We start from the raw sequence: 72089 nt of genomic DNA, 5'->3' as shown, positions 1-72089 counted from the left end.
TGTTGTATGAACTATACAATAAACTTACACTGCATCGGACTCAATATTAGACTCCTATTGTTTTGTCTCAGAACAGGTACCGTGTGGTGTTGGGACCTGGTTAGATCTGGCCCAGGCTGAAAATTTTCACCCACAGAAACACAGCGATTTATATTCAAGAAGGTACGGGAAGGTACTAAAATATATTCTGCCCAGTCAAAATCAGATCTTATATAAATGTACACAACTAGTTGAACTGGATTTTTTTTAAAGGAGACATTCTTCACTTCATGCTGCTGTTATGCAAATTTACTGTCAGGCATGTTTTCATGTTGTGTAGATCGGGTGGTATGGATTTTTTTCCCACTTTTCTCTTGGGACTGATTCTCAGTCAGCACAGTGGAGCTTTTTTTTTCTTTTCTTTTCTTTTCTTTTCTTTTCTTTTCTTTTTTAACGAAGGTGGCACCATAGTGGAGATCCGCAATCAATTTTTTAGGACTGCTGGCAAGATTTGTGAATTATTTTATGTTGAACTTCTTTTGGGGGTGTTGCTATATTAGATCCAGTTCATGAAGACAAGTGTAATATAAATACAGGTATTTTGTGCCCCCCTTTTTAATATAAACAATTATTAGAACAAATTGTTTGACTGGTGGCTATTACTACTTCAGTTAGCCTCAGACTTGACATCAGTCATAAAATAGCCTCAGTGTAACCAGTTGCTTTTGCCTTGTAGCTTGAACTGTAGCTCGCCATATTTCACTGTAGCGTTCATTTCTCTGATCTGAGTTTTGTAGAATAACTGGTGGCTTTATTTCTTATATTTTCTTAAGTAGCTTGCCCTAGACTGCTAATTCCTAAAATGCTATGATGTTAAATCTTGTATTTTATTACATATTGAACAAGTCATAACACTAGAATAAGAACACGCTGAAGCAAAGCATACATATCATACACTGAATCATTTTGTGAGGTAAAAAGTTTGTCTTTAATTTTGTATGTTCAGTGGTTTTCCTACATAGAGATAATGAAATGGAGAGTTATGATATGAGAGAGAAATAACTCATACATTTATTGATCTAACATGCCTCATAATTTAAACGGTTTCCTGATCAGCCAGGGACAGAAATAAGTGGTTGACATAACTTTAGAATAAATGGCTACATTGATGCAGTTGCATTTTCTATCTATCTATCTATCTATCTATCTATCTATCTATCTATCTATCTATCTATCTATCTCTCTGTCTGTCTGTCTGTCTGTCTGTCTGTCTGTCTGTCTCCTTCAGTGTCTTTTCTCTGATCCTTACTGCAAGGAATTATACATTGATGACAAGATGTATTCTGCAACTTATAAAGCATCACAGTGTCAAGGATTGTAGTGTTTTATAAATCAATGTGTCTCAAAATTTCTGGCCACTATGCCAAAGTTTGAAGCGCAAAAGCTTTTTTTTTTTTTTTTTTTTTGTGAGATGAAAAGCAAAGCATGTTATGATGGAGAACTGAGATGGAATTTAACAAGTCAGTGAGAAACAGCAGTAAGACCGAATCAAAGCATCAGCATAAACGTAAACAATTATTACAAGATGAGGCCTCCAGAATACTACCCAGAAGATCCCTGTCATCCAATATAATCTCACATCTTTAAATTATAAAACAGTGGTTACAGACTACGTGATTAGTCTGACAAATTATGGGCAACTTAATATCTCACGACCTAAAAAATGGCTTGGAAGAAAGCAGGGAGTGAAAGAAGGAGAAGAAAGGTGACCGAAAGGGAGAGAGATGTTCCAGCTCCTGGGATGGTTTCCACGGTTGCGGTTGTCGGGGACACAGTGCTGCTGGGGACAGAGGATGAGTTGTCAAAGGCTGGTGAAGGGAGTCTGTCGACAGCTTTGCGCAGAAAGCTGTTATAGCGCACCAGTCGGTTGAAGACCATGAAGCCACTGGTATTGTTCCTGCGACTACTGCTGCTTGAGGTACTGTTAACTACAGTCAAAACTGCAGGCTGGAACCATGCCAGGCCCTGCTTACACATCAGAGGGCCCCCAACATCACCCTGAAAGAGAGAGAGAAAGAGAGAAAGAGAGAGAATGGCATGGAAACAGATAATGAAACACATAATGCTGCCTATTATGGAGCGCATGAAAGAATTACAATGGAAACCACTTATACAATGATAACGGTTATAGTGATCAACCACTTATATGGAACAAAAAGCTTAGGACAGAATCATTTCTATATAAGTGTAGCACTGTGTAATTCGCTTATAGCAATCAAGTCGTCCGCTTACAGTGTTCATTCTGGGCCTTTTGTATACATGACAACATATGGATAAAATTTAAAACTAAGGTAATCCTTTTTTTTTACCGTCTGCATCTGGCTAACCACTTGAGGTGCACAGAAATCATAACGGGAAAAAGAAAGTCATTTTCTCTCAGTGACAAATGCAGACTCATCGAAGCTTATAACAGACTGCCAAAAACCAACCAACGAGATGCAGCAGCGAAACTTTTACGGATAAGTTTGATTTCAAATTCTGCTACCAGTTTTGGCATTGATAACCTACAGTCTAATTTCAACTCTGTTAAGTTGAGAAATGCACTGAAAGCCCTGCCAAGCCGTGGCTTATCCTGTATTTGCACTACTGACATTATTGTATTTTGTAAACCACACAGCACTTTTACATTTTAGGCTATACCCTAATTATAATTTGAACAACAATAAGCTATATTTTATATACAGTACTGTACTGTATTACAGTGTATTTAAATTATACACAGTTCAGTAATTTCATTTGTGCAGTACATAATTTGAAAAGCATTTGAAGCAGTTGTAGGCCTAGCCTATTACATTTTGAAAGAGTCCATAAAATTCTGTAAATAGCGATGCTGTCCATTTCATTACTTTGTATTAATGTAATAAATATACAGATGTCAATTTGATGGTAATCTGTGTGAGAAATAAAGAGAAGGAAAAAAACTGATTATAATGATCGACCGCTTATAGTGATCAATTTCACCCAGAGAGACGTGATCACTATAAGCAGTTTCCATTGTAGTTCAGTTTACATGAAAAATATTCTCCCGAACCCTAGCCTAGACTGAATTTTGGCTATGGCAGATCAAGCATATGCCACTAACATGATAACACAAGTTAACGTAGATTGAAATAATAATATTTAATTTAGTCAATGAGTTTGCACAATATTTTCATTTAAAACTCTCAGGTTTTAAACATTGTTCTTAAGGTTGGTCTGAACGAATAATTAGATATTTAGGAGACAGAGCCAGAAAGACAAAAATCTCTGGATGCTCATGATCATACATGTTCAAATTTCAAAATATTATGTTGATAAGTTCGGTTACTTTTGTTACAATCAGATAACAGTTTTGCTCTGAGTAGCTCTGCTCAGCACATGAAAAAGACCAATATATCGATGAAATACCTGCTGTAAAGTCACTAAACCAGTGCAGATATTCTCAGGGGAGGCTGAACTCCCACAATCCACCACGGTAGTCTGGACCTCCTGAAGGGTTTGTTGAACTAAGGAAGAGAGGGGAAAAAATGAACAAAAAGGAGTAAGGTTATGTTATAAAGATTTGTCCCATCTTAAGGTAATATTTTTGTTAGGAATAACTGCAACTGTTGCAGGCGTGAATGTGTATGAACAAACACACACACACTCATACACACACACACACACACACACACACACACACACACCATGTCTCTCTCTCTCTCTCTCTCTCTCTCTCTCTCCACACACACACACACACACACACACACACACACACACACACACACACATTCTTACCCCCTCCTTGTCCTGAGCTCCAACCCACAATCCAGCACTGTGTTCCTGTGGAGAAGGTCTCTGTTCCCAGGTCCACACAGATGGGCTGTATGAAGTCTGAGAGTGTGGGTTTGCTGGCCAGCTCCAGAACAGCCACATTGTTGCCTGTCAGGTTACTCAGTGTGATGTTGCTCACCCTCAGAGAGACCTCGTTAGGGTTGGGACCATTTTGATTGAGACGGCCGAGGAACACGGTCCATTCTGAAGCATTGGTGGAGCTGGCAAAAGGGAGGAAATGGTCACATTTAGAAAATTCACAGCCATTACCAGCTGCCACTGGCTTAGATTTTTCAGTTACATATTGGACCTTGTCATTCAGCTGGTACCTGGAGAAACAGTCAGCAGAGCTCAGGACGAACTGCTCAGTGATCAGTGTACCCCCACATACGTGTTTGCCTCCATGGTGCAGACTGGCCATCCATGGCCATAAGCCTCCAGTCGCCAGAGAACTACTGCCCCCAACACGAAGAGTGTTCAGAGGGGCACTGCCACAGACCACAGCTGAAAAGATAGAGAGAGAGTTTTTGGAGTTGTCGTGGTTGAAGAGTAAGGGATAGTTATTGCTACAAAGAAAACCAGGAAGCACAAGGGAGAGAGAGAGAGAAAGGGAGGAGGAGAAAGTGAGCGAGACAGAAGGAGGACGAGAATAAAGAGTAAGATGCTTAAGAACAATAGTGAATGGGTACATTCAAAGTATCGTTTAGGAGACAATAATGAAGATAACCTTCATCAATACAATAAAATCCAGAAGATGAGTTTACAATACTGTATGATATGTGTGTAGTTACAAGGTTGTGTCTAAAGCTGTCAACTTATTTAATAAGTTAAGCAACTGGGCACTTACTAAGAGCAGAGGTTGTACTGGATGGGGCTGGGACTGAAGAAGTAATGGATGTTTTCAAAATTGAGGTACTTGTAGTTGAGGTTTGAGGTACAGTTGCTAAACAGGAAACCAGAAATGAGAGAAAGAGAGAGAGAGAGAGTGAGAGAGAGAGAGAGAGAGAGAGAGAGGGAGGGAAGGAGGGGGAGAGAGAGAGGGAGGGAGGGAGAGAGGGAGGGAGGGAGAGAGGGAGGGGGGAGATAGAGGGAGGTTTAAAGCCCAAAGTCTTGTTACAACATAAAAATTTGGACAGGTATATAAAAAAAACAGGTCAGAATGAATAATAAGTACCATTTATAAGTACAATGTAGCATCACAAGTTCAGATAAATATAGAAAGCTTACAAAAAACCCCAGAAAAAACAAAGACAAACAAACAAACAAACAATGGGACAGAATCCAGATAACAGGAAAAATCTTGTGAGAGGGAAATAAATACCAAGGGAGGAGCGACACATGGAGCAAAGGAAAGACGGAGAGAGAAATGTCATTTAAAAGTGAGTGGAGCAAGGAAGTGAGGGAGAGGGTGGAGCTAGCAGGCTCTGGAGCTAGATGTTTTAATTAGTTCAGTCATGTGGGTACGATTTGTGGGAATGATACTTATGGGAGGGCAGTTCCTAAAGAGAAGGTGGGACTTGATGGATGAGATAAACCAGAAGTGAAGAAGAAGAAGAAGAAAATCAGCGAAGAGAAAATATGGATAGAATAAAAAAATGGGTGACTGGGTGCGTGTCATTCATAGAACTTCATTCATAAATTATATTCTGATCAAAAAGAAAGACACAGAGACAGAGAGACAGGGAGAGACAGACAGACACAGAGAGAGAGAGAGAGAGAGAGAGAGAGAGAGAGAGAATTACTTATACTTTGGAGACATTTGATGGACACTTACAGGGTGCAGTGACTGCAGTGCTCCTAGAGGTGATAGTGGTGACTGCATTAATGGCAGTTGGGGTAGTATTGACAGTGGTAGCAGTAGGGGCAGTACTGACAGTGGTGGCAGTAGGGGCACTACTGACAGTGGTAGCAGAAGGGGCAGTACTGACAGAGGTGGCAGTACTGACAGTGGTGGCAGTTGGGGTAGTATTGACAGTGGTAGCAGTAGGGGCAGTACTGACAGTGGTGGCAGTACTGACAGTGGTGGCAGTGGGGGCAGTACTGACAGTGGTGGCAGTACTGACAGTGGTGGCAGTGGGGGCAGTACTGACAGAGGTGGCAGTACTGACAGTGGTGGCAGTTGGGGTAGTATTGACAGTGGTAGCAGTAGGGGCAGTACTGACAGTGGTGGCAGTACTGACAGTGGTGGCAGTGGGGGCAGTACTGACAGTGGTGGCAGTACTGACAGTGGTGGCAGTGGGGGCAGTACTGACAGAGGTGGCAGTACTGACAGTGGTGGCAGTTGGGGTAGTATTGACAGTGGTAGCAGCAGGGGCAGTACTGACAGTGGTGGCAGTACTGACAGTGGTGGCAGTGGGGGCAGTACTGACAGTGGTGGCAGTACTGACAGTGGTGGCAGTGGTGGCAGTACTGACAGTGGTAGCAGAAGGGGCAGTACTGACAGAGGTGGCAGTACTGACAGTGGTGGCAGTTGGGGTAGTATTGACAGTGGTAGCAGTAGGGGCAGTACTGACAGTGGTGGCCTTACTGACAGTGGTGGCAGTGGGGGCAGTACTGACAGTGGTGGTCACATTGGTGGTGATTGGAGGCACAATACTGCAGCTCACACTCAAATCGCCATCAGTGCCGCTGGAGGTAAATCTGACAAAGCCGGGCTGGTCAGTGGTGATGTGAGAGTTGATCCAGTCTTGGTACTGGGACACTCTGGTAAATACAGATGGTTGTGAAAAGCAAGTGAATGTAGTGATGAAAACGCCTGACTGTATCCAGCGAGAGCCCTGTTTGCTCATCATTGGAGCTCCTCCGTCATACTGTGGAGTGACAATGTCATAGATCAACGAGTTCAGTTTGCTCAGTGAAGCACTGCTCTACTATATCATTTCTTGTTCTTATATATTGTTGCTTAATCTATTAATATTAGAAAAGCATGTAAAATACAGTGCCTTGCTACACAATAGTATCATTTTTAGAGACTACTAATGACCTAAAAAAAAAAGAATGTAATAGTAATTTAGTGTTAGTTTTTTTTACAAACTGCTTACAGTGACAGTCGAATGTAATACAACAAAAAGTAAAGAGTCTTAACAGAAATAAAAACATTTGGAAGATACTGATATTAGTAACTGTATGAGACAGAACGATATCAAAACAAAGAGACTCACCACACAGGGGCCATTGCTTCTACCACAGATGAATTGGTCTGAGATTACGTCATCGCTTATATTATTGTAAATACATTTACACTGCCTGTTTCCCATTACTGACACTTGCTCTTCCTGCAAAATCTGAGATATTCTACCGGAGGCTGAGCAGAAACAGAGCAGACACATCTAAGTCAGTCACTTACTGTTACTTCACAGAACAAAATAATCTAAAACACATAAACATATATCGTATAAAACCACCAAACTGGCTCATCCAACATGCATTAAGACAATGTGTCTGTGTATTTTGAACATGTGTACAAACTACTGTCTCTGCTAATTAGATTCAATGGGATGTTAAATCAGAGCTAAAGGTACGTGGACAGCATTGCTATCTGGGTAGAACTCGATTTCACAATGAAAATTCGCTCACAAAGCTAATGGTAGTTTATTTGTTTTTGACAAACAGGGCTAAATATGACCATTGTTGGTAGTGTTTACAAGAACCTGTTTTTTTGTAGTTGGTTTTTTTTTTTTAAAGAACACTTGGATTTTTGGCATGTTTTCAATTAGTGAATAGAACAGGATGTAAAATTATTTTTACTTGGTCATTGTCACACCTGCCTGCAGCCAACTTGCGGTTCAGTCACTTCCAATCTGGTGAAGCTCCTCCCCACCTGATTTCTAACCATATCTTTAACTCATTGACTAATTAGCATGTCCTGTATATGTCAAACTTTCTGCCTGGCATTAGTTTGTGAGGAACTGAGTATCCCGCCAAGCATTACCAAACCTGTGCTTCTTTTTATGTCTATCCTGTGTATGGCTTTGACCCGGTTTATCGGTTTTCTGATTCTCTTTTGTGTTTTGGACTTCAGTAACTGGTTTCAGTAACGGATTTGTTTGATAATACACTGTGGATCTGTGCAAATGGATCCACAAGCCCTATCATTACAGTACAGACATCCTACTAAATGACTATCAGAAACTACTGAAATAGCATATCAGAACGCTGCTTTGATGATTTAATTACTAAGAGTCAACTGAAAAAAATTTGGCCCACAAGACAAAAGAGGTGAACTTCGTCTTTACATCTTTGGTAACGGTTGTGCACTTTAATAATGCTGCACAGAATGATTGCTCTCTGTGTTCCCAACAACGTTAATCAAAGCCCAATTAATATGATCAAATTAACATCAAATGTTATGTGTCACTTCACAGGATCTTGCAATTCAACACGTTGTTTCACATGATCTTACCAAGTTCTTCAATTAATATCCAACCCGTGACCCAGCTGTCAGTGCCATTGTAGAAGGTGCTGTTTTCTGCAGCCAGACAAACTGGTTTGATGTAGTCAGTGAAATTTACAGAGGAGGAGAGACGCAGCAGAGCAATGTCATTCTCACTGGTGGCAGAGTTAAAGTCAGGGTGAATGATGATCTGAGACACACCTCTTGACACCTCATTTGGGTCGGATTCCTGCTGATTTCGACGACCCAGGTAGACGATGATATCTGAAGCTGTATAGCTGAGGTAGAGGAAAATAACAAATGAAAAGTCGTTCATGATCAAGACCGTGCCAATGTTTTGTTACATTCATAAATCTGGATGATTACGTACAATCGAAAGCAGCGACTCGCTGACAGCACCCAGTCTTTGTTGATTAAGGTGCCACCACAGAAATGGCCGCCAAATAGTGAAGTCGTCTGCACGGTGACTTGCCAAGGCCAGGCCCCGGCAGGGGCGTCCTGGACCCCCACTGCCCTGGTGTTTAGTGGGGCCAGGCCACACACTGATGTGGAGAGAAGAAGAAGAGCATATTAGGCAGTGAAAAACACACTGAAGTTTTAAAGTGGATACAATATCCTTGAAAAGCTAGCTGAGCTTAAGTGTGTAACTTACCATCAAGCTGTGATTGGGTATCTGAAAAAAAAAGACCATCATAAGTCAGATGCAGTTTTAAGCATGAAATGTCTTTTTTTTTTTTAGCCAGTTTGTTCTAACCAATACATTTTATACAAGCAATACATAGCTGAAAACCACTTTGAATTTTTTTTTCTCACCTTTGATTCTTTCCTCTCATAAAAATGTAATTTAGGTTAATTTAGCCATTTTGAACGTATTTGTTTGAATTGTGAATCCGAACATTAACTTTAAAATCTCTGAATATCTTAAAGTAATAGTTAGTATTAGCAACCCCTTTGCAAATCACTGTACTCTCAATGCATACATCACAGAAAATAAGTTTGTACCGTACTATACAATGTTTTGTAACAATAACAATAACACAGTGGTGTGTGTATGTGATGCCTGTTATACTGCTCTTCTGTATGTGGGTGTGGACATAGGCTAAAAGCAAGTACAAATGTCCACAGATAATCAATAATCTTAGAGTAAGTCTTTAATATTAATACTCTGCTCCAGATTCAGTTAGTTCTACATGTACACTCCATGTTTGTTTTAGTAGGGTTAAAACAGACAGACAAATGATATATAAAAAGAAAGAACTATACCGACGATGATGATGAGGATGATTATTATTAATGATATTATTACTGTTACCACTTATGATTATTTACAGCTGTAACAATTGTTACAACTGATGATAATTATATTACTATAATTATTATTATTATTATTATTGTTGTTATTATTATTATTATTATTATTATTACTGCTAACTGAAGATCCTTCTTCTTCTTCTTCTTCTTCTATTTGAACTGTAATATAATGATCCTGAGATAGGATCGATGTGATGTTTTATTATGTTTTGTGTTGTATGTTTGTATGTATGTCTGTATGTATCCATAAATTTAAAAAAAGAAAGTGACCCCCCCCCCCAAGAAAACAAAGCAAAACAAAGAACAAAAAACAGAATGATGTTGCGTCAGGCGCCTCTTTATATTTGTTGTGTTCTTCCCTCATAATATTGCAGTCTTTACTGTACGCAGTCTTTTCTGTTTCTTGTATGCAAAGTAAGCCCATAGATCATCTCCTCATTCTTCAGACTTCGGTGTATCAGGTGTGGCTATGATCATGTAAGGTAGCTGGTTCATCTGGTTTTCAGTTGCAATTACTTTGCATGACATTCAGAAACGTCTTATTGTTGATCAACAGAAACTAACTGAGTCAATGTTTTGGTTTTTTTGAGTTGTATTTTCATTCCTTGCCTTCTCTTCATCATGGATAAAAATTCATTAACAAACACTTTTCAGCTAAATTTGGACTGAAATGAACAGTTTTTGCCCTTTAACTGAAATCGTACTTATTTTTGTACATTTTTACAAAATAGGTTTCATAGGTTTCAAGGGGTCATACCATCTAACATTAAAGTCTGAATAAAACGTAATGAATAAAAAATAAATAAATAAATAAAATAAACCATCCAGTATGAATTCACAAACAGACAGTAGATACATACTTTAATATCTGAATAAAGGAGCTGTATTAGTCTCCTAACAAACAGGCAAATAGCATGACGTGAAGAAGCAGTTAGACCTAAATAGCTGAAACCATTTACCTGAGAGCAGTGTAGCTGTCAAAAATTGAAGCTATATTATCATATTAATGATATAACTGATATCATATAACATGTTAAAATGTGAAAAGACTTTTTTCCCCCAATACATTTTTACAGACTGTCCAGGTAGGGTGTACAATGTAAATAAACAGGTGATTTAAAAGAGATTATGAACTTACCTTTCACTAAAAAGGTGACAAGAAACAACACGCAAAATGGCTTGATCACTTCCATCATCACCAATGAGGACAGTGTTTCACAACTCTGCCTTTAAATATCGTTTTGCTTTATTAAGCCCAACCCCCTCTATATGGTTGGGCAATATACCTTAAACTAACAATCCTTTCTCATGTATCAGTCTCTTCTTTTTCTCTCTCCTCATGAGCAACATCAAACATTTCTCACATGAGTCACTCTAAATGCAGGAATGCTGTCTGACATAAGCCAAGTGTGACAACCCAATAAGACGGTATTTATCTCCAAAAATGTAAAAAACGTATTAGAATCTGTTTTATAATAGATTGTATTCATGCCATACTGATTGCCATATTAATTTTCTTAAAACATTTCATTGGAAAGGAATTTGAATTAGAGGTTGTTTATCAAAACGAAATGAAATGAGATGAAAATGAAATTAAATCAAGTACATACTTTCATATATGATATATGCAAAATGCCTGGTTTCCTCACAAAAAATATTTAATATTTTTTGTCAAACTGGCTTCTCACAAATGTGCCAGCTGCCTTTTACAAGCATCCAGATAATGTTTACACCCTGGTTCTCCCCCTTTTGATTACTCAGTTTTATGTAAGGTTTTTAGTCACTTCCTGGTTCCCCTTAGTTCACCTTGGCGGTGTTCCAGAAAGCAGGTTTAGTAAAAATTCAGAGTATCTGGGAGACCCACATGGTTATCAGAGGCGGAGCCAGACGTTGTAAATATTCGGGTCACTGCAGGTCAGAGTAATTGGCTTGTCCTCTGATCATTTATACTGAAATATTCACATTTTGATAATTTACTTTTAAGTCATACATTATGTACAAAAAAATTATCCAGTGTATCAGCAGGGTTGTGCAGAGTTGCAGTGTGACAGGTATACACTGTTATCAGTTTTTTTTTTTTCTTCCAGTCGGTTAGTTCTGAGCAGAATTGGTCTTTTAATGTTTCACGTCTTGTGTTCCACCTTAAAATTATTGTTCCCGAACAAGTTAGAACCAAAAAATACCAGTTAATGACATTGCATGTAAGGCTGTGTGACTTGACAATATGTATCTTTTGGGTGGTATAAAAATGTCTATTGATAGATATTTTACTCTATAGTCTCTATCGTTAATGTCACAAAACATTAAAAAAAAAAGCACTGTATCACTAACTAGGAGCGCTGCAGTCCAAACTGTCCTCGGCCACTGTGGCTTTCTGGTCATGAGAAATTGTCATTTTAATGCTGCAGTTAACAAGCTTGCTAATAGGCTATGCTGGGCACATTATTCATTCATTCATTCCGCGTGTCCTGATTAGGGTCGCGGGGGTGCTGGAGCCTATCCCAGCTGACATAGGGCGAAAGGCGGGGAAACACCCTGGACAGGTCGCCAGTCCATCGCAGGGCAGACACACAGACAAACACACACATTCATACCTAAGGGCAATTTTAGTGTCTCCAATTCACCTAATCTGCATGTCTTTGGACTGTGGGAGGAAACCGGAGCTCCCGGAGGAAACCCACGCAGACACGGGGAGAACATGCAAACTCCACACAGAAAGGACCCGGCCGGGAACCGAACCCGAAACCTTCTTGCTGTGAGGCAACAGCGCTACCCACTGCGTCACCGGCACATTATGTTTAGCCTAACTGGAGCTAGCTAGCAACATTAGTTCTCTTTACTTGTTAGCCTATCTATCAAACATTAATGAGGTTGATGTCTAAGACCAACATTTTATAAGGGGCGTGGCATAATATTTATCTCCTCTGGATGCAAATGGGGAGCCCTCGACACAATTCACTTTCACATTAAATTACTGCCTGCTGCCGGTAAATTTATGTCCGCTATCCTAAGACTTCAGTAATGTTCAGAGGTAGACAGGAGGTAAACTCCGCACTAAAGTCATTGCAAGCAGAACATATTTTAATTTGCTGTGATAAATAAAAGGATGAAGAGATAACGTTATTAACCGGTTACCATTATTTCAAATAAATTCTTCTGTTCCAGAACATTACAAAATATAAAGTTTCTGGTTTCATTTTTGTTCCTAGTGAAATATTGATGGTTTCTGGTTTTTGTTTTCGTTCCTTGAACCAGTTCAAAATCTTGATTGTGATAAACCAGTCTTAAAGTTTTGTACAACTGAAAACAAAAGCTCCAGGGAAAGGTCTTGGGCTGTATGTTTATACAAGACACAATACAAAGGCACAACACAAATACAGCTCTAATCTCACATAAGTGTATACAAAAAGTTGAAGATTGATAAATATCATTCTCACCATTTTACTAACTCGTATCCTTAATAAAATGCTAATATTTTTTACCTGACATAATCTAAGTTAGCTTAACTTAGTATCAAGACAGAAACTTCATGTTACAAATATTAAGTTCATCCCGTTCATAACAGTAAAATACTCTAAAATAACTTCACACCTCTGAAATGTTATTCCCTGTTGCTTGGTTTTGGCATTTCTTCCATTAGTACATCCAAAAGCAGAACAAAAGTTTGGCATTTTCTACTACTCGAACGAGTCAGAACACCTCTGCAAGACGGTGGTAGCAGAGACGCAACTCACAAGCCCCAGTACAGCATCTGCTGTATATACCAATGCTCGAACACCGTCAAATCAGATAACGCTAGCTAGTGAGCTAACCGCGGCTTACGTTAGCTAGCTAGCCAGCAGCAACCGGACTGAATGAAACACAACACATGCATGACAACATCCCCTCATGACAATGTTACGGTGGACCTAGAAATGGTGATATTTACCCAGTAATAGAACTTTTGCTCCATTGATTTGCCGGTGTCATATGAAATATGGAACAGCATGAAATCAAGAACGGGTGCGTCCGGTTAGCCATTTCGCGCATCCGGCTAGCCATTTTCACAGGAAATGTGTTCAGTTCTGTCAACAATATAACTGCGCATTGCAAAATCTAAGTGGGAAGAGCATCCGGTAAAATGGCAAACTAGGCACACCTTGTTTTAAGTGCTCTGTTTGTTTGTCCCCCAAAAGTTTACTATCTACTCTTTCTTTTTAATGCAATTTACAATTTAGCATTTGGTAGACGCTTTTAGCCAAAGCGACTTACAATCAGTGCATCAGTCGGATTCCTAATACCTCATGAGCAGACATCGCAATAAGACTGAACGTAAATTTACCCCTTCGCATTGCGCCCCTGGAATTCTTTGACAAACATAGATACAAGACAAGGTGTTTTTTTGTTTTTCTGTAAGGAAGGGAGGTTAGGCATTGGGGGACAGGTGGGTTCTGAAGAGGTGGGTTTTCAGTTTCTTGCGGAAGATGGTAAGAGATTCCGCAGTCATAACTGTATGAGGGAGGTCGTTCCACCACCACGGGGCAATGGCGGAGAAGAGGCGTGGTCGGGAGGAGGGGCTGCCGGGTTCCCGAAGTGAGGGAACTGTCAGCTGACCAGAGGTCGTAGAGTGGAGGGTTCTAGTAGGGGCATACGGAGTTATTAGGGACTGAAGGTATGATGGGGCGGAACCTCTTGTGGCCTGGTAGGCCAGCACCAGTGTCTTGAACTGGATGCGGGCAGCTACTGGAAGCCAGTGGAGCGCAATAAGCAATGGAGTGACATGAGAGTGCTTAGGGAGGTTGAATACCAGGCGTGCAGCGGCGTTCTGCACGAGCTGTAGCGGCCTGATGCCACAGGTCGGTAAGCCAGCTCGTAGAACGTTGCAGTAGTCCAGGCGGGAGATGACAAGTGCCTGGACCAGGAGCTGGGTCGCCTGTTGTGAGGAAGGGGCAGATTCTCCTGATGTTGTATACGGAGAATCTGCAGGATCGAGTGAGTGCCGCGATGTGACCGGCGTAGGTCAGCTGGTTGTCGAGGGTTACGCCAAGGTTTTTGGCTGCTGTGGTGGGAAACACCACAGATCCCTCGATGGTGATTGCAGTGTCAATCGTTGGGGAGATCTTAGCGGGAAAAAACAGAAGCTCCGTTTTCTCCAGGTTGAGTTTGAGGTGGTTAGCGGATATCCAGGAGGCAATGTCAGCTAAGCAGGTTGCGATATGAGGCTGAATCTGAGGGTCAGAAGGGGGGAAGGAGAAGAACAACTGTGTGTCATCAGCATAGCAGTGGTAAGAGAGACCATGGGCGGAGATAACTTGACCGAGAGATCTGGTGTAGAGAGAGAAGAGGAGTGGACCAAGTACAGAGCCCTGTGGGACTCCAGTGTGGAAAGGGCGGTGGGAGGAGACTGATTCCCTCCAGGAGACCTGGTAGGAACGGTCAGACAGATAGGACTTGAACCATGCGAGTGTAGATCCCGCAAGGCCTAGCCCAGCAAGGGATGAGAGGAGAATCTGGTGGTTGACCGTGTCAAATGCTGCAGAGAGGTCTAGGAGTATGAGGACAGAGGGGTGCGAAGTTTGGCTCTGTCAGCACGAATACTATCAGTCAGCCAGGGACTGGGAGAGGAGAGGCGAGCCGGCTTGGTGACGGGGGGGCAGAGGGTGTCCAGGGTGGGGGCCAGTGCGAAGAGGACTGTAGAGGATTTCTCATCCACGGGAAGAAGTGAGAAGGCTTCCACAGATGGAAGAGAGGAGCAGACCATAGAAGAGAAGGTGCTAGAGGAGAGGGTGTGAAGGTTACGCCTAGCTGAGACTGGCAGCATGGGAGCAGAGGATTTCAGGGAGGGTGAGATTGAGAGAGAGAAAGAGAAAGACATGAAGAAGTGATCTGAGGCGTGGAGCGGTGTGACTGTGAGATCAGGAACATGGCAGCCTCTTGTGAAGACAAGATCCAGTTGATTGCCACCCTTGTGCATTGCAGGGGACTCCGCGAGGGTAAAGTCAAAGGGAGGAGGGAGAGTAGGTCATCAGACTGAGTAGAATTCAGCGGAAAGTTGAAGTCTCCTAGCAGCAGGATGGGAGTGCCGTCCTCAGGGAAGGAGCTGAGGAGGGTGTCCAGTTCATCCAGGAATGCCTGCAGAGGGCCTGGAGAGGGTGGAGAACAGTCATGTGTAGTTTATAAGGGGAAGAAACAGAAACAGTGTGAAATTCAAAAGATGTGGGAGAGATAGAGGGGAGAGAGGTTTCTCGGACGCTCCATGAGGGGGAGATCAGGAAGCCAGTTCCTCCGCCCCTGCCCGAGGATCTGGGGGTGTGGGAGAAGGAAAAAGCAGTGGAGAGAGCAGCGGGAGTGGCCGTGTTCTCCGGCCTGATCCACGTCTCAGTGAGGGCCAGAAAGTGCAGGGACAGCATTGAGGCTTGGGCAGAGATGAAGTCGGCCTTCTGTACCGCCGACTGGCAGTTCCATAGGCCATCTGAAATGACAACAGTCGTGTCAGCAGAGCGTGGCGGGTGGATGAGGATAGACAGGTTGCGTCCGCGAGGATGCGGAGGCCACCACCTGCAAAGATTGCGAGAGGAAACTTGAACAGGAATAGGGAGATGTCACATGATTAGTGTGTGAGGGACAGAGATGACTTGGAAAGAGTGGCAGTATCAGGACAAGGAATCTGCAGTAATAAGTGTAGTTGTCCAATTACATGGATAAACAGAAAGGGGGACAAAGGTATTTAGAGAGGTAGGGTAGAAACACAATTACACAGATAAATAAATGGAAATTAAATCACTAAGGGTTGTCTCAGCTTTCTTGTTGTTCTTCCTCGTTGGACTCCCACAGGTAGACTCTCTTGTCTTAGTCCGACCGAGTCTTCGTCCGACGAGACAAGAGAGACGAGACTGTGACAGTTGCCGCTACAGCTGCCGCTTGGCGGAAGCACTATTACTAATGAGTCCTGTGACTACAGCGTTCGCGGCTTAAGGGCTGGCTCGTGGCTACCGAAGCAATTTAAAGCAAAGCCTTACTAGGATCCTGCTCTGAAGGAGGAGCAATCTGACTGGAAAACGATGCACAAACTAACAGCAAGTATTAGGGGTATCAGTATTATGTGGGCTGGCTACAGCCCCGCCCCCTCAGAGAAAAGCGTAAATTGGCTGTGGCCAAGAGTAACAAACAAATGCAAAGCAGCAACTCAATAGCTGATGCGACAGGAATTCAATACAAACTCCCTAATAAAATAAGCTAGCGACGCTACCAGACAGAGCACACAGTTATAAACTGACAGAACCTAAGTTAAGTGAACTCTGAAAGAATCTAGCACAAAGTAAATTATATACGGTGAACGACAACAGAGTAAACAGAACAAACAGAAATCGTGGCTACTCAGGCAAATAGCACGCAACAGAGATGAGAGAAACCAGAAATTGCGGCTACTGAAGCAATTTAAAGCAAAGCCTTACTAGGATCCTGCTCTGAAGGAGAAGCAATCTGACTGGAAAACAATGCACACACTAATGCAGAAGTTGTTCTGTGGATATTGTTGTGCAAAGTCTAAATTTCGACTTTCACTTGACATTGTTCTCACCACCCTTAGTAATGCCAAAACCTAACCAGACAAAGGGTAACGTCACTGCTGCTACTTCACTGCTCCTGCACAATTACTGTGATAATGCTAGCGACCATGACATGGAAACCCTGTCTTCGAATGCACGGCATCCCCTTCCCAAAACCCCGACCAAAATTCCAGTCCCACTCAAGAAATCAAAAAATGAAGCGGAGGTATCTAATGCCACCATTCTCGTTGCTGTGAACAACCCCTCTGCTATGCTACAAGAACTCAATGAGTAAATGAAGAATGATTTTCTCATGATCACAGAAGTGGCCAAAAGTGTGGAATTCAATGCCAAAGAGATAACAGAATGTAACCCCAAAACTTTTACTTTAGAAAAGGCGGTTACAAAAATCGAAATGGAGAATGCCAAACTGAAAGAATCCTAGAGTTTGAGCGTTATAAACGCTGCTGGAATCTGAAACTGCACGGACTCAACGAGCAAGAAAATAAAAGCACAAGCGAGAAGGTGTCACTGATTCTGATCAAAATCACTCCAAACTAGTCTGACAAGATTGACGGTATTGTTAATTTGGTACATCGCTTGGGCAAAAAAGGAGGAAGGCAGACATCACTATGTCATAATGCAGTTCACCACCTCAGAGCACTTCAGAGATGAGCTCTGGCGTATGGCCAAGGGCTCTGCAGTATGCAAGGAATTGAATATAAGCTTTGCAGAGCACATCCTATCAGCTGACACAGAGGCGAGAGCAGCAGTATGCCCACACATCAAGCAAGCAAGAGAAGCGGGTCAGCGAGCATATTTCAGTGGGCTGGCTGGCTACATAAATGGAAAAAGAATTGTGGTCCCCTAATTAGCTATTCATCTAAATTCACAACTCAGACCACTTTATTGACCAAATACTTGGAGCCTTTTTTGCATTTCTAAAAGCGACATTTCAGTTGAATGGATACAAAGGGGCATCACTAGGGATGTCCCGATCGGGTTTTTTTGCCCCCGATCCCGATCTGAGTCATTTAATATATGATTCTCTTAATAAAGCATTCACATCTATTTTAGACACTTTTGGCTTTAACCAATACGTCCACTAACCCGTTCATTCCAATGCCAACACCTTAGATCTTATTCTAGCTTGCGGCCTAACTATCTCTCATGTAACTATCTCCCTACTCCATTGCCCTTTCTGACAATTTTCTCATTACCTTCCAGGTCACACTCCCCTAAACTTTACACAGATCTTTTCTCAGTCCTCGGCCCTATAATCCTCAGCCTCTTAAATATGCTGATTAAGTCGGGCACTCTACCCTCTGCTTTTAAAACAGCCATGATTAGCTCTTTACTTAAAAGACCTAACTTTGACCCAGAAACCTTAAATAATTATAGGCCAATCTCTAATCTCCGGTTTCTTTCTAAAATACTTGAAAAAATTGTACCTGCTCAACTCATCACTCATATATCCTCCAACAGCCTGTCAGGGTTCAGGTGTTTTTATTCCACTGAAACTGCACTAACTAGAGTGACTAACAGTCTCTTTCTAGCCATGGATGCTGGTGATACCTCAGTGCTTATCTTTCTTGATCTGACTGCAGCATTCGACACGGTCGATCACACCATACTGTTAAAGTGCCTGGAAAATCAAATTGGCATTCGTGGCTTGGTGCTCTCTTGGTTTAAGTCTTGTCTCACAGAGAGAAAGCAGTGTGTCCACTATAATAGTGTGACATCTGAGTACCGAGAGCTTAACTTTGGTGTCCCTCAGGGGTCGGTCCTTGGCCTTGGCTAACCTTGAGGCGTGTCTCTGTGCTATTAAAAGCTAGAAGTCCACAAACTTCCTGATGCTTAACGCAGGCAAGACGGAAATGCTGATCACTGGTCCCCCTGCGCATAAGCATCTTTTTGCATTAACTTTTGACAATTGCATTCTCTTGCAAAATTTCACAGCTAAAAACCTTGGTGTGATTTTTGACTCTAGTCTCTCACTTGTCACTCATATCAAGAACACAACCAAAACGGCCTTTTATCATCTCCACAATACTGCAAAAATTAGGACCATGCTATGTATTGCTGATGCAGAAAGCATTGTTCATGCATTTGTCACGTCTCGCCTTGAATACCGTAATGTTCTGTGCTCTGGTCTGCCTGCCTCTACTATCAGAAGTCTTCAGCTCGTCCAGAATGCTGCTGCCGGAATCTTGACCAGAGCTAGGAGGTTCAACCATATCACTCCGTCCTGGCCTCCCTTCACTGGCTCCCGATTCACATGAGGGCTGATTTTAAAGTCCTCCTATTAACATTTAAAATTCTCCATGGGCTTGCACTGGCCTATCTGTCCGAATTAATTACACCCTATGACCCCCCCACCCCACACACACACCCTGCGCTCTCAGGATGCTAGTTTATTAGTTGTTTCAAGAGTTAAAAAGAAGTCCACTGGCCACTGCGCCTTTGCCTACCATGCACCCTTTCTCTCTTGATCCCTTTAAAACCAAACTTAAGACTCATTTGTTCTCTTTATCAAATGGATTGCATAATTTCGAAGGGAGGCTCATCCAGGGAGGCTCAGTCTCTGCCATAGTCTCTCCTGGCATAGTTTAGCTTAGTTTCTGCCAGCTTAGATACCTCTCATCTTTTCTCTCTCCTCCCTCTCCTCTGCTTTTGTCTTGACCATGTCAGTTTCTGTTACTAACCTGCTCTCTTCTGTTTGTGTGAGTCGTCAATGTCTGTGCCTGCTGCCTGGATGTGGCTCCTGCCCTAGGTTGGTGGACAGACTTTGTCTCCATGCCCTGCCGTCCCTGGCCCTGCTCCCTCTGTGCCCTCCACAGCCTCTAGTCTTGCAACATTCATGCATCTATATAATCATTTTCTTTCTTTATTTTGGTAAGCGCTGATACTCCTCTAATGCTCTCCTTTCCCTCCCTCATCTTCTGCATGGTTGTGTGTCATTTGCTCGAGCATGAGTGTCTTGTTTGAATGTGGCTACTTTCGTCCCAGGTGAACTTGAAAGTTAATACTGAGTATCTGCCGACACCAAGTCTCGATCCGATACTTGTATTTTCCTAGGTAATACAGTTGCACAGTGCATATTTCAAGTACATTAAAGTTATTAAAACCAATTCAATGTATAGGATTTGTTGTGCCCTTTGAAAAAACCTGCATTGCAGATTTAGAAGGAAAAGTTTTAAAAATGTTTTGTTTCTTTTCTTAATGTTTTACATGTTTGAACTGAATGTTTTAGTAATGCTGTTAAATAAGGTGTGGTCACTTTAAAATCTTTAAGCTTGTGTGACGACATCAGTAGAGGCCAGGATCTTTTGAAAAGAAAAAAAACGTAACAAGAATGGAAAAGCAATGAGGAAGTATGTTACAAAAAAAACTTGTTGATGTGGAACTGGGCCTTTATTAAAAAGTTGCCTGCAAAGAAGGAGCGGCCGCACGAGTGTCTTTCTAAGGGTCCAACATAAATTTTGGTGTTTCCACCCGGTTAACAACAATACAGCAACCGGTAACTGGAGAACGTAGGAAAAACCTCGACAGCAACGAGCGGAAAGTGGATGAAAACTAGCATGCTAGGAGGTACCGTGCTCGCGGGAAGAAACACAGAAACGGGGTAAACAGTTTTCATTCCTTGACAGTGAATAGACCGAGAGAGAGATGGAAATGTCATCAGAATGGGAATCTGTTGTAAACGAAATTGAGAAAAAATTGCCTGGCTTATCTCTGAGCGAACTGAATGAGCTAAGTGACGAACTGAACTTGGAAATGACTGACGACATACGTAAGTCATCTTGCTTACTGAGGAGAGCAATTCTAGCGCATTTAGAAGGGGAGGATGTAACTAGCTTGGAAGATGAGGGACTTTCAGTGCTTTTGGCTACAAATGACCGAATTGAGGGAATCTTAAAAATTTCAAAGAGCAAAGTTCGTGCATCTGTATCTGATCTTAGAGAGGACGGGCAGCTTGATGCAGCTGGTGTTCGGCCTCTGGTGGCAACTGATGGCACTTCACTCCCCAGCTTTTCTCCTAATCATGCAGAGAGAGCGCTTGAGTCAGAAGCAGTACACGTCAATGCATTAAGGCGTGGAAATATGCCTCCCATGTACCGAAGAGATTTGAAGATTCAGGGTCAGATTGGAGATATTAACCAGAAAGATAAGCTAAATTTCAACAGTTTAGAGAGACAGATCCAGAGAGCACTAAAAAAGGGCTATGAAGAAAGTGAAATTGTTGATGTAGTTATTCAAGCTATATCTCCGGGTATCAAATTGAAAAGTTACCTTGAAGGCAGACATGACTTGACATTAAGATCATTAAGACAAATACTGAGAACTCACTACCGTGAGAAAGATGCAACTGAGTTGTACCACTCATTGACTCGAGCGGCACAAGAAACTAAAGAATCCCCAATTGAATTTTAAGTGCGTGCAATGGATCTCCGACAGAAAGTTCTTTTGGCCTCTGAAAGTGCTAAAGACGGACTGAAGTACAACACTGAGCTAATTCAGAAACAGTTTTTGCAGACAGTGATGACAGGTCTCCAAGATGATACAATTCGTGCAGATCTAAAACCCTACTTACAGGATCCAAGTGTCGGTGATGAGACCTTACTGGAGAAGATGAGTGTCGTCTACAAACTGGAAACAGAACGAAAAAACAAGCTGTTAGCCACCAGAAGAAAAGAGGTGAAAGTAGCCACTGTCCATGAAGAGGAGAAAGTTGACAAAGAGCAAGTCAGTGATCTCAAAAAGGGAAAAGCTAATACATCTAAGCCAAACACCCTTGTTGAGAAACTTGATGCTGGAAACCTGGAAATCTGTTAAGCTCTACAAAGTCTCACAACCCAGGTAGCGAATCTCACGCAAATGAGCAGAGCTGACAAGGTATGTGAAGACACAAGAAAGACACTGTAAAAGTAAAAGACACTGATGGTGTAAAACGTAGACCACGTCATTGTTGGCAGTGCAAAGAGTCCAATTCTGGTGCTAGATGTCTGCACTGTTACACGTGTGGTAGTCCTGAACATTGGGCTGCAGGCTGTCGCAAACGAAGAGAGGATTCTGAAATAAACAAAATTGAAGTAACTCATACTGAAATAAATTCAGCTTTACTTACAGAGAGTAGGTTGCCACTTTCAAGAAAACAAGAGAAGGCAGCAAAACTGGTGGGACCCAGGTGCCTAGTCCAGTGTTGTCTCGGCGGGGTCAAAACATCCATACTATGGGACACAGGTTCACAGGTGTCAATTGTTAGTCTTAGCTGGAAAGAGAAATACTTACCTAATGTGGAGATTAGACCTGTCAGAGAATTTCTTGATGAGGGAGGGCTGAATCTTACAGCAGCCGATGGGACAAGTGTACCCTATGAGGGTTGGATAGAGGTTGAATTTGATCTGCTAGACAACACTAACAGACAGCTATTAGTGCCGATGCTGGTGAGCACCAGTTCTTTTGAGAGGCCAGTCATAGGATTTAATGTGATCAAAGAGTTAGCACAAGGAACAAGGAAAGTAGGATCCTCCAGTCAGTTTGTCCATTGTTTAAGCTCAGCATTAGATGTGGGATCTAAGAAGGCTAGAGCTGTCTTTACAGTGCTGAAGAGACGCGACACTGATAGTCACATTGCCAGGGTGGGACGTCACGATGTTATCATTCCAAAGCACACTAGGGCGGAAGTGAGCTGTGGTGGGTTGAACAGGAAGCTACTTAGAGGAGTTCATTGTCTTGCTGGAACCAAATCAGAATACACCATGGCCTGTTGGTCTGGAGGTTCCAGAGCAAATAGTACAACTTCCACATGACGATACTGCTGTTATCACAGTGACAATAGAAAACACAACAGAAAATGACATCACATTCCAGAACAGAACAGCACGGTTACATGTCATCGATGTCGTCCATCTGGTTGAGATAAAATCTCTACCTGAAAGACAAAAACAGGAGGGGTCAGAGACAAATTCAAATGCAATGGATGAACAAAAAGAAATTAAACCAATTACTTGGGATCCACCAGTTGATCTTAGTCACCTATCCGTTGATCAGCAAGAGAAAGTACGTAAAATGTTGCAAGAAGAATGTGATGGGTTTGCAAGGGATAAGTGGGACACTGGGTGCATTCCAGATTTGCAAATGGAAATCCGTTTGAAGGACAACGTACCAGTAAAGAAGTCATACAATGCCATCCCCCAACCATTATATCAGGAAGTGAAGAACCACATCCAGGATTTGTTGAGTTAAGGCTGGATACAGAAATCGTGCTCTTCTTACTCGTCGCCTATTGTGTGCATTAGGAAGAAGGATGGTGGGCTGCGTCTATGCGTGGATTACCGACAGTTAAATCAGAAGACACTACCTGACCATCACCCCATTCCAAGAATACAGGAAATATTGGAGAATCTTGGTGGTAACCCCTGGTTCACAGTACTTGACCAGGGGAGGGCATATCACCAGGGCTTTGTCAGTGAGGACAGCAGAGCATGTACTGCGTTCATCATACCCTGGGGATTGTATGAATGCATACTTCAATTTGGATACCCATCTAGAATTCATCATGATCAGGGCAGGGAATTTGAAAATGAGCTGTTCAGGAAGTTGCAGAGTTACAGTGGAATTCAGCACTCCAGAACCACTCCCTACCACCCTCAGTCCAATCCAGCAGAAAGCTTTAATAGAACTTTGTTAAGTATGCTCAGAACACTAGAGGAGACACAGAAACCAAACTTGAAGGACTACCTCAACAAAGTTGTCCACGCGTATAACTCGACTGTGCATGAGTCTACTGGTTATTCTCCATTCTTTCTGCTTTTTGGACGAGAACCGACTCTACCAATTGATCTTATGTTCCCAAAAGAAGAGGGTGAAACTGTAAAATCGCATCAAGATTATGCTGAGAAGTGGAGAACTTCAATGCGAGAAGCCTACAACATTGTAGTAAAGAACATGAAGAAAGCAGCATCAAGAGAACAAAGGTACTATAATCAGAAAACATGGAGTACAGTTCTCGAGCCTGGAGACCATGTCTTAGTCAGGAATCTCTCAGAGAGAGGAGGACCTGGTAAGATCTGTGCACATTGGGAGGACAAGATCCATGTTGTCAGAGAAAGGAGAGGAATGAATAGTCCTGTCTATGTAGTTGAACCTTTGGACAGAAATGGACGTGAAAGAGTGTTACATAGGAATCTCCTCTTGCCTTGTCCTTACCTGATGGAGGCAGATAACACAACACACATGAAAGAGGAAAAGAAGGAATCAAGAGAAAACCTAAGAACAACAGTGAGAAAGAGACGACCTAAAACTCATGTGTACCTGGGAACCTCTGACAGTTCAAGTGAAGAAGAGTATGCCCTGTGGACACAGAGACTAAGGAACAAGAACATTCCCCACCCTAAGGAACCTACATTCATACCTGCAGTGAGAGAAGATCCTGAAGAAGCGGAAGTAGTATCTGAAGAGGATGCAGCTGAAGAGTACGCTCAGGATGAATGTCAAGCTGAAGAGTCAGGAACAGAAGAGGAGGCCAAGCAGGGGAATGAATCAAAAGGAGGTCAGTCAGTGGAAACAGAATCAGAAGATGAACATGATGAACGGGAGAAAAACCGAAGGTCGACAAGGGTTCGCCAACCCAGAATCATTTATACATATGATGAGCTGGGGCAACCGACATACAGACCTGTGAAATAATATGCAGTTTTGAATGTAGAAAAAGCATCACCTGGGAGAAAGGAGAAAGAATTAGTTATTTTAGTTAAATTAAATTAAGTATTCAAGAAAAAAAACTGTTGTTACCTGTTAGAAGTAAAATTGGTCAAGTGAAAGGACTGTGGAACATGTAAAAGATTACAGTAAGAGTACATTTAGGACAACACTAAGTTTATTGGCAGAAGTGGACAGTCGACACAGTCTTCTGCAATGGATGTTGTTACAACTTGAAGCATTTATCATGTTGATGTACATTAAGAGAGGTGGAATGGTAGTTAGCCATAGGTATCTTAATGGACTTTGGGGGCCCACCAATGTACTGCAAGTTAAGATTATACACCTCTGCAGGAAAAGTATAGTGGTATTCCTATATGTCCTGTTAATGCTATTGTAATGTGGAAAAATGTGTAAGTACTCTAAAACTGTAGAAAAATGCTTGTGTCACAGCGTATGAAAGTTTTGTAGTTTAATTTATTAATTTATTTATTTTGTCATGGAACCAATCACTCTGCAATTCTACTGAACAGCTACCCTGGAAAAATAATTACTTCCAAAAAAAGTACAGACGGACACTGGATCATATGTGCTTTGTCAGTTGAGCAGTCCTTTATTATTTTAGGGAATATTTATGGATGCAGTAATATAAACCAGAATAAGAACTTACTGTCTGAAATCAATGATCTTATTAAGGATCTGAAACTTAGACACCCAACTAAAAATGTTGTGTTAGGAGGTGACTTCAGTAGGTGTATAATGAGTCGTTGGACCACTCACCCAACAAATTTCATAACTATCAATATAACCCCCATCTCGTCAAGTTTTGCTGATTGACCCATGGAACATTATAAATCCTAATTTAAAAGAATTTCCTTGGCTTAAGCCAGATGGTTCAAGTTGGTCTAGAATTGATTTTTGGTTCATTTCTGACTGTATAAAAGAATTTGTTGCTGACTGCTCTATATCTACTGCCCCCTTATCCAACCGTTGCTTTATTAGTTTAACTTTTAAAACCACTAATGTTTGCAAGCAAAATAAGGGTTATTGGAAATTTAATGCCAGCCTGTTACATTCTTAGGTCTATTGTCAGGGGGATAAAGACATTATTTCTGACGTTTATGAAGATGCCAGCCTCCCTTCTTATACTTCCAAATGGGAATTTGTGAAATTTAGAACAAGAAACTTTTCTATATCCTTTAGTAAACAACTGAAATTATCCACCCAGCTAGAAGAGGCCTAACTGAGAAGAGAGATAAGTCTGTGCTGCAATAAACCCACAGTTACTGATGCTGACAAAAGGAAATTGGATGAGATTTACACAATGAAAGCAAAGGGGGCTTACATTAGATCTTATGCAAAATGGACTGAGGAAAGACAGAGAAATTCTTCTTATTTTTGTAGAAGGAAAAATAAAATATGGGTATCATTGATCATTAATGTCAATGAATGCTCTGACCCAAAGAGAATTGCCAGTGTGACTTATTCCTTTTATAGTAATTTATATTCTTCTAATTTCTCACCCAAGGCAGCAGAAATCTTCTTTGATAAAATCAAAGATTTCATTCTTCAAATAAATGAGGATTTCAGAGATTACTGTGAGGCAGAGATCTCATATGAGGATCTAGAGAAAGCAGTGCTTGACTCCCGATCGCTCTCCTGGCCGAGATGGCCTTACAGCTAATTTTTATAAATATTTTTTGGGAACACATCAAAGTACTTTTATTTGAAACAATGAAAGAAGCTATAGAAGATGTATCACTTCCACAGACTATGAGGCAAGGTGTAATCGTTCTTATCCCAAAACCGGGTAAAGACCCTAAAATATTGGATAATAGGCGACCAATAACTCTCCTCAACAATGATTACAAACTGCTAACACGCATATTTTCAAATCGTCTCAAAGAGGGGCTTTCTCAAATAATAAGTGACACCCAATCAGGATTTATGAAAGGTAGACCAATACATAACAATGTGCGCCTAGTCCAAGACTTGCTTGAATATAGTGAGTATATAAATGATGGTGGCTTCATTCTTTTTCTTGATTTTTATAAAGCTTTCGACATGGTAGAGCATCTTTTCATTTTCAAGGCATTGGAACTCTGTGGTTTTGGAGAGAATTTCAGGAAGGTAATCAAATGCTACTATCGTGACACTAATAGCTCAGTATCCTTATCAGGTGACACTTCCCCTTGCTTTATAATTAACAGAGGTATAAAACAAGGCTGCCCAATTTCACCATCGCCCTTTTTAGTTGCAGCAGAAATGCTCTCAGTTCTCCACAAAAATTAAGACTTTGAGCAATTGAGTATCTTTGAGAACCAAATAGTCATAAGTCAGCTGGCAGACGACACAGCTTTATTTCTGAAAAATGTTGAGCAGGTTCAAAAACTGTTCAGATAAAAGATTTATTCTCCAAAGAATCTGGTTTACAACTGAACTTAAAAAAATGTGGAGAAGTATTATCTATACATAGCTGCCACTTTGTGGTAGAATATATGGTATCCCCATTAAAACTACAGGCCATTGATCTTTTCTAGTAAATAGCAACAGTCTGTGGTATTCTGTCTCCAGGGAAGTTTTCAAAAAGATTGGTGGTATTGACTTTCTTTTACATCGTGACTTTCTTGTTCAAAAATTACCTGTAAAATTATCCCCATTCCATTCACAAGTACTTATATTGGAAACTACTGTACAAACACAATTTCACACTACACGACATTACCATCTGGAACCGCAGATTAATTCTTTTTAGAAAGTCTTTGTTTTTCAGTGACTGGATGGAGAAAAATATTTGGTCTGTCATTTACTAGGTAAATCTGGAGACATCCTACCTTTTGAGGTATTCCGTATGAAATTTCATTTCCAATGTAACTGTTACGGGTCCCAGGACTGGAATCACCATAACAAATGAGTTGTGTTCGTTGTTGTTCGCCTCTCTGAAAAATACAAATGTTCCAACTGAAAGAGTTAAGACGCGAACCACTGTTTCTCTTCCCAATTATCTCTCTTTATTGTAGAATCCAGAATGCATGTAATAAACATTTTAGACTCTGCCTAATGTATGGTGTCATTGTTGCATTGCCCACTGATACATTTAAACAAGACACATTGATGTTGCTCTTTCCATTCTCACCAATTAAATCACACCTTACACATATTCATTTTTTCACTTAGCTTACACACTCATTCAGTGATTCATTCACTCACTTCATTCATTCATTCATTCATTCATTCATTCATTCATTCATTCATTCATTCATCCATTCATTCATTCATTCATTCATTCATTCATTCACTCACCTTGCACAGATTCATTCAGTCAAATTCATTACAGCAATGTAAACTAGCTTACTTTCTATTTATAGCCAATTTTAGTGGTTCAAGACGCTTCTCGCCACATAACATTGGACACATTTCACAGGGAATGTCAGTTAACTCAATGCTTGTTTGGTACTAACTCACAAAATCGAAATTCCTGCGTTATCTTTAACTACATACATCTCTGCAGCGAATTCGTTCATCAATCTTACAACATTCCGTCAACAAAGATAACCCTAATCAAAATACTGGTCAGGTGTGCGCAGCTCAAACATTGAAAATGTTGCCGTTCAAAATACACAATCGAACTCAAAAGGCGTTCAGTTTACATTGTGACGATCACCATTCTCTAATAATGCCGCCATATGTGGCTCTACACTCTCACTCTAGCACTCACTCTCACTAACTGAACTCATCACACTCATGCTTCATAACTTTTAACATTGAGAGATAGGTTTTTGGTGGTTTGCACAGTATACTGACCTGAAAAACACCAATGTTCCAACTGAAAGAGTTAAGACACAAACCACCGTTTCTCTTCCCAATTATCTCTGAGGAGAGGGCGGAAACCCCCGCCTTAGGAAACCTGGGCGCAACACCTGCTGGGCTCATTGGTTTCGCTCCTCTCTTTCCAGCTAAACCAAGGCCTAATGCTTGCGTTTTTTTGCTTATAGTTAGCAAAAAACAAACAAACAAAAAAACAACTGAATGAATAAGGTACATCAACAATACTTAACTTAGCAATATTTATATATAAGAAATATCCTTTTTTTTATTTTTAAAGAACACAAAAGTGCTCACATATTTTAGGGTTAGGCATCACACAACCATAAACAGTACGATAAGGTTCTTAACAGCATAGCAACCTCTTTTATTATGATGGCTAAAAATGCAAATAGCTAATATGGCTGTCCCCCCTCCCCCTGCCCATCCCCCTTCACTGATGGTTGATAGACATGATTTCTCAAGTAAGATTCTATACAATTTACAATTTACAATTTAGTTATTTGGCAGACGCTTTTTACCAAAGCGACTTACAATTGGTGCATCAGTTGGATTTCTAATACCTTCAACAGAGATCATAATAAGACTGAGCGTCAAATTGCCCCTTCGCATTGCGCCCCTGGAATACTTTTACAAACAGAAATACAAGACAAAGGTTTTTTTTTTTTTTTTTTCTCTAGAGAAGGGAGGTTAAGCATTAGGGGACAGGTGTGTTCTAAAGAGGTGGGTTTTCAGTTTCCTGCGGAAGATGGTAAGAGATTCCGCAGTCTTGACTGCATGGGGTAGGTCGTTCCACCACCTCGGGGCAATGGCGGAGAAGAGGCGTGGTCGGGAGGAGCGGCTGCCGGGTTCCCGAAGTGAGGGGACCGTCAGTTGTCCGGAGGACGTGGAGCGGAGGGTCCTAGTTGGGGTGTATGGCGTTATAAGAGACTGAAGGTATGATGGGGCAGAGCCTCTTGTGGCCTGGTAGGCCAGCACCAGTGTCTTGAACTGGATGCGGGCTGCTACCGGAAGCCAGTGGAGCGCAGTAAGCAGTGGAGTGACATGAGAGTGCTTAGGGAGGTTGAATACCAGGCGTGCAGCGGCGTTCTGCACGAGCTGTAGCGGCCTGATGGCGCAGGCCGGCAAGCCAGCCAGTAGAACGTTGCAGTAGTCCAGGCGGGAGATGACAAGCGCTTGAACCAGGAGCTGGGTTGCCTGTTGTGTGAGGAAAGGGCGGATTCTCCTGATGTTGTATAGGGCGAATCTGCAGGATCGTGTGACTGCTGCGATGTGACCGGAGTATGTCAGCTGGTTGTCGAGGGTTACGCCAAGGTTTTTGGCTGCTGAGGTGGGGAACACCGCAGATCCCTCGATGGTGAATGCAGTGTCGATCGCTGGGGAGTTCTTAGCAGGAAAAAACAGGAGCTCCGTTTTCTCCGGGTTAAGTTTGAGATGGTTAGCAGACATCCAGGAGGCAATGTCAGCTAGGCAGGCTGCGATGCGAGGTTGAACCTGGGAGTCAGAGGGGGGGAAGGAGAAGAACAGCTGTGTGTCATCAGCGTAGCAGTGGTAAGAGAGGCCATGGGTGGAGATAACCTGGCCAAGTGATCTGGTGTAGAGAGAGAAGAGGAGTGGACCAAGTACTGACCCTTGTGGGACACCTGTGTGTAGAGTGCGGGTGGAGGAGACCGATTCCCTCCAAGAGACCTGGTAGGAACGGTCAGACAGATAGGACTTGAACCATGCGAGTGCAGAACCCGTGAAGCCCAGCCCAGCAAGGGATGAGAGGAGGATCTGGTGGTTGACCGTGTCGAATGCTGCGGAGAGGTCTAGGAGTATGACGACAGAGCTGAGAGACTTCGCTCTGGCCAAGTGGAGCTCCTCCGTGACAGCAAGGAGGGCTGTCTCGGTGGAGTGGCCGGCTTTGAATCCGGATTGATTTTGATCCAGGAGATTGTGCTGCAGAAGATATGGTAAGAGTTGGTTATATACTGCACGTTCCAAGGTTTTGGAGAGAAACGGTAGGAGAGAGACTGGGCGGTAGCTACTGACATCAGCAGGGTCTAGGCTGGGCTTCTTGAGCAGTGGCTTGACCCGTGCTCTCTTCAGGGCAGAAGGAACCGTACCAGTAGATAGGGAGCTGTTGATCAAGGACGAGATGAAGGGCAGAATGTCGTCCGAGATGGCCTGAAAGAGAGGGGAGGGGATGGGATCAAGAGGACAGGTAGTAGGACGATGGGATTTGATAAGTAAGAGAGCTTCAGCGTCAGATAGAGGGGAGAAGGAGGAGAAGATAGCGGGGGGGGGGGGGGGGGGTTGCAGGATCCGAGGTGGGAGGGGAAGGGGGGAAGGAGTCGCAGATGTCATTGATCTTCTTCTCGAAGAAGGAGACAAAGTCATCAGCAGATAGGGATGAGGGAGGAGGAGGAGGAGAAAGGAGGGAGGAGAAGGTGGAGAAGAGTTTGCGGGTGCTGGAGGAGGCAGAGTTGATCCTAGAGTGGAAAAAGGCAGATTTGGCAGCGGACAGGGTAGAGGAGAAAGAAGAAAGAAGAGAGTGGTAGTGGGATAGGTCGTTGGAGGATCTCGATTTCCGCCATCTCCGTTCAGCCGTGCGAAGTTTGGTTCTGTCGGCACGGATACTATCAGTCAACCAGGGACTGGGAGCGGAGAGGCGAGCCGGTTTGGTGACTGGGGGGCAGAGGGTGTCCAGGGTGGAGGCCAGCGCAGAGAGGACTGTAGAGGACTTCTCTTCCACGGGGAGAAGTGAGAAGGCTCCTACAGATGGGAGAGAGGAGCAGACCATGGAAGAGAAGGCACTAGAGGAGAGAGTGCGAAGGTTACGTCTAGCTGCGACTGGTAGCTTGGGTGCTGAGGATTTCAGGGAGGGAGAGATCGAGAGAGAGAAGGACATGAAGAAGTGATCTGAGGTTTGAAGCGGTGTGACCGTGAGATCAGGAACTAGGCAGCCTCTTGTGAAGACCAGGTCCAGTTGATTACCACCCTTGTGTGTTGCAGTGGACTCCACGAGGGTAAAGTCAAAGGACTGAAGGAGGGAGAGTAGGCTGTCAGACTGAGTACAATTCGGAAGGTTGAAGTCTCCTAGCAGCAGGATGGGAGTGCCATCTTCAGGGAAGGCGCTGAGGAGGATGTCAAGTTCATCTAGGAATGACTGCAGAGGGCCTGGGGGGGCGGTAGAGAACAGTCATATGTAGTTTATAAGGGGAATAAACAGAAACAGCATGAAATTCAAACGATGTTGGGGAGATAGAAGGGAGAGATGTTGCTTGGAAGCTCCATGAGGGGGAGATCAGGAAGCCAGTTCCCCCACCCCTTCCCGAGGGTCTGGGAGTGTGGGAGAAGGAAAAGGCCGTGGAGAGGGCAGCGGGAGTGGCCGTGTTCTCCGGTGTGATCCACGTCTCGGTGAGGGCCAGAAAGTGCAGGGACATCAAGGAGGCTTGGGCGGAGATGAAGTCGGCCTTCTGTACCGCCGATTGGCAGTTCCAGAGACCACCTGAAATGCCAGTAGCAGTGTTAGCAGAGCGTGGTGGATGGATGAGGTTAGACAGGTTGCGTCCGCGAGGATTCTTTGGACGCCACCTGCGGAGATTGCAAGAGGAAACTTGAACAGGAATAGGGAGATGACACATGATTAGTGTGAGGGGGACAAGGTTTTTTAGGAGGTATGGAAGAGACACAATTACACAGATAAGCAAATGAGAATAAAAATAAATCAAGATGAAAATTAATCGCTTAGTGTACGGCAGACAGGCAGCAGTTGTCTCGGCTTCCTCGTTGTCCTTCCTCGGTGGACTCCCGCAGGTAGACTCCCTTGTCTTAGTCCGACGAGACAAGGGAGACGAGACCGCTACAGCTTCCGCTTGGCGGAAGCACTATTACTAAAGAGTCTTGTGACTACAGCGTTCGCGGCTTAAGGGCTGGCTACAGCCCCGCCCCCTCAGAACAAAGCGTAAATTGACTGAGACCGAGAGTAACAAACAAATGCAAATCAGCAACTCGGCAGCTGATGCGACAGGAATTCAATACAAACTCCCTAGTAAAGTAAGCTAACAACGCTACCAGACAGCAAACAGAGTTCTAAACAGACGGAGAACCTAAGGTAAAGCAAACCCTGAAAGAATCACGCACGAAGTAAATTATATACGGTAAACGACAGCAGAGTATACAGAGCAAACAGAAATCGCGGCTACTCGGACAATTACACGCAACAGAGACAAGAGAGAACCCAGAAATCGCGGCTACTAAGCAATTTAAAGCAAAGTCTTACTAGGTACCTGCTCTGAAGGAGAAGTAATCTGACTGAAGACGATGCACGCACTAACATGTTTCTATAAAACATGGTATAAAAAGTGCAGCAGTCAGCTGTTGCTTGCCAAATAATGATCCCACATTTATCTGTACTGTTAAGTTTCTGATCTCATTGGTTACTTTGCTTACTTTGTGTTTAGCATTCATACCTGTCAGCCCCATCAGATATATGTTAATAAGTTACCAGCATTAAATGAATATTAGCATATCTTAACAGTCAAGTTTCATGAGGCATTTCAAATTATTGCATATAAAATTTTCATATCAAATTACCAGATTCGTAGGCATGGGCTTTGGCAATATTGTTTACCTTGACATTTTCAGCATGCCATCAGCAGCTGTCCTCATTATTATCATGGGTTTTGATATGACGTATGCTATCATATTAAAGTGGTATATTGTTATGCGTGTTGGGGGGGGGGGGGGGGGGGGTAGATGGGTGGTGCTTCCCAGCATGCCTTTGGGCAATGGACCCTTGTTTAACCCCAGTTCGCTATTGTTCAGTTTATGTTTCCCAATTTGCTTAGTAGAAGTGTATGTGTATTGTTCATCATGAAGTCTTTGTGTTGTGTTGTTAAGTCTTGTGTTCAATGTTATCTGTGTACCGTAAGTGTAACTGCGTGAATGATGTACTTCCCTCCTACTGTGTCAGCCCGTTAAGTATGTCACTTTCTGGTTTGCGCAGTTGTAAAATAGGGCTGCGCCATCACTCTCGAGAAAACTCAGCAACTCATTAGCAAATGGTGATGTGTTTTACACTTTACAATAGGGCTCCCTTTTAGCAGTTATAAATGGTAGTAACTCATTAAATGGTGATGTGTTTTACACTTTACAATAAGGCTCCCTTTAGCAGTTATAAATGTTAGTAACTAATAAATAAATGGTTGTGAAAATGAGATGAAGCTGTCAGCAAAGCAACTAGCAAGATCTGATATTTAGAAGAATAGATAGATGAAAAGTGCAGCAGTAACTTCATCATCATCATTTTCTGACGCTTATCCGGGACTGGGTCGCGGTGGCAGCAGGCTGAGGAGGGTAGCCCAGACATCCCTTTCCCCAGCTACATCCACCAGCTCCTCCTGGGGGATCCCAAGGCGTTCCCAGGCCAGCTGAGATATATAATTCTCTCAACGTGTCATGGCTCTTCCCCGGGGTCTCCTCCCACTTGTCCGTGCCCAGAACACCTCCACAGGGAGGCGCCCAGGAGGCATCCTGACTAGGTGCCTGAACCACCTCAACTGGCTCCTTTCAATGTGGAGGAGCAGCGGCTCTACTCCAAGCTCCACTCGGGTGTCCGAGCTTCTCACCCTATCCCTAAGGGTGCGCCCAGCCACCCTGCAGAGGAAACTCATTTCGGCCGCTTGTATCCGTGATCTCATTCTTTCGGTCACTACCCAGAGCTCGTGACCATAGGTGAGGGTTGGAACAAAGATTGGTAAATTGAGAGCCTTTCCTTCTGCCTCAGCTTCTTCTTCACCACGAGCGGTACAACGACCGCCTGTCAATCTCCCGCTCCATTTTACGCTCACTCGTGAACAAGACCCTGAGATACTTGAACTCCTCCACTTGAGGCAGTAACTCAGTCCCAACTCGGAGGGGGCAAGCCACCTTTTTCCGGCGTAGGACCATGGCCTCGGACTTGGAGGTGCTGATCCTCATCCCGAACGCTTCACACTCGGCTGCAAACCGCTCCAATGCGTGTTGGAGGTCACAGTTTGATGAGGCCAACAGAACCACATCATCTGCAAAAACAACACTGAGGCCACTGTACTGGACACTCTCCTCTCCCCGATTGCGCCTTGAGATCCTGTCCAGGAAAATTAAGAACAAGATCGGAGACAAGGTACAGCCCTGGCGGAGTCCAACACTCACTGGGAATGAGTTTGACTTTGTGCCAAGAATACGGACACAGCTCTCACTACGGTTATACAGGGACCGAATGGCTCGCAGCAGCGAACCTGGCACCCCATACTCCCACATTACCCCCCACAGGACACCCCCGGGGAACACGATCGTAAGCCTTCTCCAGGTCCACCAGACACATGTAGACTGGATTGGCAAACTCCCATGATCCCTCCAGTATCCGTGCAAGGGTGAACAGCTGGTCCGCTGTTCCACGGCCAGGACGGAATCCACATTGTTCCTCCTGGATCTGAGGTTCGACAATCGGCCGCTGTCTCCGTTCCAGTACCCTGGAGTATGCTTTCCAAGGGAGGCTGAGCAGTGTGATACCCCAATAATTGGAGCACACTCTCCGGTCCCCTTTTTTAAAAATGGGGACCACCACCCCCGTCTGCCATTCCACAGGCACTGTCCCTGACTCCCACGCAACATTGAAGAGGCGTGTCAGCCATGACAGTCCAACAACATCCAAAGCCTTAAGCATTTCAGGGTGGATCTCAAGGCACCACTCCTGGCGCCTTGCCATTGTGGAGTTTTCTAACTGCCTCAGTGACCTCTGCCAGAGAGATGGGTGACGACCCTCCTGAATCTTCTGGCCCTGCCTCCTCTGTGGAGGGCGTGTCAGTCGGGTTTAGGAGCTCCTCTAAGTGTTCCTTCCATCATCCGACCATATCCTCAGTTGAGGTCAGAACCTCCCCATCCCTGCTGAGAACGGCCTGGACGAGGTCCTGCCTGCCCCTCCTGAGTCGCCTGATGGTTTGCCAGAACCTCTTTGAGGCCAACCAAAAGTCCTTTTCCATGGCCTCCCCAAACTCCTCCCATACCTGAGTTTTTGCTTCCATGACAGCCGTCGCTGCAGCCCTTTTGGCATGCCGGTACCTCTCAGCCAATTCCGGAGTCCCTCGTACTAGCCAGCCTGGAAGACCTCCTTCTTCAGCCTGACGGCTTCCCTCACCGGTGGCGTCCACCACCAGGTCCTGGGGTTGCCACCACGACAGGCACCGACGACCATCTGGCCACAGCTCAAACCTGCCGCTTCAGCAATGGAAGCTCTGAACAGGGTCCATTCGGACTCCATGTCCCCAGGGTGGCCCCGTGGCAGGTCCAACCACCACGAGCTATCCTCCCAGGCCTGGCTACAAGAGGGGGCCCCGGTCTCCCTATTCCGGGCGAGGTGCCTGTTTCTATGTGAGTGTTGATCATAAGGGCTTTCAGAATCGCTTTTTGTCTGGCCCCTCACCTGGGACCTCTCTGCCTTGGGTGACCCTACCAGGAGCAAGATGCTCCAGGCAGCACAGCTCCCTGGATCACAGGGGCTCACAAACCCCTCCACCACGATAAGGTTGCGATTCCAGGAGGGGAGCAGTAACTCGATCTTGCCAAATAGTGAGCCCGCATCGCTGTACGAAAAGTATGTTATAATTTGTTTATAACTGTTTATTAATGATTTATAAAGTGTTTACAACCTAATTAATAACCTAATTATAAACCACCTATAAATCCTTTATACGGGTAGTCTTATTGTAAAGCGGTACCAAACTACTGAACATTATTGATGCCCTAGAACAGGGGTCGGCAACCCGCGGCTCCGGAGCTGCATGCGGCTCTTTCATCCTTATACTGCGGCTCCGTGTGGCTTGGGAAAATAAATTATAAGTATTTAATTGAAGTGTATTTTATTTGTGTTAGTTCTTTTTTAAAATTTTAGTTGTAAATTGGAAGATTACTGTGATCTTGAAATATTAAAATAAAATTATATTTTATTATTTTTCGTCACTCAAAATAAGCGTCACACTCGCGGAAGCCGGTATACCCGCCAAAACGCCGTCCATTTATCAATACTTTCAACCCCAGGTAGGCCGAGTATGGAGAAATGTAAGAAAAGAAAAATATCTGAAGAAAATAGAACATTTAATGATGCCTGGGCAGATTCATTTGCATTTACCTCTGTCGAGAGTGGCCTACCAGTATGCCTAATTTGTGGAGAAAGACTGGCTAACAATAAAAGGTCAAATGTCGCAAGACATTTCCAAAATAAACACAGAGCCTTTGCTGAAAAATATCCGGAGGGAGAAGAGAGAAAAAAAAGCTGTTTCGGAACTGATGCGGAAGGCTGATCTGAGGAAAAATCAATTCAAGAAGTGGGTGAAGTCTGCAAATTCAACTACATGTGCAAGTTTTGTGGCCGCTCAGGAAATAGTCAGGCATGGGAAACCGTTCACAGGCGGAGTATATATGAAAGAGTCATTCATTAAGATTTCAGAACACCTGTTCGTGGACTTTAAAAACAAGAGTGAAATTGTGCAGAAAATCAGAGAGATGCCTCTCTCTGCGAAGACTGTCAAAGACAGAACCATAAAAATGGCAGAAAATATCACAAAACAGCAAATTAAAGACATCAATTCAGCTGCAGCGTACTCAATCGCCTGTGATGAGTCCAAAGACAAAAGTGACATTGAACAAATAGCGCTGTTCTGCCAATATGTGAACTCTGCTGGACCACAGGAAGAAATGGTTGAGCTGATACCACTAAAATGCCAGACACGGGGGGAGGACATCTGTGAGGCTGTGCTTGATTGTTTAAGAGCCAAAGAAATAAAAACAACCCACCTAGTGTCAGTGGCTACTGATGGGGCACCGAGTATGACTGGAGCGCACAGGGGCTTTGTGGCCTTGCTGCAGAAGTCACTGGATAGAAAGCTGCTGACGTTTCACTGCATCCTGCACCAAGAGGCATTGTGCGCGCAAACTTTTCCTCCAGAATGCACAGAGGTCATGAATATTGTCATTCAGATTATCAATAAAATAATGGCAAAAGGTTTAAATCACCGTCAGTTCCGTTTGTTACTGGATGAGGTGGAGAGCACGTTCTTTGATCTCCTGCTGCATAACAGAGTCCGTTGGCTGTCCAGAGGAGAGGTGCTGAAACATTTTGCTGCATGTCTGGGAGAGGTGAAAACTTTCATGAGCAGCAAAGGGCTCACCTTTCCTGAGCTGGAACAGCCAGAGTGGCTGGAAAAGCTGCACTTCATGGTGGACATGACAGCGAACCTGAACACGCTGAACACAACTCTTCAGGGGAGAGGAGGTGCAGCGCTACACATGCTGGAGGAGGTGTTAGCGTCTGAGCGCAAACTGACAGTTTTAGCCAGAGATTTACAGAGAGGCACACTGTCTCACTTCCCCTCTTTAAGGGAGGTCAAACAAGCTCACAAGGTATTTGCAGTCTGCAATCATCACAATGCAAGCATCGTTTGGGAAACCATTCCGTGAGTTCAGAGAGGAAAAAACCACATTGTTCTTCCCCGTCACCCCCCTGACCATCGATCCATCCCTGTTAAATGCGACTGCATTTGCAGGTGTAAGTCAACCTGATCTGGAGCTGGAGCTGGCTGACATAGCTGACAAAGACATGTGGGTGTCCAAATTCAAACGCTTGACAGAGGATCTTGAAGATGTTGCCCGTCAGAAGGCCACTCTTGTTCAGAATCACAAATGGAGTGATATTGAGAACCTTCCAAGACCGGACAAACTTGTGTTTGAAACATGGAATGCCATCCCCAACACCTACATAAACATGAAGAAATATGCATTTGGAGTCCTGTCGATCTTCGGATCCACATATGTATGTGAGCAGCTATTCTTTACCATGAACTACATTAAAAACAAACACCGCTCACGCCTCACAGACGACAGCTTACAGTCCTGCGTAAAGGTGAAAGTGACTTCGTACAGCCCCGATTTGCAGACGCTATGCCCAGAGGTTCAGGAGCAGAAGTCCCATTAACCAGGTAAAATAAATATTTATGCAGATATTTTGCAAACATTTATTTTTCATTGTTTAGTGACATAGTGCTTTTTTTCCCAATTTATTTTTTAAATTCAGGTCAAGGCTCCGCTACACGCTCCGAAAGCCCAAAGACGATATAAGGATGACGGCTCACAGCATTTTTTTGCTTTTGTTTGCTACATGGATAGTTTAAGTTCAGCTTTTTAATTCATTTGAAAGAGACCTTCAACTCGGCGTGTTGCTTTTTTTTTTGTTATTATTTTTTTAAGAATTCAAAATGTTCAAAATGTGTTCATTACATAAATAAAATTTAATTTTCTCTGTAGCACTTCATGGATTTCATAAGCAACACACTATAGTTGTTTATACAAAGTGTAAAGGTAAGAAAAAACAATATATACAGTGTTATCTTAATTTTAGATGTCAAAAAGTATTTGCGGCTCCCAGTGTTTTCTTTTCCGTGGAAACCGGGTCCAAATGGCTCTTTGGGTGTTAAAGGTTGCCGACCCCTGCCCTAGAACTATTAAAAGAGACCCCCTAGCTATTTTATTTGACCTTTTTTGGATGTTATTATATTATAACTCTGTTTACGATGTGTGCTCCGTTTTCTAAAGAGCCTACTACTGATGATGTATCACTTGCCATATATTGCTGTACAAGTTCTATTTCAATTTAAAAAAAAACTATAAAAAAAGAAAAGAAAAAAAATCAAAGTAGGAAAATCAGTGAATTAAAATATGGGATACCTAATCGCTAGACACACTATCACACTACAAATTTACGACAATAATTCTGTTTGAATAGACATTCAATGTACATCCCATATCATCGTGTCATCTACAATAAGTTTACTGAGCCAAGGTATACGGGCAAAGCATCGGTTATTTCTATTAGCAGGCTCAGTTAGCCAAATGTATTGTAAAGGGATTAGATACACCACAAAACTGGAATTTCATTCTTTCAGACTTTACTTATCTACTTATACTGGGGATACTCGCTTAATGGTAATGTTGGAATGTGGGATGGTAACAAGTATTCCTATTGGATACTTTAATATGCTTGATTGTAATTGGTCTGTGGTGTCTATAATTGAAGTTTGTCAGCGCAGTTTCTGTTCATACGATTGTATGGCTTATCTGTAAGTCCATGAACCTGTTTTCCAGAATACAAAATAAATACTATAATAAATAAAGACAAAGGTGAGCTGGAAGCAATCCTTGGCATGGTTAACTACTTGTCGAAATTTGCCCCTGGGCTCTCGGACATCAATGCATCCTTACATCATCTGTTAAAAGAGTCCAGTGAATTCATATGGGATGCACAGCATGACGAAGCATTCACAAAAATCAAAGAGCTGATCACACGAGAGCCAGGTCCAGTCCTCACATATTTTGACCCCAGCAAACAGCTGAGACTACAAGTCGACGCATTTAAGTACGGACTAGGTGCTGTCCTACTGCAACAGGGCAAGCCCATCAGCTATGCATCTAAATCGTTACTGACAGTGAAGTCAATTATGCTCAGATTGAAAAGGAGCTTTATGCCATTCTGTTTGGATGCAAGCACTTCCACCAGTATGTCTATGGCTGTCACATCACTGTAGAAAGTGATCACAAGCCACTTGAGTCCATTATGAGAAAACCACTCGCAGCAGCGCCTCCAAGTTACAAAGAATGGTACTTCAACTACAGAGGTATGATTTTACTATCATTCACAGACCAGGCAAAGACATTCCTGTTGCGGACACTCTTTCCAGGAAGTCACTCTCTGACCAGGACGACAGCCTCAGAGAAGGCATGGACATGTAGGTACACACAGTATATAGCAGCTTACCCGTCAGCGACACTAAGCTGAAAGAGATCAGAGCAGAGACTGGAAAAGACACACAGCTCATGCTACTGAGAAAGACAATCAAGGAAGGGTGGCCTGAGGAAAGGAGATTATGCCCTTGGAGCATAGCAGAATACTGGAATTATCGTGGTGAACCTTCACAAATGAATGACATCATATTCAAGGGTGAGAAAATCATCATCCCTACCTCACTCCATACAGAGATGTTATCCCGGATACATGCCGGTCACATGGGCATAGAAAAGTGCAAGCAGAGAGCCAGTGACATCCTATTTTGGCCTGGGATGAACAAGCAGATTGAGGAGACAGTTGGTAAGTCCCCCACCTGTCTTGAACATAGGCCTTCCAATGCCAAAGAGCCCATGATAAGCCAGAAGATCCCAGACAGGCCATGGCAAACAGTTGCTACTGATCTGTTCACCTGGAACAATGAGAACTATATAGTCACAGTAGACTATTACAGTAGATATTTCGAGCTTGACAAGCTACGCAACACAACAGCATCTGCTATGATACACAAACGGAAAGCAGCCTTTGCCAGACATGGCATACCAGAGACTGTTATATCACATAATGGCACTCAGTACAAATGCAGAGAGTTCGAAATCTTTGCCAGCAATGGCCTCGCTGAGAAGTCTGTGCAGATTGCCAAATGGCTTATGGAAAAGGCCAGAGCTGATAAGAGAGACCCCTATCTGAGTCTCCTTAAGTATCGTAACACCCCAGTTGACAGCTTCAGATCACCAGCTCAGCTGCTCATGAGCCGTCGCTTACGCTCAATCTTACCCGACACCCACCAGCAGCTTCAGCCCAGGGTGGTCCGCCACAGAGATGTTCACGCCAGAAGAATCCACCGACAACAGTATCAGAAAAGATACTATGACAGGTCAGCCAAGCTGATGTCATCGCTGCATGAAGGACAAAGCATCCGATTGCGGGAGCATGGCTACTGGAAACCAGCAGTAGTCATCCAGCCAGCTGATACTGACAGATCATATTACATACGCACTGCTGAAGGAGAACAGGAGTATAGACGAAACAGACGTCACCTCTTTGACACAAAAGAAACATTCAGTAATTACACTGACGAAAACTCTGATCACAACAGACAACATGCACCACACAGCACCACACTACATTCCTCACAGGCAACAAGTGACAAAGCCCCTCATGCATCTAAGTACATACTGTACAATATATGACACTGCCCACCCCTGCTTAACAGAGGTGAGAAGTGTGTGCGCACAGATATACATACATAGATGACGCATTGGCCGCTACTGTATGTCATTTCTATGCGTCTGCACGTCCACCATATTGGAGCGGTCAAGATCCGCTAGTAAACAAATACAATGCATATGGAAAGAAGCAAACTTCTGTACAAAAATCGACTATAACTTAATTCTGAACCAATTTTCATGAAATTTGGTTTGTTATAAATGTGAAAAATTGAACATGATACTGGTTACTTGTTGGAATTAGAATCAGTTACTGGGGGCGGACCTAATCAGTGCTATGCCAAAACAATAACCTTCTGAATAGCCACAACTTCCTCTCGGACACGCAGGCACCCGTCTGAATAGGCAACATCAACTGTAAATTTAGAATTTCAGCTTTTGTGAATTCCTCAAAAAATTGAGGAAAATGTTATCAAAAATATAATTCCTACCTGATGCCCTGATGGAATTGAACAGGAGCTCTAAATGGTCCTGGCTTAAGTGGCAGACATCAGCTCAGAATTAAACGAGTTACAGTCGATTTTGCAGAGAGGTCTGAATCTCTCAATACACATTTTATTGGTTTACTAGTGGATCTTGACCGCTCCAATATGGCGGATGTGTAGACGCATACAGCAGCAGCCAAAGCGGCATCTATGTATGTATATCTGTGTGTGTGCGTCTCTCTCTCTCTCTCTCTCTCTCATGCCTATGTTTCATATAGGCTACCTGTGCTTACACATATGACACCAAGAAACGTATTTCAAAATGTCTGTCGGAAAACTTGTTTCAATGGCGCATGGAAGCTGACACCAGCTTTTCGCCTTTACTTAAACTGTGCTCATGATAAAAACAAACAAGCAATGAAATCTCCCCTGCACTGCAGGTTTTGCTTCGATCGAGCAAGTGGAATTTTACAAGAGAGTACATTGAACTGAAAGTGTGAGTACTTGTGCCGCAGATGGAATCAACGGGTTAATGAGTTATTGATTAGGTTATTTGGCCCAATTCCAACCAACCAACAGGGAATACACCACTTAACTGGTTCAAATACACATTGTTTTGGAAAATGAAATGATAAAGCTACCCTGTTACTTGGCCAACAGCACAGCATCACTACTGAGAAGCAACTTGAGTTACACAGCAGTGATGCTGAAATTATAGTTAAACCTACATCAACACGTCGTGACCCTACTGCTCAGCTATGGTTACAATTGTCAGCAGACGGCAGATCACGCTCTGGCTTGACACTTTTTTGTTCAGATACTAACAGTCAGTCAGAACAAAGAACTTCCATCAACCAGATGCTGGAAGCATAACGTGGCCTTTGACACTTAATTTTCACTCATGGCCCAAGAAATCTATAAATCAAAGAGTGCCAGAATCTTAGACATTTCAGAAACAAGATAATCACAGACGCTTTGCAAGCAACAAATAAACCAGTAACAAGATGTAACCCAACTTCAGGCTGTGATGGGAACGTTGGAAACCCTGATGAATTCAAATCCATTGTAAAAAGAAGCAACAACCATGACTGCTGGTACTAACGACAGAAAGACAAAAAGCTGGATTACAATTACATACTGTACACGTGACACTAGAGGGAAGCAGAAAGGGAACAAAAGTAGCACGGAAGTATCAAAGAATTACAAAGAAATCTGTATGAAGATCAGCAGTGATTTGGAGGCCTGACACTAGTTGTGAAGATCCATGCACCTTCTCTGTTTTTGCTCCTGTGTACTAAGGAGAGCACCTTTAGGTGATTGGTACATGGTGAGATCTAGGACCTGGAAGGGACGTGGAATATGGTGTTGTACGCTCCGGGGACAAGCATGTGTCCTCATATCTAGCAGCGGAAACCAAGACGTACATGGATTGTTACCTTCATTTTAACTTGATGTACAATTTGCCAAACGAATTTGAAACATTCTGTATTTAAATGCTGCGGGACAAAGAAAGAAAGAAAAAAAATTAAAAGCGACCAGCTGTGAGTAAAAACTGCTGCCTTTGGGTTGTGTTTGCAAGGTTCTCCAAAGGAGGGGGAGCGTAATGACATAATGACACTACGTATTCTACCGCCCCCCTCCTCTCTCGCGTCCTGAAGTGAGCAGAACATAAACCTTTGATATCTCCTCTTCATCAATTTACAAATAAGGAGCAGAAAGCCTAAGCTTATTCTGAACCAAAAAATGTTTCAACAAGAGACACAAGTAAAATCATACTGAACTTCGTTGTGAAAGATGGAGACGAAATTCACTGTTGCATTCCTATACTTGTGGGGTGTTGGAGAAAAAAATGTCTCTTGGCCTAAGAAAAAACATGGTAACAGCTATGTAGCCATTTTTGTGTGAGTTAATCAACATAATCATTTTGTATTAAGAATTCATAACTATATAGTCCTTTATATTAAAGCAAATGTGTGAAGTTCTTTCATAAAGATGTGATCTGTGAATGGAGGAATAGAAAAGGTCATTTGAGTTTGTCTCTGTGCAGAGCGTGCTGATGGTCAAACATTTAAGTTTACATGCTGTGAGCCTTTATTTGGAGGAAATGAGAAGACTGACTGTGTTGGAATATAGCCAAGGGCACTGAGATAAGATTAAACTGTGCTCTCATTTATTCTTTGTATTTCCAACAGTATTCTCATTTAGTCTTAGTCGAGACCAAGCAGGTGTTAATCAAGTGTGTAATAGTGTTTACATTTATTCTCTGTATGCCCTTTCATCTTTTATCATCATAAGTGATAGCATGTAACACCGTCTTCACTTATTCCTTGTATTCTCTAACAAGCTCACTTTAATTTTTGTATTTTATCATCTCAGGTTTTAGTGTGAGACACAACTCTTTGTATTCACCTTTGCTCATATATCAATGCAGGTGCCAATGTAAAGGCAACATCCTAAGTTATTTTTGACCTGGGTCAAAGGTGTCAATTTCTGACTACGTCATTAGGAAATGATGGCGTCCCGCAAGATAGGCAAAGAAGGTGGGAAGTCCTCTGATGACTGTCTTGACTTTCATTGGATAATCTTTGATATGATTTTGGTATAACCGTAGGTGATGTGTGCTGGGTGGTCAGTCACTCCCGGTACCTGACTCAGTTTGTTGCAAGCTGCTCTTAAGTGGTCGCAATAAACATATACTACACCAGACTCTTCAAGACTTCGACTGCTTTTTGAAACTTAGAATTCATTGAAGACTTAGCACCAGAAGAGAAGCAAATAGTGTGGTGGTGGGACTCAGTCATATCTGGCCCTGACTTGTCAGTCTCCCCCACAGGGGCTATTATTACAATATGTATTCAGCAATTTATAAAGCATCACAGTGTCAAGCATCATCGCGTTTTATAAATCAATGCGTCTCAGAATTTCTGGCCACAATGCCGATTTTGAAATGCAAAAGCTTTTCTTTCTGTTTTTTTTTTTTTTTGTGAGATGAAAAACAAAGTATGTACAAAGTGTGATGAAGAAGTGACATGGAATTAAAACAAAACAGTGAAAAACAGCAGTAAGAAAGAATTAATAACATAAACATAAATATAAACAAACATTACAAGATGAGGCCTCCAGAATATTACCCAGAAGATCCCTGTTATCCAATATAATCTCAGATCTTTAAATTATAAAACAGTGGTTACAGACTACACGATTAGTCTGACAAATTATGGGCAACTTAATATCCCACGACCTAAAAAATGGTTTGGAAGAAAGGAGGGAGTGAAAGAAGGAGAAGGAAGGTAAGCGAAAGGGAGAGAGATGTTCCAGCTCCTCGGATGGTTGCCACATTTGCTGTTGTTGGGGACACAGTTGCAGTTGTTGGGGACACAGCTGCAGTTGTTGGGGACACAGTGCTGTTGGAGACTCTGCTGACAGAGGATGAGTTGTCAAAGGCTGGTGAAGGGAGGCTGTTGACAGCTTTGCGCAGAAAACTTTTATAACGCACCAGTCGGTTGAAGACCATGAAGCCACTGGTATTGTTCCTGCGACTACTGCTGCTTGAGGGACTGTTAACTACAGTCAAAACTGCAGGCTGGAACCATGCCAGGCCCTGCTTACACATCAAAGGGCCCCCATCATCACCCTGAAAGAGAGAGAGAAAGAGAGAGAAAGGCATGGAAAGAGATAATGAAACACAAAACACTTCTATGCACTACAAGAACTAATTAGTTCAATTTACTTTAAAAATATTCTCCCGAAATCTAGCCTAGACTGAATTTTGACATTGTCAGATCAGGCATATGCTACTAACATGACGGCACAACTTAACATAGGTTTAATTAGTAATGTTTGATTTAGTCAATGAATTTGCACAATATTTTCATTTAAAACTCAGGTTTTAAACAATGTTCCGAAAGTTAGTCTGAACGAATAATTAAAAATTTAGGAGACAGAGCCAGAGAGACAAAAATCTCTGGATGCTTATAATCATACATGTTAAAATTTCAAAATATTATGTTGATTAGTTCGGTTACAATTCTTACAATCAGATAACAGTTTTGCTCGGAGTAGTTCTGCTCAGCACATGAAAAAGACCAATATATCGATGAAATACCTGCTGTAAAGTCACAAAACCAGTGCAGATATTCTCAGGGGAGGCTGAACTCCCACAATCCACCACGGTAGTCTGGACCTCCTGAAGGGTTTGTTGAACTAAGGAAGAGAGAGAGAAAAAACGAACAAAAAAGGAGTAAGGTTATGTTGAAAGATTTGTCCCATCTTAAGGTAATATTTTTGTTAGGAATAACTGCAACTGTTGCCGGTGTGTATGTGTATGAACAAACACACACACACACACACACATTCTTACCACCTCCTTGTCCTGAGCCCCAGCCCACAATCCAGCACTGTGTTCCTGTGGAGAAGGTCTCTGTTCCCAGGTCCACACAGATGGGCTGTATGAAGTCTGAGAATGTGGGTTTGCTGGCCAGCTCCAGAACAGCCACGTTGTTGCCTGTCAGGTTACTCAGTGTGATGCTGTTCACCCTCAGAGAGACCTCATTAGGGTTGGAACCATTTTGATTGAGACGGCCAAGGAACACGGTCCATTCTGAAGCATTGGTAAAGCTGGCAAAAGCGAGGAAATGGTCACATTTAGAAAACTCATAGTCATTACCAGCTGCAACCATCTTGGGTTTTTCAGTTACATATTGAACCTTGTCATTCAGCTGGTACCTGGAGAAACAGTCAGCAGAGCTCAGGACAAACTGCTCAGTGATCAGTGTACCCCCACATACGTGTTTGCCTCCATGGTGCAGACTGGCCATCCATGGCCATAAGCCTCCAGTCGCCAGAGAGCTACTGCCCCCAACACGAAGAGTGTTCAGAGAGGCACTGCCACACACCACAGCTGAGGAGCGAGAGAGAGAGAGAAAGAGAAAGATAGAGAGAAACAGAAACAGCCAGGCAGACAGTAATGGAGACACCAAGGAAAAGTGAAAAAGAATAAATAAATTTTGATCATTGTTGTGCAGTTAGTATTAGTTGCTGTAATCAAGTGAGCACTGAATGTTGTATGTACTGCTAATAAGACTTTATTTCTATAAAGTGGACAGTTAGACACATTAGACTTTATAGTGTATAGATAATGGAGCAGAAAATAGTTATTTTTTGAATCTTAATAAATAACCTAGAATGAATATTATCAAATGATATATATATATTTAAATATAATCAAATTATTGGTTCTATTCTATTCTGTGCACTGTACACGGGGTTATACTTAATTAAACTAATAATTAAACTATGATTAAAATAAATTAAATTTAATTATTAAAAAATGATAATGAGCCCAGGGTTGAAATTTATTTTAAATAAAGCTTTAATTGCGTACTTACGGGAAGAAGTCATCGAAGTGGAGGAAGATGCAACTGAAGTGGCTGATGCTGTTTTTGGAGTTGTTGTGGTTGAAGAGTAAGGAATAGTTATTGCTACAAAGGAAACCAGGAAGCACAACAGAGACAGTGAGAGAGAGAGAAAGAGAGAGAAGAGAAAGTGAGCGAGACAGAAGGAGGACGAGAATAAAGAGTAAGATGCTTAAGTACAATAGTGAATGGGTACATTCAAAGTATCGTTTAGGAGACAATAATGAAGATAACCTTCATTAATACAATAAAATCCTGAAGATGAGTTTACAACACTGTATGATCTGTGTGTAGTTTAGAAGGATGCATCTAAAGCCGTCAACTTATTTTAATGAGTTAAGCAACTGGGCACTTACTAAGAGCAGAGGTTGTACTGGGTGGGACTGGAACTGAAGAAATAATGGGTGTTTTCAAAACTGATGTACGTGTGGTTGAGGTTTGCGGTGCAGGAAACCAGGAATGAGAGAGAGAGAGAGAGAAAGAACCCAAAGTCTTGTTACAACATAAAAATGTGGATAGGTATATTTTTAAAAAAAAGGCCAGAATCATAAGTACAATAAATAATTACAATGTAATATCACAGTTTAAGAAAATTGCACAAAGCTTACAAAAAAAGGAAAAAAAAAACAGGATGGAATCTAGAAAACAGGGAAAGTGCTGAAAGAGGGAAATAAATGTTTGTTGGGGAGATGTGTTTTCAACTCAGCTCAGAACGAAGCGATGTTAGTACAGTTACAGAGCTGCCGTGAGAGAGAATGTACTGGAATTTGTTGAGACACTGCACTGACCAACCTTCTCCTCACAAAGCTGAGACTTGCTCTGACAGATTATGTGCAGCTAAGTATCAGTTTCAGCTATGAACTAATCAAATTAAAAGACTGTTACAGTAGTCAAACTGTCTGAACATACTGAATGATGGATGTATGGTGGTAAGAGATGAAAAAATGTGTTTATGCGATAGAGAGTTTACATGGCATCAGGATTTGACATGAATGTTATTAATGTTCAGACTGAGAGCTGTGTTTTTGGATTATTTGAGCCAGTTAAGATGATTTTGGTTTTTGTCACTCTTGTACAGATCAGGGAATGAGCGACACATTGAGCAAACCAAAGACGGAGAGAGAAATGTCATTTAAAAAGTGAATCGAGCAAGGAAGTGAGGGAGAGGGTTGGAGCTAGATGTTTTAATTAGTTCAGTAATGTGGGTACGATTTGTGGGAATGATACTCATGGGAGGGCAGTTCCTAAAGAGAGGGTGGGACTTGATGGATGGATGAGATAAACCAGTTGTGAAGAAGAAGAAGAAGAAGAAGAAGAAGAAGAAGAAGAAGAAGAAAGAAAATCAGCAAAGAGAGATATGGATAGAGTGAAAACAGAAAGTCAATGGGTGCATGTCAACAGTCATACATTATATTCTGATCAGAAAGAACGACAGATAGAGACAGCGAGACAGGGAGTGTGTGTGTGTGTGTGTGTGTGTGAGAGAGAGAGAGAGAGAGAGAGAGAGAGAGAGAGAGAGAATTACTTATACTTTGGAGACATTTGATGGACACTTACAGGGTGCAGTGACTGCAGTGCTCCTAGAGGTGATAGTGGTGACTGCATTAATGGCAGTAGGGGTAAAAGTGACAATGGTGGGAGTAGGGGCAGTACTGACAGTGGTGGCAGTACTGACAGTTGTGGCAGTTGTGGCAGTACTGACAGTGATGGCAGTAGGAGTACTGCTGACAGTGGTGGCAGTAGGAGTATGGCTGACAGCTGTGGCAGTAGGAGTATGGCTGACAGTGGTGGCAGTAGGGGTACGGCTGACAGTGGTGGCAGTAGGAGTATGGCTGACAGCTGTGGCAGTAGGAGTATGGCTGACAGCTGTGGCAGTAGGAGTATGGCTGACAGCTGTGGCAGTAGGAGTATGGCTGACAGTGGTGGCAGTAGGAGCACGGCTGACAGTGGTGGCAGTAGGGGTATGGCTGACAGCTGTGGCAGTAGGAGTATGGCTGACAGCTGTGGCAGTAGGAGTATGGCTGACAGTGGTGGCAGTAGGAGTATGGCTGACAGTGGTGGCAGTAGGAGTATGGCTGACAGTGCTGGCAGTAGGGGTACGGCTGACAGTGCTGGCAGTAGGGGTACGGCTGACAGTGGTGGCAGTAGGAGCACGGCTGACAGTGGTGGCAGTAGGGGTGGTACTGGCAGTAGTGGCATTACTGACATTGGTGATAGTAGGGGCAGGACCGACAGCTGTGGCAGTAGGAGTATGGCTGACAGTGGTGGCAGTAGGGGTACGGCTGACAGCTGTGGCAGTAGGAGTATGGCTGACAGCTGTGGCAGTAGGAGTATGGCTGACAGCTGTGGCAGTAGGAGTATGGCTGACAGCTGTGGCAGTAGGAGTATGGCTGACAGTGCTGGCAGTAGGGGTACGGCTGACAGTGGTGGCAGTAGGGGTACGGCTGACAGTGGTGGCAGTAGGAGCACGGCTGACAGTGGTGGCAGTAGGGGTAGTACTGGCAGTAGTGGCATTACTGACATTGGTGATAGTAGGGGCAGGACCGACAGCTGTGACAGTAGGGGTAATGCTGACAGTGGTGGCGGTAGCGTTCGCACTGGCAGCAGTGGCAGTACTTACAGTGCTGGCAGTTGTGGCAGTACTGGCAGTGGTGGCAGTAGGAGTAGTGTTTACAGTAGTGGCAGAAGGGGTAGTGCTGACAGTGTTGGCAGTACTGACAGTAGTGGCTGTTAGTATAGTACTGACAGTGGTGGCAGTACTAACAGTGGTGGCAGTACTGACAGTACTGGCAGTGGTGGCATTACTGACATTGGTGATAGTAGGGGTAGCACTGACAGTGCTGGCAGCAGTGGCAGCACTGACAGTGGTGGCTGTAGGGATAGCACTGACAGTGGTAGCAGTACTGACAGCGCCAGCAGTCATCGCAGTAGGGGTAGTACTGTCAGTTTTAGCAGTAGGGGTAGTACTGACAGTGCTGACAATGGTGGCTGTAGGGGTAGTAGTGACAATGCTGGCAGTTGTGGCATTACTGACAGCAGTAGCAGTAGGAGCACTGGCAGTGGAGGCATTAGAGGTTATACTGACAGTGGTGGCAGTAGAGGTAGTACTAACAGTGATGGCAGTATTGACAGTGGTGGCAGTACGAGTAGTGTTGACAGTGGTGGCATAGGAGGCAGTACTGACAGTGCTGGCAGCAGTGGCAGTACTGACAGTGGTGGCTGTAGGGGTAGCACTGACAGTGGTTGCCATACTAACATTGGTGGCAGTAGGGGCAGTACTGACAGTGTTTGCCATACTGACAGTGCTGGCAGTAGGGGTAGTATGGACAGTGGGGGCAGTGCTGACAGTGGTGGCAATGCTGATAGTGGTTACATTGGTGGTGATTGGAGGCACAGTATTGCAGCTCACACTCGAATCCCCAGCAGTGACATTGGAGGTAAAGCTGACGAAGCTGGGTTGGTCGTTGGTGATCTGAGAATTGATCCAGGTTTGGTACTGGGACACTCTGGTATATACAGAAGGGAATGTAGGACAACTGAAAGTGCCGAGGAAAATGCCTGACTGTATCCAGCGAGAGCCCTGTTTGCTGACCATTGGAGCTCCTGTGTCATACTGTGTAGTGACAATGTCATAGATAAAAAATGACAAACTAGTTCAGTTTGCTCAGTGAGGTACTGCCCTGCTGTATTATTTCTTGTTCTTATATATTGTTGCATAGTATCTTAATATTAGAAAGGTGCCTTGCCACACAATAGTATCATTTTTAGAGACTACTAATGACCTAAAAAACAATGTAGTGGAAATGTAGTGTTTTTTTTATTTTTTACAAATTGTTTACAGTGACAGTCTTAAGAGAAATAAAAGCATTTGGAAGATACTGATATTCGTAACTGTGTGACACAGAATGATATCAAAAGAAAGAGACTCACCACACAGGAGCCATTGCTTCTAGCACAGATGAATTGTTCTGTGATTATGTTAAAGTAATTGGCACCATAGATACATCTACACTGCCTGTTTCTCATTACTGACATTTGCTCTTCCTGCAAAGTCTGAGATGTGCGATTGAAGCCTGAGGAGAAACAGATCAAACACATAAAAGTCAGTCACTTACTGTGACTCCACAGAGCAAAATCATCTAAAACATATATACACATATTGTATAAAACCACTGAACTGACTCATACAGCATGTGTTGAGACAGTGTGTCTGTGTATTTTGAACATGTCAAATCAGGGCTAAAAGTAAATAGGCAACATTGCCATGTGGGTTAAACTCAATGGCAGTTCACAATGAAAATTTGCTCACAAAGATAGTGGTCGTTTATTCATTTTTGACAAGCAGGGCTAAATACGACCATTGTTGGTAGTGTTTTTAGTAAGTGTTTTTTCTTTTGAGAGAGAGAGAACACATAGATTGTTGGCATGTTTTACAATTATGAATACAACAGGATGTAAAATAATTTTTACTTGGTCATTGTCACACCTGCCTCCAGCCAAATTGCGGTTCAGTCACTTCCAATCTGGTGAAGCTCCTCCCCACCTGATTTCTAACCATATCTCTAACTCATTGACTAATTAGCATGTCCTGTATATGTTAAACTTTCTGCCTGGCATTAGTTTGTGAGAAACTGAGTATCCCGCCAAGCATTACCAAACCTGTGCTTCTTTTTATGTCTGTCCTGTGTATGGCTTTGACCCGGTTTATCGGTTTTCTGATTCTGTTTTGTGTTTTGGACTTAAGTAACTGGTCTGCATTGGATTTGTTTGATAATACACTGTGCATCTGTGCAAATGGATCCACAAGCCCTATCATTACAGTACTCACACCCTACTAAATGACTGTCAAAGACTAAGCGACAAAAATATTGGCCAGCTTTGGTCTACTGAAATAACATGTCCAAACGCTGCTTTGATGATTTAATTACTAGGAGGCAACTGGAAAAAAAAAAAAATTTGGCCCACGAGAGAAAAGAGGTGAACTTCGTCTTTACAGCTTCGGTAACTGTTGTGCACTTTAATAATGCTGCACATAATGATAGCACTCTGTATTTTGATGTTCCTAGAGGTTATAAGTCCTCTGAAAGTTTTGCCCAATGGACAACATTAATCAGATCCCAACTAACAATATCGAGTTAACATCAAATGCTATGTGTCACCTCACAGGGTCTTGTCATCTAATTTACATGTCATTTCAGATGACGTTATGTTCTGCAACGTTTCCCCAACCTGTGATCCAGCTGTCAGTGCCATTATAGAAGGTGCTGTCTGCTGCAGCCAGGCAAACTGGTCTGATGTAGTCAGTGAAATTTACAGAGGAGGAGAGACGCAGCAAAGCAATGTCATTGTTAAAGGTGATAGAGATATAGTCAGGGTGAATGATGATCTGAGAGACAGATCGGGACACCTCATTTGGGTTGGATCCCTGCTGACTCTGACGACCCAGGTAGATGGTCACCTGTGTAGCTGTAACACTGAGAAAAAAGCAAATGATTGGTTTGATGTTGTTTGTGATCAATATCATGCTAATGTTCTGTTACATTCAGCAGTCTGGATGATTCAGTACCCTAGAAAGCAATGAGCCGCTGACAGCACCCAGTCTTTGTTGATTAAGGAGCCGCCACAGAAATGCCTGCCAAATCTGTGCAAGCTGACCTGCCAGGGCCAGGCACCAGCAGGGGTGTCCTGGACCCCCACTGTTCTGGTGTTTAGTGGGGCCAGGCCGCACACTGATGTGGAGAGAGGAGGAAGAGCATATTAGGCGGTGAAAAACACACTGAAGGTTTAAAGTGGATACACTATCCTTGAAAAAGCTAGCTGAACTTAAGTGTGCCACTTACCACCAGACTGCGAGTGGGTATCTGAAAAAAAGACCATCATAAGTCGAATGCAGTTTTAAGCATGAAATGTCATGTCTTTTTGTTCTAACAAATAGTTTTTACACAAGCAATACATAGCTGAAAAGTAGGGATGTCCCGATCAAGTTTTTTGCCCCCGATCCGAGTCATTTAATATTGAGTATCTGCCGATACTGAGTCCCGATCCCATATTTGTATTTTCCTAGATAATACAGTTGCACAGTGCACATTTCATTCTTTTTTTTTCTTTTCTTTCTTGTTTCCTTTTATTTATCTTTTTTTCTACTAAATAACAAAGTAAACCTTGTTGTAAAGCTCCGGTAGGGCAGTGTCTGAAATGTAGTTTCGAGAGGGTAGGGCGTACCATGGCTCCAAAAGCTCCAAAAAAGAGAAAACTTGAGGTACGTTAAATTAGCAAAGAAAGGCAAATATTCTCAAACATTTTCAAACAGTTTTTCGTTTGCTTTGAGTTCACTGCGAACGTCTGTGAACGCAGACAAACGGTCTAAGGAGGTAGTTCTCGGCGAATAAACATGGACGCTAGACTAAAAGAGATGTGTGCCCAGATGGGAATTATACCACAAAATATTCGTAAGTGTTTGATTTTATTTAATCTTGGTACAGTAATTCAAGTGGTTATCTTGTCTGTCAATTTCGTTTATACTTTTTCTGAAAGCCTCTTTTTGTATGCTATCGCTGTCAATCCTTAGCGTTAGTTAAGCCATTGAAACCAGTACAGACCAATAGAGACCAGTTCATCCCAATAGACTAGCTACTGGTTTTTCAACTGGAATTTCCACTAGGGACAGCTAAAGCGTATGGTGTTTCAATTTTGAAATGATACCTTGGTTGTTGTTAGTAGCCTTGAGGATCAATGTCGTCAGAGTATGCTGACCTAAAAAACGTTCAAACTTTAAAGTTGAAACAAAGGCCATTCGCCTAGAACACTCGCCTCAGTTTGCCGAATTTGAAAGCACCTTTATATTCGCACCTTTATATTCACAGAGATGGGCTGGTCATAAGCAATTAGTTACTCAGCAATGTTTTTTGCCTTGTCGCTGTCCCGAGGAAATTTCTTTCTCCTTTTACATGTACATCCTGCAATGTGTGTTGCTTCGGAGCAGCCTTTGCCTGAGTTACCTGAGGCCCTGTTTACACCTTGCATTAAGATCCGATTTTGGTGATCGATCACAAGTGGACAGCTCTAAGTACGTCGGTTTACATCTGGCTTTAGAATCCGTGTCTCGAATGACCACTTGAGATCGGATCTCACTTCCCCGAGCTATATGCTAATAAACACGTAAATCATTTCCAACACCTTACCCCTTTCATTGAATTTCACTTTTGCTTTTTTAATTTAGATATAGTGCATATAACATGTGAGATGTCAGACTAATATGGTGATCACTGATCGCTGTTTTTGGACATTAAGGCACGTTAAGCTGTTTCCTTATAATGGGCGTCAGTGGAGAGGAAAACACTTAATGTGAGATAACGACCATTCTCCTAGGATTTCGACTGTGATTTTTTGACAAGAGGAGGCGTTTCTAACAAGAGATGTCCAAAAGAAATTTGGTGATCATTTATCGCAGTTTTGGAACATTAAGCCAGGTTAAGCTTTTTCACATTAAACTTTGTTGTTTTTAATCGGCGGGAGGTATCAATGCACTCCCCGTGTCAAGACTGTCGGAAATTAAAAGAAGAAGAAGAAGAAGAAATCAAAACTATATCCATTTTGCCTGTTGTTGTCGTCTGTTGTCGCACTTTAATATGATGCCATTGGCGAGCAAATGTGTAGCCTACATACGCGACTGAGTCCGTGCTTCCGCATAAGCAGAGGATTTCAGTTGATTAGGTGGTCGTTCAGTGTGGTCGAGTGCGCATTCGCGTTTACACTGCTATAAGAATGTGGTCTGAGTGACCGCAATGCGCATTGATTGCGTTTACACCTGTGCTTTTGAGCTGCCCACTTGTGATCAGATCACCAAAATCGGATCTTAATGCAAGGTGTAAACAGGGCCTGAGTGAGCTCACTATATTCCATTGAGTGTTTATTTTTTAAGTGTCATATCAAAGCGGTACTAGCCTACTGAACGCAGCTTTTAACGAAATGCTGGCAGAACAAACATTACAAGTGGCTGCTGGACTGCTTTCGTTTCCCAATTTAAAATATTTCCACACTGCAGACATCCTGCCACAAATTATGCTCTCCGTTTATGAAGCCTGTGTGTGCAAAACTCCCTTAGCATTGGGATAGTTGGGGCGATGACGTGTGTTGCGTCATTGCGAAACCCTCCTCCCAGGTTTTTGCACTGTTTTTTTTCAAGTTCGGTTTTCGGTGATGTGTAGTTCGGCAGTTCATTTCTCCACCAACTTTGTGTGCGTAAATAAGAAGTAAGAGACTTACAGTTCATTTGTGTGAGTGTGTTGCATATTGTTTTTGGGTTGAACTGCCGCGAAGTCTTTCTTACGGTATTAATGGGAATGTTAATCACGCGGCAATATGTGCATTGCGATAGAATGCATAAGTAAGTCTAACTCCGTGAACGACGTTGTTCTTCTTGCCCATATAAATGTTTGCCATTGTATATAATCGTTCTTTATAATTTAGTAGATTATGTTGATATTTCTCTGAGTGACTATCTACGATGTTTACGATGCAGTTCTTGCTGACTCATCCTGAGCCAGAAAGTTCATTTGTTATAGTTTGACGCCATCTAGCGGCTCATATTAGAAATGTGTACCGTATTTGTAATGTCTTTATTCCTATGTGTTTCCTTGTAGAAATACCACACCCACACACCCATACGCCTATCGTACTCCAATTCAATTGTCAGTTGAACTTATAATAAAGGGTGGATTGCACTAAACCCCAATCTCCGCCTAATCATCCTTCTCACAGAGGATTGGAGTGAACTCAGTTGGACTCCAGTATTCGTACAGCTCTAACTATTGCACAATTGTGGTCCTTCGAGCCGGATCCAACTGAGGCACTCATGGCAACTTCCAGAGATTACGAAGAGGGACAAGAGCAGCGTGATCCCCGTCCCCGGCGGAGCCAGCGTGTTCCTGGACATCTGGAGGATTATGTCGAAGCGAGGGTTATCTCCAAGATGAAAGGGTTCCCAGTGCATATGGCCATAATCAGTATATGGAGGACCTCCGCCACCAGTGTATAGAGGACCAGTGGCTACGACTTTGGCAACAAATGACTGAACTGGAAGCCTTGATGGCTGGCACTCCTCGCCGGCCGCAGAGGAGATACTACCAAAGGGAGGAGTTAGACTTTCCTCATCATCCTCATGACCCTAATCCGACCTATCCACCACCTCTCCAAAGAACATAGTATCTCCTACACACCCACCCCGTTTCACATCCGTTACCTGGGATGCCCAGCACATCTCCTACGCTGCAGCCAGTCGGGTTGGGACACAACACCTCTCCTAGTACTGCGCCACAGCCTGTACCCCAGCCAGTGCTGCCGCCTGCGCCACAGCCTGTACCCCAGCCAGTGCTGCCACCTGCGCCACAACCAGTGCTGCTGCCTGCGCCACAACCAGTGCTGCCGCCTGCACCACAGCCTGTACCCCAGCCAGTGCTGCCACCTGCGCCACAGCCTGCACCACAACCAGTGCTGCCGACTGCTCCACAGCCTGCAACACGCTCATGGGACCCACCCCGTTTCCCATATGGGTTCCAACCTTCATTCCATCCTGCACCTCCTCCAGTCTCCATGTTTCCCGATCACCAGGTTCCCAGTATGATGGAGATGGCTATCGCTTCATCTTTCGGGATCCCAAAGCCTAAGCTTGTAACCTTCAGCTCAGGCAAGGAGAGCGACTTTGCTTTATTAAAGAAGGGACTGGATAGTGTATTGGGCCCCCATCGGCACCTAACAGAGGACTATAAATACCAAGTCCTTCTGGATCATCTCAAGTTACCCAGTGCTTATCAGATAGCAAAGAGATACATCCACGACCCATTGCCATACACCCGGGCCATGCATGCCTTACAGCAGAGATACAGCCAGCCTAGGCAACTGGTGGAGAGTGAACTGAGTGCTATATTGAATGCTCCAGCTGTAAAATTTGGGGATTCACAAGACTTCGAGGACTTTGCTATAGCCGTCAGAACACTGGTGGGCATGTTGAGCACCTTAGAAGGTGCGGGAGGCACAGAACTATGCTGCGGATCCCACGTAGACAGACTGCTCTCTAAACTGCCACCCAATTACAGGGATAGCTTTGCAGAGCACTGTCTCAACAGGGGGATAATACAGAGTGGCACGGGGCGTACCTACACACTGCCAGATCTCGCTGACTGGCTAGAGAGAAAATCTCAAGCACTACAAGTGTCACAGCGAGCTATTGAGCATTATCTCCAAGACAGAACGTCTACAGAGAAAAGAGAGCGTAAGACAGGCCCAGCCCATAAGTCCAAACCTGCAAATGTTTACCATGGTGCCGACCAGAGAACGCCGGTGAACGCTCCTGATCCTCCTCCTCCATCCTCAGGGAGTCCATCCTCCTTTCGACCACGGAACAGAGAATGTTTTAAACCATTCTGTCCCTACTGTGGCACCCAAGAACATTATCTGAATGCATGCCCTCAGTTCGAAAAATTGAGTGTGCCGCAGCGAACAGCATGGATCAAAGATAAAGGGAGATGCTGGAGATGTGGACGCAATCACCAGCCAGATAAATGCACCCTGAAAAGACCCTGCTCCTCCTGTGGTGAACTGCATCTGCCGGTCCTGCACGACGTAGCATGTAGGTTGCATCCCAGTGTCCTCACAGTCAGCACATCTGCTGCTAAAGTATATATAGATCAAGCTAGTCACTCTGGTAGGGTGTTGTTGAAGGTTGTCCGAGTCCGATTACGGAATGGAAGGAGAACACTGGATACCTATGCCATCCTGGACGATGGCGCCGAGAGGACCATCCTTCTCTCAACAGCAGCCAGACACCTTGGCCTCGAACAAGAACCAGAGCTCCTCAATCTCAGGACCATTCGACAGGATGTCATTCAACTTAAAGGCGCAGCGGTATCCTTTGACGTGTCTCCCATGACCAATCTGCGGAAAAGGTTCAGAATCACTAGTGTCTTCACTGCAGACGAACTGAATCTGGCCGAACAGTCCTGCCCAGCTGAAGTGCTCAAACAGAGATACGCTCACCTGGCCAGAATCCCAGTCCAAGCATTCAAGGCAGTCCACCCACTGCTGCTGATTGGGTCTGACCACCCACACTTGATAATGCCCACCTGTCCAGTGAAAATGGGAGCACCGGGAGGCCCTGTGGCTGTGTGCACCGCTCTGGGCTGGACCATTCAGGGCCCTGCCAATTGCATTCAACCTCAGACTAAGGTGAGCACCTGCCTCCACACCTCTATCCTGTCGCCATCACGAGAGCTCTATCGAAATGTAGAGAGGCTCTGGCAACTGGACGTGCTGCCTTTCCGGCCGGAGAAAGAAGTGACACGTTCTAAACAAGACCAAGTGGCTCTCGATATTCTGGAGGCTCAGACCGTCCGTGTTATCATAGATGGAGTTCCACGCTACGCAACTCCATTACTTCGGAAGAAAGAATCCCCAAAATTCCAGGTGGCACCAGAAGTTGTGATGCCACCTCTGCGGGCCACTGAAAGACGCCTGCGGAGCACCCCTGAGCTGGCACAGGTATACAAGCAAGAAATAGACAAACTGATGCAAGCTGGTTATGTTGTAAGGCTCACACCTGAAGAAGTGAGCAGATCGACAGAATCCTGGTATATCCCACACCACCTTGTTCACCACAACAACAAAGCCAGAGTGGTGTTTAATTGCTCATATCAGTACCAGCAAATGTCACTTAACGAACACCTGCTGCCAGGTCCCACGAGTCCTTCCCTCTTGGGTGTACTGCTCCATTTTCGAGAACACCGTATAGCAATCAGCGGTGATATCAAAGCAATGTTCCATCAGGTACGCCTCCTCCCTACCGATCAACCACTTCTCCGTTTCTTATGGAGAGACATGGACAATAGACGCCCCCCTGATGTGTACGAATGGCGTGTACTACCATTCGGAACTACATGCAGCCCGTGTTGCGCAGTTTATGCCCTGCAGCGACATGCGAAGGATCACGTTGAAGGGAATGAGGAGGTGGAACACTCTATACAGCGAGCCCTCTATGTGGACAACTGTCTGCAGTCCCTTGACTCTTCACTTCAAGCCAAACTCCTCATTGAGAAAATGCGAGCCGTACTCAGTGCTGGGGGCTTCGAGATAAGACAGTGGGCCTGTAATGATCCACAGGTAATTGTTCATCTTCCACCTGAAGCCAGATCTGAAGCCAGTGAGATGTGGTTGTCCTTCAATAAACAAGACCCGCAAGAATCCACACTGGGCCTTCGGTGGCACTGCCCTTCTGACACCTTAGGGTATAAACACCGGCCCGTCTCCTACACCAAAGTGACCCTGCGGAATATATACCGGGTTCTGGCTACACAGTATGACCCCCTGGGGTACATTGTCCCCTTTACAACGCGGGCTAAAGTGCTGATGCAGGCGCTGTGGAAAGGGGAGCGAGACTGGGATGACCCCATTACTGGTGACTCATTGCGGACCTGGCAAACCTGGGACCAAAGGTCACCATGCCTAGATGGTATATCCCTGTCTGGCTGGACTCTGCAGCATTCACTGCTGACCTGCACATCTTTTGTGACTCCTCTGAGCAAGCATATGGTGCAGTGGCCTATTTACGAGTTGAGAGCAGCAATGGACACCCACATGTATCCTTTGTCATGGCCAGGTCACGTGTGGCGCCAAAGAAACAGCTCTCCATGCCTCGATTAGAACTCAGTGCTGCTCTAGCAGGAGCACAGCTAGCTAAGGTACTCACCACTGAGCTCACCCTGCCTCTTCAGCAGACCTGGATGTGGACGGATTCAACCGCAGTCCTTACCTGGATCCAGTCAGAGTCCTGCAAGTATAAAGTGTTTGTTGGAACTCGGATTGCGGAGATCCAGGACCTGACCGACACACACTCATGGCGCTACGTGGACTCTGATAGGAATCCGGCTGATGATATCACCCGAGGGAAAACCCTGCTGGAGTTGTCACAGCCCAGCAGATGGAACCGAGGTCCAGAATTTCTGTATCAGCCTCCAGACCACTGGCCAACCAAGCCGACCTTCAATTATGATGACCCTAGTGAGGTACGACGTTCTGCTTTCTGTGGACAGGTGACCAACCAATCTACCATTCCAGATGCCACCCAGTATACCTCATGGAATGACCTCATACAAGCCACGTATACCTCCCGGCACGGGGCGGCTGCCTCTCCCATGTCAGCTACAGCCCGACTGGACACCGAGCTTATCCTTCTACAGAAAGCCCAGACTGACAGCTTCCCTGATGACCTCAGTGACCTTAAAGCCAGAAACACTGTCAGATCTACTAGTAGACTACTGACCCTTTCCCCGGAATATGATGAGACTCTGGGTTTGATTAGAGTAGGCGGTCGTCTTCGGAGAGCTGCTGACGTCTTAGAGGAAGATGCACTACACCCAGTGGTCCTAGCCCCTCACCACCCGATTACAAAGCTCCTCATTCGTGATTACGATGAACGTCTACTCCACCCTGGTCCAGATCGTGTCTTCACCGAGATGAGACGAAACTACTGGATTCTCAGAGGTCGTCAAGCCATCAGACAGCATCAGATCCGCTGCTTAGAATGCCGGAAATGGCGCAGTAAACCTATCATCCCAAAAATGGCCGGCTTGCCTCCATCAAGACTCCGCCTGAAGCAGCCCCCCTTTTGGTCTACAGGAGTGGACTGCTTTGGACCTTACTCCGTGAAAATAGGAAGACGGCTGGAGAAACAATGGGGTATCCTATTTAAATGTCTGACCACCAGGTGTGTACACCTAGATCTCCTTCACCATATGGATACTGACTCCTTCCTTATGGCCCTGCGGCGTTTCATCGCCCGCCGCGGTAAGCCATTCGAGTTAATAGCTGACCATGGCACCAACTTTCATGGGGGAGAAAGGGAACTTCGGGAAGCCTTTGCAGCCCTTGAACCTTCCCTGAAGGAGCAGTTAGGGAAGCACTGCATACAGTTTCACTTCAATCCACCCCAGGCACCTCACTTTGGGGGAGTCTGGGAGAGAGAGATACGGTCCATCAAGGCATCCCTCCAGGTGGTTCTAAAGGACCAGTCAGTACCAGAGGAAGTTCTTCTCACCATCCTCACAGAGGTTGAGGGCATACTTAATTCAAAGCCATTGGGGTATGCCTCTTCTGACATTGCTGATCTCGACCCTATCACGCCAAACATCCTACTGATGGGGCGGCGAGATGCCTCTTTACCTCAGGCCGTGTATGGATCCAGAGAACTGCTGGGACGCCGTCGATGGAGACACAGTCAGGTCCTCGCAGACCAGTTCTGGAGTAACTTCACAAGAAGGTACCTACCAGATCTGCAGCTACGCAGGAAATGGCAAAGGGATACTAAAGACATTGACGTGGGCCAAGTTGTCATGATAGTTGACCTACAGTTACCCAGGGCCATGTGGCCCATTGGCAAAGACATTGCTGTCACCCCTAGTAGCGATGGCAGGATCAGAGCAGTGGACATTCAAGTCAAAGACAGCATCTACACCCGACCTGTGGCTAAGCTAGTCAGGCTGCCACAGATACCCAAGGACACTCCTCACAGCAGACCCCCTTAACAGGGACTTTTGTGTGCTCAAATTCGCTTCACGAATTTGGGGGCGGCTGTGCAAAACTCCCTTAGCATTGGGATAGTTGGGGCGATGACGTGTGTTGCGTCATTGCGAAACCCTCCTCCCAGGTTTTTGCACTGTTTTTTTTCAAGTTCGGTTTTCGGTGATGTGTAGTTCGGCAGTTCATTTCTCCACCAACTTTGTGTGCGTAAATAAGAAGTAAGAGACTTACAGTTAATTTGTGTGAGTCTGTTGCATATTGTTTTTGGGTTGAACTGCCGCGAAGTCTTTCTTACGGTATTAATGGGAATGTTAATCACGCGGCAATATGTGCATTGCGATAGAATGCATAAGTAAGTCTAACTCCGTGAACGACGTTGTTCTTCTTGCCCATATAAATGTTTGCCATTGTACATAATTGTTCTTTATAATTTAGTAGATTATGTTGATATTTCTCTGAGTGACTATCTACGATGTTTACGATGCAGTTCTTGCTGACTCATCCTGAGCCAGAAAGTTCATTTGTTATAGTTTGACGCCATCTAGCGGCTCATATTAGAAATGTGTACCGTATTTGTAATGTCTATATTCCTATGTGTTTCCTTGTAGAAATACCACACCCACACACCCATCCGCCTATCGTACTCCAATTCAATTGTCAATTGAACTTATAATAAAGGGTGGATTGCACTAAACCCCAATCTCCGCCTAATCATCCTTCTCACAGAGGATTGGAGTGAACTCAGTTGGACTCCAGTATTCGTACAGCTCTAACTATTGCACACTGTGTGACAGCTGACATAAAACAAAGGATCGGGATTGAGTCGTGCTCAATAAAGCCGATACCAATCAGTAAAAAATGCCTTGATCGGCCGATCTTTGAGATCGGATCGGGACATCCCTACTGAAAACTACTTTGAAATTTTATTTATGAGTAAGCCTGCTTATACATTTTAAAGGAAAACAATTTCTTATCTCACCTTTGACCGTTTCCTCTCATAAAAATGTATTTTAGATTGTATCTAGCCATTAACGTATTTGTCTGAATTGTGAATCCGAACATTAACTTTACAATCTTTGAATATCTTAAAGTAATAGTTAGTATTAGCAACCCCTCTGCAAATCACCGTACTCTCAATGCATACATCACAGAAAACAAGACAGTTTTTCTGTACTATATAATGTTTTTGTAACAATAACAATAACACAGTGGTGTGTGTATGTGATGCCTGTTATACTGCTCTTCTGTATGTGGGTGTGGACATAGGCTAAAAGCAAGTCCAAATGTCCACAGATAATCAATAATCTTAGAGTAAGTCTTTAATATTAATACTCTGCTCCAGATTCAGTTAGCTCTACATGTACACTCCATGTTTGCTTTAGAAGGGTTAAAACAGACAGACCAGTGATATATAGAAAGAAAGAAAGAAGTAGTCAGCATTTATTAAAGTGATTTAAAAAAAATACACAAAAGGGTGTTGAATAGGAATGGTCTCAATAAGATCAATAAACAAATAAATAAGCTATTGTAAGATTATAGTGACATCTGAACAGACATGATAGGAGAACTGATAGGAGAACTGTCTAACTTGATGGTCTTATTACCATAGATACAAAGAAAGCTTCACACCTTTGGCGCTGCGTTACTGTTGGAGCCAAGAGCAATTGATTAAGGCAAAATACAACCGGTAATGGGCGAATGGCAGCCATCACAGACAAAAGGGGAATTTAGCATTAACACCCAGATTCTGATTTGCATCAAGCCACGTTGTACACCTGTTGTCTGTTTGCTTCATGGTATAAAAGGCCGATCACGGTAACAGTTCTCTGAGTTAAGCTGCGGCGCAAGCGGACTTGCTGCCGGGTTCCACCACCACCAAATAAAGCTTTTCTCCAAACGCGCTTTTTGCTCCGGTTCGTTTACTTGTAAAATCACAAAAAAATCCAACACTATCCAGTATGAATTCACAAACAGGCAATAGATAAATACTGTAAGCCATCATATCAATATCCAAAGAATGAATAATAAATAAACAAATAAATAGACTGATACAAATGTAAATATGTACAAAAAGTTTCCCTTGTTTCATTTCATCTCCCTTTTTTCTTTCAAATGCCTTTTTATTTTAGATTGCAACCATTTGCATCTGTTTCTTCTGCTTGGTTTTAATTTACCTATATTGTATTTGCTTGTACAGGGAGGGGTTGGGGTGCGGATGGGGTGGGGTTGTAACGGAGGATTACACTTTGACAAAAAAGTTAAGACTTTGAACTTCCCTTTGTAAATACGTCTAGTACAGTGTGAATGTGTTTCTTAATCATCTGCGCATGCAACAAAAAACATGCACTGGTAAAAAAAAAAAAACCTGTCTGTCATTTTGATATGGGTATGCTTTCTGATTAACTGACATGTTAGACAGTTAACCATCAGACATTCTATAATGTGGTCTGACCCCTTATGTTTAATATCTGAATAACAGAGCTGTATCAGGTTTCCTAACAAGCAGGCAAACTGCACAAAAATCAAAGCTATTTATAATATAAGTGATATCGCATAACATGTTGAGATGTGAAACGACTTTTTTTCCCCCCCGATAAGTTTTTACAAACTATCCAGGTAAGTACAATGTAAATAAACAGGTGATTTAGAAGAGATTATGAACTTACCTTTCACTAAAAAGGTGACAAGAAACAGCATGCAAAATGGCTTGACCAATTCCATCGTCACCAATGAGGACAGTGTTTCACACCTCTGCCTTTAAATATCCTTTTGCTTTATTAACCGTAAACCCCTGTACATAGTGAGGCCTTTTTACCTGAAATTTACCCTCCTCTCCTCTGTATCAATCTCCTCTCTCTCTCTCTTCTTATAAGCAACTTCAAACATTTCTCACATGCTTCACGCTGACCACAAGAACGCATGAATGCTGTCTGGCAGTAAACGAGCTTAAGAGTGTGACAGCCTACTAAGACAGTATATATCTCTAAAAATGGAAAGAACATATTAGAATCTGTTTTGTAATATATTGTATCCATGCTATATTCACTGCCAAATGAATTTTCTTAAACCATTTCATTGGAAAGGAATTCGAATTACAAGAAAAGCAAAAGAAATAAAATGAAATGAAAATGAAATGAAATTGAGTACATACTTTCACATGTGATTCACGCAGCATGCGTGGTTTTCCCGCAAAAAAAAAAATATTTAACATTTTTTTCGTCAAACTGGCTTCCCACAACTGTACCAGCAGCCTGCCACAAGCATCCAGATAATTTTTGCGTCCTGGTTCTCTCCCTATGTACTTTTATGAAAGGTTTTTAGTCACTTCCTGGTTTCCCTTACTTCACCTGGTTATTCTACCATTAGTTGCACCTGTGTCCTGTTCTTGGTTTGTATAAATACTCTTGGCTTTGTCCTTTTAGTTTGTGTTTAATTGTCTTTACCTGACATATATGGCAGTCCTTACGTGAAGTCTGTAAGCTTTGAGAAATCTTAAGCTTGTTTTGTTCCTGGATTCTTCTTCCCTAATTGTGATGTGTTGAAATTAAAAGCGTTTTTTTCTGCAAATGCATTCACTATCTCCTTAAGTCCATGGAAGTATGTTTGTCTTTTGCAGTCTTGGGCACTCTACATAAAACATAAAGCAAACTAACTACCAGTTACTCTAAAAAGATACAGAGCTGAGTTACAGGAGAGCTATCCTCCTGAGAAATGTAGCCTCTCTACAAGCTACATGGCAAAAGTTACTTGCTACAGTGAAGCTGCTCTATGACTGATGTGATGTCTGCGGTTAATTAAAAGCTATGAGTTAGTTTGCCAAACAGTGTGTTCTAACAATTGTTTATTACGAACTAGATAAAATACTGGTATTTATGTAACACTTGGCTTCAAATACTAGTTCTGAATCAAATGCAAAAATACCTCTTAAAATGGGTACAACATAAAACAGGTAACATAATTAGCCAATTGTCCCAAAAGACTGATTATGGATCATCACGTTGCAGTTGCCCCTGTAAGAAACAGCTTTATTGTTTTGATCTACAATAAGTCCTGAAAGTGAAGAAACATATGAGTGTAAAACAAACAAAAAACAAAACAAAACAAAAAAAAACAACAAAAAACATATAAACCAGGGGTCTCAAACTCTGGTCCTGGAGGGCCGGGGTCCTGCTGATTTTTGTTTTCACCTCTTGGTTACCTGTTGATTTTCACCTTGAAAACAGGTGTGGACACTCTTCAGCCAATCAGAGATTCTATTTAGTTGGTCTACAAGAAAAACAGCAGGACCCCGGCCCTCCAGGACCGGAGTTTGAGACCCCTGATATAAACGTACGAACAAACAACAACAATTACGACAACAACAACAAAAACATTAAACAAACACTGAAACTTGTTTGACTGCAAGTCTGCTTAAGGGAAGTGAGAACCGTGTGCGTCTCTTTCTCTCTCTTATACCTATGTTTCATATAGGCTACCTGTGCTTATATTTATGACACCAAGAAACATATTTCAAAATGTCTGTCGGAAAACATGTTTCAATGGCACATGGAAGCTGACACCAGTTTTTCACCTTTACTTAACTGCTCATGATAAAAACAAACAAACAACGAAATCTCCCCTGCACTGCAAGTTTCACTTCGATCGAGCAAGTGGAATTTTACAAGAGAGTACATTGAACTGAAAGTGCGAGTACTTGTGCTGCAGATGGAATCAACGGGTTAATGAGTTATTGAATAAGTTATTTGGCCCGATTCCAACCAACCGACAGAGAATACAGGACTTAACTGGTTCACACATTGTCTTGGAAAACGAAACGATAAAGCTACCCCGTTATTTGGTCAACAGAGCAGCATCACTACTGAGAAGCAACTTGAGTTACACAGCAGTGATACTGAAATTATAGTTAAACCTACATCTACACGTCGCGACCCTACTGCTCAGCTATGGTTACAATTGTCAGCAGACGGCAGATCATGCTCTGGCTTGACACCTTTTTGTTCAGATACTAACAGTCAGTCAGAACAAAGAACTTCCATCAGCCAGATGCTGGAAGCATAACGTGGCCTGTGACACTTAATTTTCACTCATGGCCCAAGAAATCTATAAATCAAAGAGTGCCAGAATCTTAGACATTTCACAAACAAGATAATCACAGATGCTTTGCAAGCAACAAATAAACCAGTAACAAGATATAACCCAACTTCAGGCTGTGATGGGAACGTTGGAAACCCTGATGAATTCAAATGCATTGTAAAAAGAAGCAACAACCATGACTGTTGGTACTGACAACAGAAAGACAAAAAGCTGGATTACAAACTACATACTGTACACGTGACACTAGAGGGGAGCAGAAAGGGTACAAAAGTATCACGGAAGTATCAAAGAATTACAAAGAAATCTGTATGAAGATCAGCAATGGTTAGAAGGCCTGACACTAGTTGTGAAGATACATGCACCTCCTCCGATTTTGGTACCGTCTACTGATCCAGCTTAGGTACATGGTGAGACCTAGGACCTGGAAGAGACGTGGAATACGACGTGGTAGGCGCTGGAGACAGGCATGTGTCCTCATACCTAGCAGCGAAAACCAAGACGTGCATTGATTGTCGCCTTCATTAGAACTTGACGTACGGGTTAACAAACGAATTTGAAACATTCTGTATTTAAACGCTTCGTGACAAAGAAAGAACGAAAAAAGGTTTAAAAAAATGACCGGCTGTGGGTAAAAACCGCTGCCTTTGAGTTGCGTTTGCAGGGCTCTCCAAAGGAGGGGGAGCGTAATGACATAATGACACTACGTATTCCACCGCCCCCCTCCTCTCTCGCGTCCTGAAGTGAGCAGAGCATAACCCTTTGATTTCTCCTCTTCATCAATTTACAAATAAGAAGGAGCAGAAAGCCATAGCTTATTCCGAACCAAAAAAATCGCTACATGTTTCAACAAGAGACACAAGTAAAGTCATACAGAACTTCGTCGTGAAAGATGGAGGCAAAATTCACCGTTGCATTCCTATACTTGTCGGGACTATTCCAGGGATACAACTCTAACCCGTTAGGGGATGTGATTATAGAACGGTACTCGGTTCCCACTTTTTGTTCAAGAGAGGTGCAGACTGGAGACTATGTGCGGTACAACTATGTCGGGACTTTTACAGACGGAAAAAAGTTTGATTCTAGGTAAGGCCACAAAGTGATGAAGTTTTAACTTCATGCAAAACACTTAAAAAATCCGGCAATGGGTTGAAGATATTAGGGCGGTTCTTTGAAAGATTTTTTTTTATCGTGTTCTTGACAAGTTTGATCACGCCTCTTGCTGTGCTATGCAAAATTAACTGCGTTTGTGGTTAAGAGCAATAGACATGCCCGAAGTTTACCCTCGTCTGCAGAATTATTTAAACCATTTGAGTTTCAATCATCCGTTTCTTCAGAGACTGCTTGCTGACACAGCCGTTCGTTCGTTGCAAACGTGTCAGGCTGAGGAGTTGTCGGTCTGTTTAGGTCCACCTTATTGCGAGGTAATACGCCAATATGAGACAGTGTTAAATCGTGGGCACTCTTCTGCATTTGTAGATGTGTCCTCGAATTGTAGCTGGGTGAAATAAAGTTGCGGACCAGTTCGTTCTGAACATTTATGCCACTTCGCCACTTGAACACACTCGACTCTACAACCCATTTTCTTCAACCCTACTAGTGAAACACACGGCTGATCTGAACAGTAAGGGGGAACGCAATCGACCTGTACCGCAGTGAAACATGTTTGCATGTATACTCCAGAACAGTGAAAAGTTTTTCAGTTTTTACGCCAGGTTTGGGGGCAGTGTGATAACGAGTTGTTTCACCATGGCGGAGAGAGAGAAAGGACCTGCCGAATGTACGTCTGCTGACAGGCAGTTATCAAAAATCGTCTGTTTCAACACTGCCACGCATACATTTTGTGTTCTAAGCGATAACAGACGGCGAGGCTTTGGAACGTTCTGGCCGTCATGACAATTTATAGTTTTAACCGCAAGTGCGTTAACATTATTAAACAAGTTGACATTGCTAAACAAGAGAAAGATTCCTTTTGGTGTGACGCACTCAAAATCGGCGAAATAAAGATGCACCCCTACTCAAATGTTTACCGTTAAATCCGCTTTAAAACACATAGCTGATCAACACAGAGCGCTTCTCATAACAAACGCTGCCCACACGGTGCCCGCAAACTCCAATCATCCGATGTGTGTTGTTATAAAAGTCCCATCTCTCTCTCTCTCTCTCTCTCTCTCTCTCTCTCTCTCTCTCTCAGTGTAGATAAAGGAACTCCATTTGTGGGTCAGGTGGGGGTAGACAGTAGAGTGATCCCTGGCTTGGACAAAGGTGTTCAAGGCATGTGCGTGAACGAACGCAGAAAGATCACTATCCCTCCTCACCTCGCTTACGGAGTTCTAGGAGCAGGTAACAACCAAAAACGTTATGGGTCATGATTCCTTTGAAGAATTAGTTCATTTAAAGCACCCATTCATGTATAAGCAACTCATGAAACAAACCCTTTGAATTTAGATCTAGTCTCTCTTATGTTACCGATCCAAAAAGAAAGACAGATTGAACAGAATGAGCAAAGCTAACTATTATGTATTTTCAGACTGTTTTTCCCTTTGTTCAAAGGCACGGTGATTCCCCCAGACACAACGCTTGTGTTTGATGTTGTCTTGTTGGACTTGTGGAATCTGGAGGATAAGGTTCAGATACGTACGCTTCATAAACCAGAAATATGCAAGCGGACAGTGGAACCTTCAGACTTCATCAGATACCACTTCAATGGAACCTTGCTAAATGGAACCTTGTTTGACTCCAGGTGGGTCAATCAGGAACCTTGGATCTAGTACAGGGGAACTCCCACTGAGACATAGTGTTGTTATAGACCACAGCTTCCCATGTCAGAATGCTCTACACTTTGAGAGGAACATAGAAACATAAAGTGGCTAAAAGGTTTGAAAACACCTGTTTTTCTAATAATATACACATAATGTACAGTCCTGCAAAGACAAAGAGTAGGACCTGCAATTTCAGAACTGAGAAAAATGGCCCTTTTACTTATATTTTTGTCATCCTCGCAAACATGCTGCAGGTGGTACATGCTTTGAAACAAATCATAGTTGAACCAAGACAGTTTTTTTTTTTTTAAATGAGAAAACAGGTGTTAGAAAGACTAATTTGTGTTGAAACTTTTTCGTTTGAATTAAATGGGTATTCACTGTGCTTTACATTTGTATGGAAGGATATATAACATCAGTTTAGAAATGAGGTGCACTGCTGCACTTGAGAGCATTCTCAGATTCAAGACACTGCTGCAAAATAGATAAGTATTCAGACTCTATTCATGTATCGCACATGTAGTGAAATCCGGTGGCAAAACACTGAAATGGTGGCTTTAAAGTTACAGCGAAGCTTGGATTTACATGACAGCTCTCTGTCATGGCCTAATGGATGGTTAGAGAAATGGGCTTGTGATCAAAAGGTTTTAATCCCCTGGACTGGCAGGCAAAATGTGGGCAGATGAGTGGGTGAACAGTGGCTTTGGAACAAGAACAACAACAACAACAATAATAATAATAATAATAATAGTAATAATAATAAACGAATTCCCATTCCTTTGCCTCACAAAGAAATCTTTTTGTGTATTTTTAACTGGCCTTCACAGCTATTCTACGAACATGACGTATGACACCTATGTGGGGCAGGGATACCTTATCAAAGGCTTGGACCAGGGGCTCTTGGGTATGTGCATTGGAGAGAGGCGGTCCATCATCGTACCTCCATTCTTGGCTTATGAGGACAAGGGATATGGTAAACGTGACAATACTTATGTTTTTATACATTTTTTTTAAAGAAAGTGGTGGTAGAAAAAAAAAAAGTGTAAGTTGTAGTGCAGAGTGATATGACCAAAATCCATGTCAAGATATATTTTCATTGTGACTTGGTGAAGATAAATAGTAATGATCACTTCTTTAAATGGCACTTCCTTTAGCACTATCACAAGTAACGAAGTGATTGTTTAAGATGGACAAGAGCATGTTGAACATATTGTGTGTGTATGTGTGTATGTATGTGTGTGTGTGTGTGTATGTACTATATATACTATGAATCATTGATCCCGGGGCTAGCTAATTGAGAAGTGGGGTTAAATCATACAGCAGAAATAAAAATGCTTTTAAATCGTTCCTCTTTGATGACACCTCCACAGACACTAAGATCCCTCCACACGCCACTCTCATTTTCCACGTGCTCTTGGTCGACCTGTTCAACGCAAAAGATGACGTTACCGTGGAGATCCAGGAGATTCCGCAGCCTTGCGTCAGGAAAGCCCAGGTGGGCGATTACGTTCGCTACCACTACAACGGCACTTTCCAGGACGGAACCGCATTTGACTCCAGGTCAGAAATTAGCGACGGGTGCGCTCGGTCATCAGAATAACGAACATTCATTGCCGGTTGCTAAACTTTAGCATTTTCCTCGTAGCATTGCATCAGAGTTAAAATCGTTCCTTCCTTACCTATTTACCGACTCAAGTTTTGAAAACTGAATCTTCGGCCGTGCAAAGCAGTCTTTTATAGACAGATTCGCCCATGACAGTTTTAAAACAAGACTGCACTCATCAGCGTCTTAACCAAGCTACAATGAGTTAAGACCAGCTTGGCCAGTGAACCTAAAAGTATATATTTGACTCTGTGTTGGTCATCTTCCAACAGTTATCCGCGGAACAGCACGTATAACACCTATATTGGCATGGGCTACGTGATCAGCGGAATGGACAAAGCCCTTCAGGGTGTGTGTGTCGGAGAGAGACGCCGCGTTACCATACCACCACACTTGGCCTATGGAGAGAATGGAACAGGTGAGGAGAGAGAAAGTGAGAGGGGGGTGGTTTTCTTTATGGAGAGATTAGAGGGTAAATGTCTTGTTAAGTGGATATACCAGACTCCTGATGAGTCTTAATACCAGTTTAGTTAGTGCCCCCCCCCCC

General features: G+C 43.2%; 4 protein-coding genes across 4 annotated transcripts in view; 1 reads left to right on the top strand and 3 right to left on the bottom strand.

Moving 5' to 3' along the window:
- The window catches only part of LOC115829798 (transmembrane protease serine 9-like), a 9892-nt gene extending 3269 nt beyond the window's left edge, over positions 1-6623 (bottom strand). Inside the window, exons 1-5 of the mRNA XM_030793962.1 lie at positions 6359-6623; positions 4161-4335; positions 3796-4052; positions 3427-3524; positions 1798-2037 (exon numbers count right to left, since the gene is read on the bottom strand). Of these exons, the coding sequence (XP_030649822.1) occupies positions 1798-2037; positions 3427-3524; positions 3796-4052; positions 4161-4335; positions 6359-6623 (1035 nt within the window). The remainder of the gene's footprint in view (positions 1-1797; positions 2038-3426; positions 3525-3795; positions 4053-4160; positions 4336-6358) is intronic.
- Positions 6624-8219: 1596 nt separating this feature from the next.
- LOC115829796 (serine protease 27-like) lies at positions 8220-8773 on the bottom strand (the record flags this gene model as incomplete). The annotated part of the gene is made up of 2 exons (XM_030793959.1): positions 8220-8502; positions 8595-8773. Coding segments are annotated over 2 exons (462 nt in total), but the record flags the coding sequence as incomplete, so codon positions are not given.
- Positions 8774-43352: 34579 nt separating this feature from the next.
- On the bottom strand, positions 43353-57065 carry LOC115829795 (transmembrane protease serine 9-like). Its single transcript, XM_030793958.1, has 11 exons — positions 56827-57065; positions 53174-53247; positions 52748-52984; positions 51449-51591; positions 50896-51131; positions 49988-50031; positions 46830-47004; positions 46465-46721; positions 46210-46307; positions 45463-45738; positions 43353-43445 (listed from the first exon to the last, which is right to left on the bottom strand). Exons 1-11 carry the CDS (start codon positions 57063-57065, stop codon positions 43353-43355), a joined length of 1872 nt encoding a protein of 623 aa, XP_030649818.1.
- An 11004-nt stretch (positions 57066-68069) lies between these two features.
- LOC115829567 (peptidyl-prolyl cis-trans isomerase FKBP10-like) overlaps positions 68070-72089 on the top strand; it is a 6596-nt gene continuing 2576 nt past the window's right edge. The window contains exons 1-6 of the mRNA XM_030793701.1: positions 68070-68263; positions 69372-69520; positions 69731-69920; positions 70767-70912; positions 71310-71499; positions 71815-71960. Of these exons, the coding sequence (XP_030649561.1) occupies positions 68070-68263; positions 69372-69520; positions 69731-69920; positions 70767-70912; positions 71310-71499; positions 71815-71960 (1015 nt within the window). The remainder of the gene's footprint in view (positions 68264-69371; positions 69521-69730; positions 69921-70766; positions 70913-71309; positions 71500-71814; positions 71961-72089) is intronic.

This window comes from Chanos chanos, chromosome 16 (genome assembly GCF_902362185.1).
Source record: "Chanos chanos chromosome 16, fChaCha1.1, whole genome shotgun sequence".
In the NCBI taxonomy this organism is placed as follows: domain Eukaryota; kingdom Metazoa; phylum Chordata; class Actinopteri; order Gonorynchiformes; family Chanidae; genus Chanos; species Chanos chanos.
Note: the sequence above shows the minus strand (reverse complement) of the source record. Positions and strands in the feature narration are given on the sequence as shown.

Excerpts from the sequence above, each read along its gene's own strand:
- LOC115829795 (XM_030793958.1), bottom strand. The coding sequence starts at position 57,065 with ATGGGAAACGGGGTGGGTCCCATGAGCGTGTTGCAGGCTGTGGAGCAG. Across the intron at positions 46,722-46,829 it reads TCTGCTGACTGTTTCTCCAG|CTTTACCAATGCTTCAGAAT; the intron begins GTACCAGCTGAA and ends CGCTTTTGCCAG. Across the intron at positions 45,739-46,209 it reads GTTTTGTGACTTTACAGCAG|GGTGATGATGGGGGCCCTTT; the intron begins GTATTTCATCGA and ends TCTCTCTTTCAG.